The sequence below is a fragment of the Buteo buteo genome, chromosome 12 (genome assembly GCF_964188355.1).
Source record: "Buteo buteo chromosome 12, bButBut1.hap1.1, whole genome shotgun sequence".
NCBI lineage: Eukaryota > Metazoa > Chordata > Aves > Accipitriformes > Accipitridae > Buteo > Buteo buteo.
In genome coordinates, this window is record NC_134182.1 from 7172394 (window position 1) to 7244482 (window position 72089).

Consider the following 72089-nt stretch of genomic DNA (forward strand, 5'->3'; position numbering starts at 1 on the left):
AGCACTGTAGTCGTCAGCTTGTTAGATGTGGACAACAAATAAATACTAATTTTCAGGTAGAATGTGGAAAAAAAGGTTTGGCAAGTACCATCCCCCTGTGTGTCTGTCTGTCTGCCTGTCTGTCTCAAGTTGCACTTGAGATGGCTTTCAGGTGGCTTCCTCAAAGAAGAGAAAAAAGAAATACAAGTATCAAGAGGGCGGTAGATGCAGGGTTCAAAAAGTATGTCATGCAGTCATCGAATTCTGTTCAGAGAAATGATAAATTCTGCAGTCACTGAATTGTGTGGTTTTATCCAGTGACAGACATGTCCCTGCAAGCGTTAGTAATGAAAGCTCTTTGGATGGAGAGTTGGAATGGCCACTGAAGCTGTAACAGACTGAATTTGCTGCTACAATTTCAATAGACAAAATTCAGAGGAAACTTTGTGTAAGCACTAGATAAAAATAATTTATCAAGCTAGTGAATCAAAGCCTTTTTTTTTTTTTAAGTCAGAACAATTCCTGGGATTGTCAAGATACTGGTACAAGTAAACTGTGGCCTGAGAGTTGTTCTTCTTTCTTCTGCTTCCCTGAAAGCTTTTCAAAGGGGCCTCAGAAAGCACAGGGGAGGAAGAGCTGGCTGCGGCAGTGGGAAGGTGCCCGCCCAGCTGGATCCCAACGTCCTCCCCCGTGCCCAGTGAGTCCCCAGTTCAGATCCGTTAGTTTGGGCTTGCAAACCGCTCCCCTTGGTCTAGTGAAAGCCCCGTAACAACCTGATCCTGCAGAGTCCTTGGGTTTGGTTGGGCTGAAAACTGTGGAGGGGGCTTGGTTGTCATTGCTCGCTACCCGATGTCCTTTTGGGAAGGAGGACGGTGACGTGCTCACACAGACGGGACGGCCACGCGTGCGAGTGCTCTGCATCATCTGTCACCTATCAGAGGGCTTAAGTAGAGAAGGACGTAAGGGGACAGCTGAGAGGAGCGACTTTGAATGAAGGGAAGAAACCAGGATAACTTCTGTATGCCTTTTTCTTTCACGCTGTGAACACCGCGTGGGCTGTTCATCCCTGAAATAAGCCCCCAGCCTGTAGTAGCTAATGTCCACAGGGAGCCAGTCACCAAGGCAGGACTTCAGTGTAAGCACATAAAGTAGACAGGCGAGGGGGCTGTTGGTATCTAGCTCAGTAATAACCACGCATAAACTACAGCTGCTGAAATACGTACTCCAAAGGAACGTGAAATTACAGTAATACCAGCAAGGAGGTATGGAGTAGCCCACAGCCTTGGAGTCCTATTAGATACAGCTAATGCTCCCGTGTTTCTTGCCAGCATGATAGGAAGGAGTCCAGCTTCCATCAGTTTAGGTGAAGGTCTTATTCTTGTTATCAAAAAAAGATTCTTCCTTAATGATCTGTGTATTTGTTAATTTTACTCCTAATATTTCAAAATTATTTTGTTCTGTATTATATACACCAGAGAGCAAATACATTCTAGTTAGAGTGTATAGACTAGACTGTAAGGGTACTACAGCTGTGAATAAACTAGCTGTATTTTGTGCAAAAGATGTATAATTCACTGTAGAGTTTCTCATCTCTGCCTTGTCCCATTTTTTTCCCCCCATCTGTATGATCCTGCAATAAACCAACCCCTGAGACCATAAGATGAAGACCAGAGGCAGCTCACCGTGATCTTGGTGTCAGTGGTTTCTTTGGGACATAACAGGTTGCATTAAAAAAAAAAAAAAAAAAAAAATCTTTCCTAACTTGTGGGGCTTCCAGGCCCCAAATGGATGGTCCCAAATCCAAGCCTCTCGATACTTTAGGTTGGAAACAAGTGTGTACGTTTGTGGTGTCGCTGCGGTAACGCTGCTCTGGGAATGGCGCAGCGCTGCTTCTTCCCTCCTGATGTCCCCTGCTGCGCCATGCAGCCAAGCACTTCCATCCTGAGCATGGGATTTCGTTAGCTGAAATGGTTGAGGGTTTATTTTCCTCCCCACATGAAGCTATGCCAATCCAGAGCACAACATCAAAGCTCAGCTCTGCTCCTCTGCCCCTAGTGTAGAAGTCAGGCAAGTTTGGCTACTTTGCAGTGGGAGAAAGAGAGGTGGGAAGAAACATGTGAAGTGATGACATAAAGAAAACTGCTTAAAAATTAAAAGCTTGAAGTGCTTTTCTCTTTCTTTTTCTTTCTCTTTCTCTTGCTTCCTTTCTTCCTTCACTTGCACACTGGCACGTTCTCAAATTGGGTAATTTGCAGCAGCTTAGGAGAAATTCCTGTGACAAGCAGGACTGCTGAAGACCATATCTCAGAATCGCCCTTGCTAGCGCAGCTGCTGAGGATGCTGCAGTACAATACTTTTCCTGTCTGAGGAGCAAAACAATAAGGCCCAGACACGTCGCTTCTGGAAACACTTGCCTATAGGCAAAATTTTTACACGTGAATGTGCTGAAGCTATAAACTAGATTTTAACTGCATTGTGTAGATTTCAACTAAAGTACTTTCCAGAATTGCAGAGAAAGCTCATAGCTGGCTTTATCAAGTAAAATTTTTGTTATAAAATTTCTGAAGTGTTTCTATTACATATATATAATAAATGGGGGTTTATATTACAAATGCCATAATTATAAATTATATAATTGTGCATAATTGTATAGTTATTCTATATTAATTCTATATTGTGGGTTATGTGCAATATATAGGCTATATAATTATATAAATTTGCATTTACAGTTGTCTTATGTATTTATAAACACAATTTCTTACATGTTTATAAGCCTGTAATCTCTGATTTGCTTAGCATCATTTTTTAACTATCGAGTTAAGACTTCTTCTCTCTAGAGTATGACTCAGTTCCTCCCTGGCCCTTGGGGAGCTGTGATCCCTTGTCTATTTGTGCGCACATGAAAAGCAGCATTGCAAAGCCAAAACAGAACAGCGTGGCACATGTGCTAGCTCTACCATGCTAATAAAAAAAAAAGGTAAAAAAAAATAGGGTAAGTAGGCATAAGTCTCTAAAGACTACCAGGGCTCTCATTTTGCAAAGGAAAGCCAGTGGAAATCACTGGTGCGGATTTATTGAGAACTGGGGAGTGAGGAGGAAAGCAAACCACAAGCTGGGCTCCCTTCTGCAGTTAAGTGCTAATGTTAACTCCGTGTGCCTGCTCTGGCGAGGAAAGGAAGGGTCAGACACGTACAGTTAATGAACAAAGCAACTGAATAAATACAAAGGGACCAAACAAGTTAGCATTTCACCTTTGTTTTGGTCTTCTGAGAGGCTGTATACAGTAACCAGGGGATAGACTGGGGTGCAGGGGGTGCCTCGGTACTTTGAAAAGCGGAAATTCCCCTCTCCCGGCAAAGGAAACGTGCTGCGCTTGAGAAGGCTCAAGAAGCAGTTGGCAGCTGTGTGCAGGAAGAGAAAATCATCTCATCTTGAACTTGAAAGCAAAACTCAGTTTCAAGTGAACACTTGAGCAGCAGCGTCATTGGCAAAGCTTACGGTTTGGGAAACCTATACGGTTCCTTCACTGAAATGTAAATATGTAGGTAAGAAAGCATTCAGAGAAAGGCCTTTCCCTGAGGTTTTCTTTTGAAGCAATATGAGAAGCCTCCCCAGATTTTGTGCATTTATGAATTAGACCTTTTTAAAGTGAGGGCTGCAGGGGGAAGGTGGAACTGCGAGCAGGGCTGGTTCAATAGCTGTCTACAAACCGGCTTTAGTGGCCTGAACATTGTAAGGTGTCTCCAGACACCTTCAATAGGAAAGTTTTTGCCGCCCCACCCTACTCCAAGCCTATGTGAGCCACCAGGACTACTGAAAAATATATTTTCATGTCAGCTGATGCTGGTTTATACTTTTCTGTTTGCACAGAAAAAAAATTTTCTCCTTCAAACTTGAACGTACTTTAAAACCCCAGCTTTGAAGCAAGGCTTGAGGAAGCAGTGATGATCTCCTGATTTCTGTTTAGCCTTGCCTAGAGCCTATCTGCTTCAGCCTGCAAAAGCTGCCCCGGCTTTTTTGGCCATCGGTAGCTGCTCTGTGACTCCGTGGGGGTTTTAGTGCCTCAGTGCCGAAGTGGCAGGCGAACACGGGGCCGTTGCTGCACCTCCACGGAGCCTGAACTGAGCTAGTCCAGGAAACCGCTTTGCAGCCGGCTGCCCTGCGCCACCACAGCTTCGCCAAAGGTCGTAACTGGGGAAACGTGCTCCGAGTAATGTCTTTATATATAGCAGAGAGGACAGGAACAGAGAAGCAAGAAAGCAAATCGCGTGTTTTTTTAGATTGCGGCGTGTTTTTCAGACTCGGTTCCCCCATCGCCTTTGCACTGCGAGGTCCTCCTGCCACGTGCTTTCATCAGGAGCGTGCGTGGGTAAGATGAGTAACACCGATGCTTTGCGGGAATAACCTCCGAGCCACATAACAGCAGCTTCATCTTAGAGAAACAAAGGGAGAAAAAGGGAAAACAAGTCCAGCGCAGCCCGGTTTCATGCACTGCTAAGACCTGTGGGTCTTCCAGCACGTGGGCTTGGGCACCACCATAGCTCTGGCCGTCACAGCAGGCGGGATCCATGCAGACCAGGTCAGCCAGAGACGTTTTGAAGGGAAAGCACGCTTTAAAAGTAAATAGAGTGAGTCATGTTGCCCGTTGGCATAAACGCAAAGCACATAGGAGCAGGAAGTGTCTTTGTTTTTGTGCACTGGAGGGTGCTTTCAGGTCAGGTTATGGCCAAGGAACGTTTCTGGCTAGCAAAGTGACGGCTTGCTCCGGCAGCGAGACCATCCGACCTGGCAGGGGGAAGCAATTTCATGCAGTTCAATATCAGGTACCCGCGTCTCTGGTTTTTTTTCTATTTAACACTGTATTTAACAACAATGAGTCTTAAACCAGAATCCTGCCACCTACTGCCCACGAAAATGCCAGATGTGTTGTGTGCACAGTAGTCTAATTCTGGCCTTAAAAACCTTGTCTGGGTCTGGTCAGCTCTGCACAGGCTGGGAAAAATAGTTGTGAGCCGCCCGAATTGCCCTATTGGGACTCTGAGCCAATGTACTGATGACTGCGGCAACGCTAGCTTTCTTTGAGAACAAAGCGTAGTTTCCTTTTGTACAAAGGAACAAATAAACATTGTGTGGGAATTGGTCATAACAGAAATACTTCTTTTTTTTAAATATGAGTCACTTGTTTCAGAACACTGACCCGTTTATTGCTTGGGAATGCCTGCGACTGCTGTCTGAAACTTGAAAATTACAGAGGTGTCCATGGAGGGAACAGATGACTATTGCAATAATACCAGAGATGCTTCTGCATTTAAAATTTAGCATAGAAGAAGCGTCTGAAAACCAGCAGTCTGCCTAGTGCCAGAATTAATTATGAATTTTGTTTTTAATATAGTTTAGGCTAGAAACCATCCTAATTATCTTTTCTCCTTTAATTAAATGAGAAGTCTGCCTTTAGCCTCTGCTTCCCATAACTCATGCTCTGGGCTCAGCTCATCCTGCCTGGCAAATGGGAGAACTGGAGAGAAATGGGGGAGAGAGACAGAAAAAGAGAAGTCTCTGAAGTATGCAACTATCTTTGCTGCTTATCTGTCTCCAGGTACTGGCTCACTGACACTTTTCATGCTAATATTGTCTTTCAGCTCTTCTGTTCCAGCTGTTAGCTGCTCACTGCTTAACCAAGGATTTGGACATGAATTTGTTGTTATGTTACAAATGGTCCGCACATAAAGTGATGGCCAGAGTATAGACAAATAGACTTTAAAATGTAGGGAAGGAAAGTAAGAGAGGTTTGTGGAAATGAGGGAGGTGTAGGCTTGTGTATGCAAATTCTGCCCCGAAGGGTCTGATTCATTTACTGAAATTGCTTCTAACGAAACTAACTTTATGTGGATACTTTTTGTAACAAGAATTTTAGAAGTTGAGCAATGAACAATGCCTAGGAAGGATCGCACATACACATTGAAGCTCTGCTCTAATACATATTACTAATACTTCTGAAAATGCGTAACTTGATGCATGTATGCTAGTTTGGCATTTAGAAATCTTTTCTAAAGAAAGAATGCCATATCTGAATTAATCTTCCATTTTTTTTTTATTTGTTTCTTGCCAGCATCTGTTTAAACCCTCCATCTTCATAAAACACAGTGGAAAAATTAAGTACATGTATATATTTTAACATGTTAGTAGAAATATAGCTGTGGAAGTTCAAAGAGTTAATTAACTTTTAAATTACTGGGGTTTTTTTTTAATAATAAACGGGACTAGTTGAACAGGTTTAATCAGAGAAGAAGTCAATTTAATTGAGAGTAGATATGCAGAAATACCAGCTCCTAAAGCCAAGGTATGTGAACTCATCTTTTGCGAGATGCATCAAGCTGATTTCTTCATTTATCACTTCTGGTTTGGGCCTGCATGTTTCAGTGATTAGATTTTTTTTTTTTTTTTTCCCCCTAGAATAAGATGATGAGAGGTGTGAGAATAGCAGTAGCACCACATACAAGAGACTGAATATGAGTGCCATGTTAAAGAAAATAATTTCTTTGGTGTCTGTACTCTGGTAAGAAATTTATCATCTATTCTACATATCGAAGTGTTAGAAATATTTGTTAAAAATATTTGTCCAAATTTACACAAATTATTTTCCTTAAATATTCCCCCCAGAAGTACAGTGCTTTCCTATTTTTTAATTCAATTAAAAACATAACAGTTAATTTTTAATACAATTTTGAAAACTGGCTGTAGGTGCAATATTGCACCTTGATGCAGGGCTTTGCACACCGCTGGCCTGGCCCAGCCTGCAGCCTCGCTGCTGATCCCTGCCTGGCTGAGCACTAGCAGCTCTGCCGCTTGGTCACTCTGGACCAGCAGCGTGTGGCCCTCTTCAGCTTGTATGATAAAGCCTCTTAAATATTAGTTTCAGCCACTGCAGGGAGTTGTGCATACTGCCAGCCACAGGCATAAAAATCATGAATTGGTTGCAAAAATAAGGCTGGAGAGCTCACATTTTTGTTCACTCTTTATACATATACATATATGTATATTTTAAATGTATACACACACACACATATACATGTGTGTTTGTTTGGGTTGTCACTTCAAAGCCTTTGGGTTCTATCTGTTTTGCATTTGCCAAGGGTTTTGTTTGTTTGTTTTTCCCAGGTACCAGAGTGCCTTCATGATTTAAGGATGTAACACACTTGACGTGCTATACATGGGGATTGAGGCCAAATTTCTCCCTTCATCCAGGGCAGGTTGTCACACAGGAACCAGGGGAAAGTATGTTCTGTCCCTCCCATCCTGCAGAGATCCCAGATGGCTGCAGTGTCGGCTGAAGTCACTCTCTCCTTTGTAACCTCTTTCTGAAGACTAGAGGATACTGGTTCAAAAGCCAGAAGGCTTCTGTGAAACTGCTTGCGAGTCAGGGGGTGCCTGGGAGGTGAGAGTGGTTTTTTTTTGTATTTTAAAGTAATAAAGTTTTCCATCTTTCTCTTGAATTAAATCCACTTTCTGTTTAAACATTTACAGTTCTTTAATGCACATACCTCTGACATGTCTTACAAACACTTGGAAATACTGTAGTCTGTGTTTTCCATAAGCCTTCAGAAAATCGACTGTTTCAAGGGTTTACTGCTGGACTAATTTCACAGTTGTGCTACAAAAATGAGAAGGTAAGCGGCCCAGCAGAAGACACAGTAGCCAAAACTCTTATCTCAAGACTCATTGCTTGAAGAATAGCATCAACTTCCCTTAGGCAATAATGAGTCTTATTTATAAATTCAGATACAATACAGAAAGGAAGCTTGTTGCACTGTTGTGGAGATCAAAGTTTCAATGCGTTTTTTTCTCCTTCTCCTGTTTAAAGAACTGAAGTCAGTTTGCATGTATCTGTATCCCTCCCCTTATTGCTGAGCCCAGCACAGTTGATAGCCTTGGGCATTTTTTTAAAGCTGTTTCTAAAGATAAACATTTTGCAAAAATTCCCAGAATGCAAGTGCTCAACTTAATTTACCCAGAGCTGTACTGTTTATTAGCAGGCTGTTCCTTTATAGGGGGTTTTAAGTTCCAATTCGAGGTATCATAAATTAATAGATAATGAGAAACTTCTTCTATGGTCAAGGGTGGACTCCCTGCCTTACTGAGGTCTGTACAAACAAAACCTCTATTGATTTAGTTCAGTAACATTCAGAGGTTAATCCCAAATCTCCTGCTCCTTTTTTAAGAACCATTCTATGACTGAAAAAAATACGAATAAAATTCCATACACTAATCAAAACAATCCCCAAAGTCCCTGAGCACACTCACATTCTTTACTCTTCACAACAGCTTTAAAAAGTTGATTATCCTTAATTTTTCAACAGCACTTTGAGAAGCAGAGAGGATATGTTTTTTTGTCAATGTGCAGAATTCAGTCTGTCTTTTCTCCCAGGTTATGCTTTGTGATCTAAAATAGACAATGCCTGTGTTCCTCACTGTCTACTTGGCTACAGCAGGTAACTGCTCAGCTGCGTGTGTTGTGAAGAAAGCTGCCAGCTAGGTGATTTCTTCTTCTCATGCAAACAGTAGACGTCTTTTCACTAGACAGGCTAGGATGCTTTGGTCATATGTAATATTAGGGAGAAGGAGAAAGCATACAGTGTGTGTATATATATAGTCTATATAGTATATGCATATATAGTATATACATGTAGTACGTATATATAAATACATAGGGGTTTTTAACAGACTGTACCCCCCCACACCTTACTCCGAGTCTTACGTGTGTTTTCTTCCACAGCAGCAAAGGGCTAATCAGGAGAGGAAATAGAAGCTGATTACCCCACCCACCTCTGAAGCCTCTGCTAAAGCCATTTATCATACTGTTTCTCACCCTTCTTGGGTTGGCAACTTTATAGGAGGACTCATTTTTGCAACGTTTTTGCAAAAAATAATGGTAAAATAACCCCAAAAGTAACAATAATACTTGTCTTAAGCACGGAGATGGCTAGGTATGGTACAGATACATGGGAGTCCCCTGGACAGCGAGGCTGTTAGATCTAGCTGTGGGACTGAAAAAGATCAACACGACCAGAAATGTTGTAAGTATTTCAGAGCTAAACTTAGGGGAGTTCATGGTCAGCTCTTATTGCTGCAGTGTGTTAAGGCTGTATTTCCTGAATATTGGAAACATTTGTATACTTTTCCCTTAATGCTGCAGAAGTGTTTTGGTGAATTTAAAGTGCGTTTAATTCTGTGAAAGATAGGTACTGGTGTCAGTTTTTTTAATATTTATATTTTTTTAAATCAAAATCTGCATCTTATTACATTGAAAGAGACAAGTAGATGGACAGGAACAGTGTAAAAATGAATGTAAGAACTTTATTTGCCCCGTCAATGAAAGTTTAGTTAATTTTTTGGTCTTTAAACTGTATTGGAATGAGAACACTTCTGAGATGGGATGTATTTTACTCGTCAACCACAAACATTTTCATGTAAAACAAAAAATAGGAAGGAAAAAATGCAACATAGACATCGAATACACAAACATTATTATGTAACAATGAAAAATAAAGATCAAAGGATTTATAGTAAAATTTCATGTTTTAGGAAGTGTTTACAGATCATTAATTAAAAGAAGACAGGTTGGATATAACCTGAATTTAGTTCCATAGACTTGACATATCTGAGGGCTTTACTGTGAAACCTGAGTTTTCATATGGCATTGAGAAAGCACACAGTTATGAGTCTCCAGATGTATTAGCTTACATAGCAGTACACACAGTAATACCAGTAATTCATAATATCACAGGCAGCAGTAACCTGGTTAATAACAATTCAGGGGACTCGAATGGTCACCAATTCTGAACTGAAAGTCTTGAGATATTAACTCTAGTTAATATCCCAGTATTTTAAAAAATATCCTTTATTAAATTAAAGATAGCTTAATATCTTGGGATACTAAATTCAGTGCCTCCAGTCTTAGAGGGTTTCATGGTTTGGAGAGAGGTCCTCTGTAAAGACAACCTGTTCTCCCAAGGCCAGTCAGTACAACTGAACTTCCCAGGACACTACTTCAGTATATAACACCATGCAAGTAAGCGTAGCCTATAGAGGCCTTCCTAGCCATTAATTAGAGACTTCAGTCCTGCAGAAAATCTCAAATTCCACTTTGACAACACTCAGATTTTACAGAGTACAGATAATACTATTCATATTAAATTTCTACATAGCCAACTATTTTATATTTTCTTTTAAACTCAAGCACTTTTTACTGCTAAGTGTATGTCCCCTCAGGACTTGAGAATCATAACTTGCGTCTGAAGCAATTTTTCCTGGCCCTTGCTGGAGGAGAGTAAAATAATACCATTTTTGCTTATTAGTATTGTTTTCCACCATTCTCCTGAGCCTTGTCACAGTTAACACCCACCGCCCAATGCTTTTTGAATGGCTTCTTCCCAAACCCCTGCCCCTCTTTCTACCTCCAGCTGAAAAGCATTTCAGAGACAGGAATCAGAGAAGGAAAGGTGGCAGGCAGCCTTGGTGGGACCAGCTCCAGCACCAGAGCCCTCTTACACTTCTTACTGAAATCAAAAGGAGAACTGAGGGTTGAATTTTGAAGGATCAACATCTTACGGGGACACAGCTGTTGTAGTGTCGTCAGGCAGATGTGATATTGTAGTCCTTAATATTTATTGTTATAATGAAAGCCTGGAGAATTCTTTTCTCAGTTTTATGTTGGGGGATTGAGATGCTTTGTGTATAGATCGGCAAATTTCTCTGCTTCTGAGTCCTTTATACAGACACTGAAAACCTAACTTGCAGCAAGGCACAGGTACTATCATTTTGGTGGGCACGGTTTGACTGGATTCCACATTTGTCCCATTTAATAGTTGACCTGTGATGGTCCCATAAATATTTCTGAAATAATCTCTCAAATGTATACCAATTATCAGCAGGTTCACTGGCAGAATTGCAATAAACAAGTCTTAATGGCCCAGTAGCTTTCTAATCCAGGTTCAATAAACAATCCCAAACCCAAACCATTACTCTGAAGGCATGTTTATTCTCTAAATGAGATTGCCAACAGAATGAAGCAGGCTCATTCCAAGCATTAGCTGCTGTAATTAAGACATCTACTGAAAACAGTTCTTAACATTGTAATTGTAAACTGTGCAATAGTAATAAAACAAAAATCTTAGCTGGAACCAAAAACGTTCGTTATCTGAAGACAGAAATGAAGCTTCAGTTGCATTCTTTTGCATAGTACGTTATCAGATGTCTTTCAGATAAAAGCTGATTGCCTTAACACAACTAAAGAACAAATTTATTCTGACTGTATTTAAATCTATGCTTAAACATGACTCTGGTTTGATTGAACAACTTTTCATCTCATTTTGACGCTTCTTGTTGCATCATGTAGTGAAAAACGTAATGAATGCATAAGAACATACAACCTGACCTATTTGTTATTTAAAAAGGGGGGATACAAAATAAAATTAAAAAAAATTGCTTGGGAAAATTAAGAAGTTCAAGGCTAAGCTAGGTAGAATAAACAGTAAAATATTTTTTTAGATAGTTCACATATGAAGGGCCATTTCCTGCATTAATTTACTTAGGTAAAAAGCTTGCCATACTCTTAATTCAAACATTACAGCTAGAAACTTTAAAAAAAATAAATAAAATTAACTCAGAAATTTGTGAGCAAATAAATAACAGTAAATCTCAGCCAAGTGAAGCCCATGGTTACCATAGGCCCCATTCGGTTATGGTTGTGGTTTTTGGGTGGGTTTTTTTGTTTTGTGGTGGTGATGATTTTTTTTTTAATCTTTTTGCTGTCTGTGATATTGCCAGTCTTCTGTATTGGAAAATGGTGGTCTTGTCTTTCGGGAATTTTTCTTCATTTGGGAACCTTTATTAGGCCAGAATATGACTTGTCAGCCAGTGTCCGAATTTAGAGTTTGGGAGGTCCATAAAGACTGTACAAACGCAAATACATCTGTAATTAATGCTTAAAGGAAAACTCATTTTTAAGATCCAAACACGTGGAACAACTTATTTCACATTAAAATGCACTGCGCACGGCGACTCGTTAACTTTTTCACAATCTATTTTAATTCTGCCTGCTGAAGTATTGCTTAGACTTCCTGATTTCAAAATCTGCCAGGAACTTGAATGGCCTTTCTGGAAAAGTTGCCTCAAAAGGACAGCGGTAACCACACACCGCTGCTTTTTTTTTTGCCCTTCTTCTTTTGGAGAGGGGATGTTTTTACCACGTTTCAGCCTCGTTGGGTGCATGGCTGGGGGGAACACGGGCAGTTTTTCAGTCAGTGTAGGAGCACTCGCGGTCTCGCCGCCTCAAACGCCGCCTGAGGCGGCGTTTGAGGCGGCGAGACCGCGAGTGCTCCTACACAAAACCCCCGTTTTTTGTTTACCGCCCGCCGTGGGGCCTGTGTGGCGCAGGGTGGGGGGGGCGCGTTGCTGAGGCGATCCCCACCGCCGCGATGGCGACGGCGGCCTCTCATCCCCCGCTCCCCCTCCCCGAGCTTCTCCTCCCCTCCGCACTCGCACCCGCTATCAGCCCCCCGACCCCGTCAGGGAACCGAACCACCCCGCTCAACCCCTCACCGGGGCGGGTAAAACGGCGGGCCTCGGGCGGCAGGACCGCGCCATCGGGCGGCAACCAATAGCGTGCGGCCACCCACGATTCAAACGGCGCGTTGTGGCCAATGGGCGCCGTTGGCGGGTGGGAAGGGGCGGGGTGAGGGGGCGGACCGTTGCGCGGCTGTAACCGTCGCTCAGGGCGGTTGTTCCCTTCAGCCGAGAAACGCCGCGCTCGGGCCCGGCTCCCGCCGCTCCGCGGAAGCGCCTCCTGCCCGGCCCGGTGGGGGCTGGCGCCAGGTAAGGGAATGGCGGCACCGGGGCAGGCGCTGGGCCGGGACAACCCCCGCCCTCCGCGGCCTTCCCGGGGGGGGGGGAAGCGCTCCGGCCAATCGCCGCCATCGCCTCTCTCCGCCCCCAAGCGCGGGCATCGGGCCGCGGCCCCGCTCAGGTCTCTCTTTCTCTCCCGGTGGGCGGGCGAGCGGCGCCGTTTTCCGCCGCCCGGACCGTTCGCTTGGGTCCAGGCGGTAAGGCGGGGGGGGGGGGAAGTCGTGTGTGTTGGGCTTTTCCCCGCTTTGTTCGGGATACCGCCGCTTCCCTCCGCAGCGCTACCGCGACGCCGGGCCCGGCGCGGGGAAAGGCCGCGATCCCCCGGTGTGGCGGGGGAGCGCCGTGGGAGACGCGTAGAGAGGCGGCCTGGCCTGGCGCGGCCCCTCCCTTCCCCCCCCCCCCCCTCCTTCTCCGTACGGCGGAGGCCCCGCGCCAGGCCTGGGCCGGGAGTGCGGTCGGGGCGGGGCCGCGGAGCGGGGCCGAGGGGCCGGGCCTTCCCCCCTCCCCCGGCACGTGGGTCCCTTCCTGTCAACACCGCGCCTTCCGCGGCCTTCACCCCGCCGCCCTGCCGGGGGGCGAGTTCAAGTTCCTGACGCTTTCCCTCCGCTTTCAGTGCTTCTGGAGAAAAGCCCTTTTAAAGGGAAAAACCTCGTTTCTCTGCCTGAGGATCGAGAGTTGTGTTTGGTTGGTTTGGTTTTTTTACCTTGAGGCTTTTTTGCGCTTGTTTTTGGCGGTGAAGCTAATTCGGCTGTTCAGTCGAGCCAAGCTTGAACTGTAGTAGATGCCCCCACCATTATGGGTGTTGAAGAGCTAGAAATGTGGAATGAGTAATGGTGATCCTGAAAAGATCCTGCACAGCTCGGTCTCTTTGATGAATTTGGTAGTAATTTTTGTAATTTGGTAGTAATTTGGTAGAATATCTGTGTAGGAACCTCTGTCTTGTTAGCCTTGACTGTCAGTATTTTCTTTATTTTCTTGCATTTAGCTGGCTCTCTCCTCTGACATACACAACACTATCTACCAGTGCTGAGATGTCAGAATTAGTACATAGAAGAGGGATACGTATGAACTTAGCTCTTCCAAGAGGGAAAACTTTGTTTAGTGTTTTTTTTTTTTAAATTAATTTCTTAAAACTGTGCACCCAACTTCTGGTGATATGGTATGATCTTCTAGTGACTACAAGCTAACAGTCTTTTTCTTCTTATTTTCTTGACAGGAGTGAAATATTTTTCCACATATCTAGTGAGAGGGTCATCAAGAAAGACCAGAAATGGATGTATGGGGCAATATGTCTCTCTGCCATGTTTCTCTTTAATTGTTTTGCTGTTGGTTGAGTCAACAGTAACTTTTCTTCTTGACCAACTTTTAAGCTCCAGGGAGTTTTGCATTAATTGTCTTGGCTTGGTATAGGATACAAAATGCTTTTCAGCCATTCCCTTAGTCTGGGTTACTAAAGGAAAATCAGTGGTGCAGAAAACACAAATTTCTTATTGGGAGTAAGCGAATATACTTACAATCGAGTATCTGTACAGTACAGGATGCATTGTATGAAATAATATTGTTTTGAGGTCACTTGGATATATTTTGAAGCCCTGCGAATTAAAAAGTTGGCATAGGACTACTGTGAATATTAGGCTGATGCCAGCTGGTACCCTGAAAATTATCAGGGGTGTGTGTAGAGCTTGAAAGAGCAGTAAATTCAAAATATAATTTCTAAACTGTATTTTTTTTTAAAGGCTTCCTATCTTTATTTTTCTTGATGCCAGTAATGGTTTTTGTTATCTGAACAGATGAAGGCCGCCTTTAAAAGGTGTAGCTTTTTTGAAGTGGGATATATGTAATGAGGATCGCAAACCTCCCTCACATGAGGTGCAGGGGTGCAGAACAAGGTGGTAATTTTTGATAGGGTAGGAAGTAATATTTACTTTTTTAGTCTTTAATGTTCAATGTCATTATTAAGCTTTAATATTTAAGGAAAAAATGGAAAAATAAGTAGGTCTTTCCATTAATAAGATTGTTCATTACTTTTGAATCACAGGATAATATTTCCACTTGCTGAAATTTATTTATTTTTCTGGAATTTTGTGTCATTGATACCCACCTCAGGCTGAATTACATAGCATTGATTTAGCTTCAGGTCCTTCAACTCCTTTTTCCAACTTCTTAAAACTAACTTCAGCTCCTTTTGAGAACGAGGCTGGAGGATGGGAAGGTCTTTCTGCCTTTAAAGAGAATCAAATAATCAGGTTACCTTTTCTTTGGGCTGTCTTCATGTGTGCGTACAAAAATGCTGGGTTTTGAAGTTTGGCAGAAAATTGCATTTTATTATCCCTATGAAATTGTATCTGAATTTTGAAGTGGTTGTTATAAACTGTAAAAATCAGTTTACTTATCATTAGTAACAACTTTGTGAAAAATTGTTTCCCTTTCTTAAAAAGGACTTAAACTCCAAAGATTCTGTTTTTCATAATTTTGTCCTAGGATCTGGCAGCTTTGTCCTGGTCAGGCTCTGAGTTTACAGATGATGCCTGAGGTGTTCCAGGTCAAGAGAAGAAACAGTTGGCTGGAGTGTAGGAAGTACAACAGCAAAGAGGAAATGAAGTTGTAGATCAGGTTATGACATCTGGTGAAAGCTATGACTGGACTTGGTGGAGGACCGGTGTTTAGACTAGTTATGGAAGAGGAGGAAGAAGCTGGAACTGTGCGAGAGACTGGGGAAAGAGCAGTAATAGACATGGATCTTCTAAAGAACTGTCTCTTAGGTGAGAAAACTGGACAAGGAGACAGAGATGAGGATTGAGATCAGATCTTGAGCCCAGAGGTGGCGAAGAGGAACTGGAACTAGTTTGGTGAAGAAGGGCAGAAAAGGCAGAAAACCCCCAAGGAATTAAAGGGGGGTAAGGAGAGAATGAAGAAGAATTTGAAATGAAAATACAGAAATTGTATTTCACGGAGTCATAAGAAACAAGGCTATGAACTTGAGGGGGCATAAACAAAGTCGGAGGAGTGGGAATTCAGAAAGAATAAGAAAGTAACAAAGAGGCTGGGACAAGAAACACTAGGTAGAAGACAGATGAGCTTGGAAGAGTGTGTGCCTACAGGCATAGACTAGAACTCTGATAATTTTTCTAATTGGCAAATATGAGTGAAACCAAATGATAAAACTTATTCTTTTTGCTCCTTCAAATATTGTACAGTGAAGGAGATGGCCAGATGTTTCTGTTTTGAAGCAATTAGGAATATTAGCAGTAAAATCCACATGAGGGAATTTTGCTGAGTTTTTGGTTTCTTCTTTGACTTGGAGAGCTACACAGGTGTAAAATCTAACAGCAGCAGCTTCAGGAAATGCCAGAATGAAAGTCGATTGAAAAGCCTCACTTAGCCCCATCCCCCAATGTGTTTATGAAGGTCTGTGATTGCATATTAATGGTATTTTTTGCCAAAGAATCTTAACTTTTCACTGCAGGTTAGTTGATGTGTAATGAATGAGTATCTAATTAAATACTTGTTACCACCTCATTTTGTGTGACTTCCCATCTTATTTATGACTAACAAGTTAAAATGCTTTGAAACAAAAACATTTGCTAGTTTGTTTGTTCCCCCCCATTCCAAGTTCCTATATTCATCATACAATGGTGATAGTTCGTAAGTTAGTATGTATTTTACCTTAGACTTTTAAGATACCCTCACTTTATATGTTGAGACCTGAGTCACAGAAGTTCAGGTTAAAAGTGCCTTCTGCTATGGAAACCTGTTTTCAGAAGGTAGTGACATAATACAAGGCACTTTTCAAAGAGTTATACAGGACTTTATATTTAAAAGCATAACTTTCTTTAAGCTGCAGTTGTGGTTTTCCCAGCACCCTGGTATGGTGGACCAAGGGTAGTGGTTTGGTGCAGACAGAGTGATAGAATTTAGTTTTTCAGGATATTGTGTGATTGCTCTGATGCCATACTTTGTTTTCCTACAGGCTCCTGCAAAAGCAATTACATGTCTTTTGCTAAATAGGTGGAAAAGAGAAAATACTCAACCCAGACAGTAGCCTAAATTCTGGTGTTTCCTACCTTTTGAGTGTTTGGCATAATAAATCGAAGAACGTGTGTAATGAGGCTGTGCGTATTGAATAGATTGTGGATGTTTTATTTTAGCATTTAGAAATTACCACTTCAGTAATTTTTGTAGAACCACAAGAAAAGAGGGTTAGAGGACATTTAGATACCATCGTAATTTACTTTTTTCCCCCTCTAGATAAGATCAACTGCATTATGTCATTTTGGTCAAATATATGCTTTGCCTGGTTTTGATGGTCTCTGATGGTGGAGTTAGTTGCATACTGGTCTAGATGTACTATGATATACAGTTAATACATTTGAACATTTTTTTGTAACATCTAACTTCAATCTTTGCTCTTTTGTAAGACTACTTCTTTTGTCTACTATTAATTTGGAAAACAGATCATTGCTTTTTTTCTTATCAGGCAGCTTTTTGCCTATTTAATGTGAAGACTTGTTTACTTTAAAGTTTCCCTCTTCCAGCCTAAATGATACAGAAAGAGAGTAGGGAAAAATTAAGCCTAATGTTTAGCTGTCATATGTATTGATTCATTTCTTTTCTAGGGATTCCTTTTGGAAAATGCCAAACCGAAGGTTTGCTGATGGTGAGGTGGTGATGGGCCGTTGGCCAGGAAGTGTCCTGTACTATGAAGTACAAGTGACTAGTTATGATGATGTTTCTCATCTTTATACTGTGAAGTATAAAGATGGGACTGAACTTGCGTTGAAAGAAAGTGATATAAGGGTGAGTATACATCAGACAGTTATCAGTATTTCTATGGAATTATATTGATTTTTGTGATGTAGATAAACATACAACTTATAATTGGACAGTTGCCTTGCAAATTTTCATTAACTGTCTTCAAGGAATTGGTGCTAAATAATAGCTCTTTCCTATGTGACATCTCAAGTAGAAGTTCAGAATGCTGACCCTATGTTTAAAGAAGCGTGATTGTTTCCAATATGTTGAAGAAACTGATACATTTGGAGGAGAACCAAGTCTGGTCACTCAGGGACTCTATAGCATGATTGTTCTTTAAAAATTGGTTTTGGGTGGTTTATAAAGCTAGTAAACAGCGGGTTGATGCTAATTTGACTTTTTTCCACTTCTAAATAAGAAAATTCGAAAACAAATGCAAGCATGTAGTTAAGGATCACTGTAAATATAAGTAGTGCATACCCTTTAAGCACGTGCTTAAGATGTCTGTGGATAGATTGTACTGGTTTAGGTCCCCAAAGGTTTCATAAGGTATTTTGCTCTGTTTGTGACAACTGGGGACTTTTGAAAAACGGTCATGTTGTATGTGTATGAGCACATCCCCTCCTCTTTACGTATCTTTATTATTTTGTTTTCTGTTACTAAAAAAGGCCTTTAAAACTCTGCGTACAAGTTTCAGTTTAAAATGTGATAATGCATGAGACAAAAAGCTATTTGAATGTTTGCTGTAATTGATTTTTAAGGCCTGCTCTGAAACCTGCAGAAGTTCAAAGGTAACTTGTGTGCCTTTATGTGAACTGTAGTTTCACTTTTTGGTGGTGCTGTACATGTCCTGTAACTGGCCTTTTCTTTTGGGACAAAATGTTTCTGCCTTGAGGTATACAGCTGTTTTCACTGCTTTAAGACTTTGTAACTTGTTTACTTCATGCTTGCAGGTTAGCAAACTCAAGCTGAGAAAATATGTCTCTTCATCATAAAGCATTTGTGCCTTATAAAAGTTGTGTTGTGAAAATTTTACGTGGGAAAATTAGTATTGTAGACTTCACAGAGAAATAAAACTGAATACTTTTGGGGAAAACTGTTTATGAAATTAGTTGTCACATCTAATTTAATGATTTAGCTGACAAGGTTTTTTAATGTTGATTTGAGATGTGTTGCCTTAACCAGATCATTGCATCTTGATATGCTGAATGTATTAATAAAGCTAAGTAATTGAAATTATAGCCGTCTCTTAAGGCTTAATTAATTTACTTACGCAAAGGCTTAAGAGGTTGGTACGCTTAAGAGCTTAGTGCTCACATTGATAGGTTACTACACCTGTATCGTGATTTCTGTAGCTTTGACAGGAATCATCAGCAGTTGGACTTTGGACAGGATTGTTTGGGTATTACTAGCAAAATGAGTATACTGTAGTTGCTCTTTCTTAACAGCCCCTGTACACCATCAGTAAAGGAAATAAGAGACAATTCTGTAGAAGTAAATGCCAGAGTCCTCCGCATCACAAAAAAAAAAAAAAGTTTCTAAAATTGTTCTTTGGAACATCTAAGATAAGGTCTTGCTTTCTTCCCCTCTTTCTTTTAGTCACAGTCATCATTTAAGCACAGAAAGAGCCAGTCCTCTTCAAGTTCTCCCTCCAGAAGGAGTACTAGCAGATCTCGATCTAGATCTCCTGGTCGGCCAGCAAAAGGCAGGCGTCGTTCTTCTTCCCAAAGCAGAGAACATAAAGATGACAAAAAGAAAACCATTCAGGAAACCATTCAGGAAACCAACTTAGCTCTACTGGTATTAGTTTTTTTGTTTGTTTGTTCTTTGTGTGGGGGTTTGTTGGATTTGAAAATAAAAATTGCTATTTGCAACAGATTTGTTTTATGCATACTGGGTTTATTATTGTAAAAGCCAGCTGTAGTTCATGTTCCCTGAACAACATAATTAGCTGCAAAAGTGTATCTCAGAACTGCCTTTTTTTCTTTGAAAATAGGCTTTCTAGCTTGCCGAGTTGAGGAAATTCTAAGTTCCACTTGAATTTGGCAGTACGGTGAAGTTCTGAGAATTCAAACAAACACAAATTATTTAATATTTTAATATTGAAGTAATTGTTAGCCATATGCTCCCACTTGTGAAATGGGGCAAAGGAAGGTAGCCTACTTTTAAGATGTATTGGGCAATACATAGCAGGTAGGTATTAGAATTTGAAATAAAATGAGTTCTGTTTTTATATACAGTTCATTAAAATAGTAAAGGAAAACGTGAAGCTTCTGTGGGAGAATTGCTGCAGAATTCAAGTGTAGAATATATATATATATGGCCTTGCTCACTGATAATGTTGCAGGACTGTTTTCATTATAAAAACTATCTTGTAAGGTTTTGAAAGTTTATCAAATACCTGGTTTTTAGATGAAATTTATCATGTTTATTCTTGGCCTTTTTGTGAAGGTTATACTGAGTACTGGAAATAGTTCTGGTGTTCTGTAAGTGAAGAACAGTAGAGGTGATGTTTCTCCATTAAGAGGCAAACAGCATTTCTTCTGCCAGTTGTGCCATTGGGATAGCTTCAGGTGATACTTGTCTGAGACAGTCCCTTGAATTGGAAATGCCTTCTGCTGATCTATTGAAAACAGATAGGTTTTAGTTTCAACTAAACTAAACCAGACCAATCTAAACTAAATAGATAGGTTTAGTTTAGTAAATTGCTACTACTGAAAGCATTCTTTGGCACTGCAGTTGCCGTGGTTTTTGTTTTGCAGTGAACTACTTTGAGCTGTGTGACCCAGTGCATAGCAAGTGGAGCATATGTTCGTTTTAAGTAGTTTGTAGCCACACTTCACTTTGGACGAAAAGGTTAAAATATCTTTAGTGGTTTTTCTCCTGACTTTTAATTGAGGAGTAGGATTGATCTATTGGTACGACTGGAACAACCTGGTCCTTTTCAACAAAACTTAAGCTGAAATAAAACAGATGAGTCGTGTTTTCCCAGGGTTGTGTAAGCTAGACTCATTCAAAGAATTTTTGTAAGAGAATTTATTTCTTAGGAAGATATTTAATGGAAAACCAAACTTTCAGTCCTGCAGAACAGTGTCATATATAGGACACTGAAATCTCCTCTGTTTTCCAAATAGAATTACTAAATAGACATGTATTTTGTACTTGGCAGTTCCAAATGATGAGTTAAAAATAACTTGGAAGCTGTATTCTCCCTTAATTTCAGTGTTAATTAAAAAAAATTAGTAACCTTTTCCTTTTCTTAAGTGACTTTTCTTCCCTTGTTTGTGACCTGAAACTGTCCATACTTTGGATATTTGATGCATTTGTTTTCCTGTGGAGAAAACTGGAGCAGTTGCAGTTGAAAAAAACCTATAGTGTTCTTAATTATTCATTATATACTTAAGCTTAATGCAGCTGTTATTTTCAGAAAGCTAAAACTATGTTTTTTCTTTTAACCAGAAACCGAGTGAGAATAACACCAGAAGGTACAATGGTGAACCTGACAGTACAGAAAGAAATGACACATCCTCCATAATCTTGGAGGTAGGAACATTGTATTTACTCCTAGTTTGATGTCACATTCTAACTTTGCTTTCTCAGAAATACCTAGAAAAGGGCAATACAATAATCAAGGAGAAATAGAATGCAACGTAAAACTTAGAGGTCAAATAAGTTTACTGTTCAGCTAATTTCAGGGGAGAGGGAGATGGAGTCGTCAGAAGGAAGATTACTAGAGCTGTGTAACATTAATTTTTCTTGCTTGTTTTTTCTATCAAACCCTCACTGGTTATTTGTGTTAATTCTCATGCTTTTACAGTGTGAATGTTTGGCCATAGAAAGTGATGATTTTTGTTTTGTTTTGTTTTTTGTTTGTTTGTTTTTAGCCTAATCAGTTCTTTAGTCCTGATTGTTAGCTAATGCACAGAGTTATGGCAGAAAGAAAGGGAGGAGGGTGGGAATGTACGACCTGTACTGGAACTGCTGCTGGTACGTAATCATGGCCGAAGTGATCACAATGAAACTGGTTTTAGCAGTCTCTTCATATAAATGCATAAACTTAAGTACTGTATGGAAGTAAACACATTGTATGTTGGTGTTTTATAGTAAATAAAGTCCTCCTAAATAAAAAATATTGCAGTAAAATAAGGCAGTCACTGGGAATTTTTTTTTAGTAAATTCTTTTTATTCATTAACAGCAAAAGTTGAAACCAGACCTGGAGATAGAGCGTGTGCTTGAACAATACAGCTTGCGTTCAAGAGAAGAAGAAAAGAAAAAAGAAGAGATATATTCAGAGAAAAAGATTTTTGAGACAATAAAAACAATTGAGAAAGCATCATCAAAAACAAAGGAGCTAGAGTTCGGTGGAAGAATTGGTATGTGTGCAAATTGTCTTAATAGTTGAAAATTACTACTCTTTTATGTTTTTTACTTATTGACCATACTGTCATGTCAAGAACTGTTTTTTCCAATTTTTGGATACTTGTTGCAGAATCTGGTCATATGACAGTGCTTCACGTAGTCTGTACTGGTATTGGTGGCAGTCAAAGAACTGTTACTGCACTTGGTTCTCTTGTGAAATATAGTGAAGATCTTGAGTCTTCTCTTGCACAGTGAGATTAAAATATTTCCAAATTAGATTTAAGAAGTAACTAGCAAAGTTTTTGGTTTTGTCGTGGTTTAACCCCAGCCAGCAGCTAAGCACCACGCAGCCGCTCACTCACTTCCCCCCCACCCCCAAAGTGGGATGGGGGAGAGAATCAGGAAAAGAAGTAAAACTCATGGGTTGAGATGATAACGGTTTAATAGAACAGAAGAGAAGAAACTAGTAATGATAATGATAACACTAATAAAATGACAATAGTAATAATAAAAGGGTTGGAATATACAAAACAAGTGATGCACAATGCAGTTGCTCACCACCTGCTGATCGATGCCTAGCTAGTCCCTGAGCCACAATCCCCCCCACCCCCATTCCCCCCAGTTTATATACTGGGCATGATGTCACATGGTATGGAATACCCTGTTGGCCAGTTCGGGTCAGCTGCCCTGGCTGTGTCCCCTCCCAACTTCTTGTGCCCCTCCAGCCTTCTTGTTGTCTGAGCATCAGAAGCTGAAAAATCCTTGACTTTAGACTAAACATTACTTAGCAACAACTGAAAACATCATTGTGTTACCAACATTCTTCTCATACCTAACTCAAAAACACAGCACTGTACCAGCTACTAGGAAGACAATTAACTCTATCCCATCTGAAACCAGGACAGTTTTCAAAACCTAGGTGCTTTGAACTCAACAGTAAAGTATTCTTCATACAGTTTTTTAACAGTTTTAAAGGGTAGCAGTGGGTGTTATCCTTCAGTTTGGTTATATAGCCCCATATGGGAGTGAGAAGTATGTCTCTATCCCATTACATGACTGGGCGATTGCTGCTGTCTTGCTTCAGGAATAGATAATGACAACCTCTTCTTTATTGCTAAAGTTAATATCTAGCTTTATTAGTGGGCTTGAAACTAGTTTTTTATTTTCTGTGTTTATGTTCTAATACAGCATGATGTCTCTTTACAGGGACCTTCATGCTGATATTTTTCCTGCCTGCTACTGTATTCTACTTGCTGTTGATGTGCAAACAAGATGACCCCAGTCTTATGAACTTCCCTCCTCCTCTCCCAGCACTTGAAAGTCTTTGGGAGGCTAGGGTGTTTGGTGTTTTTCTTCTGTGGTTTTTCCTTCAAGCTCTGTTTTCGTTACTGCCAATTGGAAAGGTAAGCTGTCAGTAGCAATTGGGTCTTTACAGATAATTAATTTGTGCGTTAGGCTTGGAAGGTAGGGTATGTTCTTAATGCAGTTAAGTTGAAAGCAAATGAATTAGTTTTCCATATTAAGCTGGAGTATGGCTACTGCAGATTTCTGTAAGCTTAAGATAACACAGTTCGTTAAGAATTTAACGTCTGTGCATTTCACAGTCTTACAGTAGAAGAGGCAGAAGGCCATATAGGAGTTGAAATCAAAGCATGGATAACATTTTCTTGGTAGAATTCTAGAAGAATTTCAGGAATCTGACTTTTAAATCGACAAAACTGTTTGATACTCGGTTTCTTATTGATACCCACTGTTTTGGAATGTAATCTTCACTTACAGGAAGCTATAAACCATTCTAGCCATATGTATATCGAGCAAATACTCTGTTTCCCTCTTTTTGTAACTTGAGGGATACTGGCAGATTCTGAAAGAACACTCTAATAAATAGATCATTCAGTCATGTTGTTCTATGGTTGGACTCAATGATCTTCAAGGTCCTTTCACCTAAATGATTCTATGGTTCTATTGCTATACATGCTTAGAATTATTGGAGCCATTCTGTTTTCTTGAGGCTGGTTAGGAAGAGATTTTTTTTTTTATGTTTTTATTTGAAACTGTTACCCTTTTTCTTTTCATGTTGAAAGTATGCTTTTGAGAATAATGCATGATCTTCAGATTTGAATGTGTCCAGCTGGTTACCTTGAATGAATGTCTTAGTGGCAGAGATGTGCTTGATTTCCCTCCCCTGCCAGTGTCCCTAGAAAGTACTTTGTTGAAACACTAGTATTTTATTCTTTGTAGGTTGTAGAAGGCCTGCCTCTTTCAAATGGAAGGAAACTGCAGTACCGGATAAATGGTAAGCACATTGCAGTTGCTTATTCTGAAACTTGATATCCCTATCTGATTTGCCGTGCTCAGTACCATGAGATACAAGTTATGAAAGATACACTCTATGGTCAAACTAGGTATCTGGTGTAAATCTTTCATAAAATAGGATGAACCTCTTCTTCGAAGAAGTTGTTTAGTAATGATCAGGAACTTGCCCCAAGAGCAAGACTTTACACTATACGGGGCACCTGGTCTGCATCCAGTTGTGACTGGTGACTTCTGTCCTTTTCCTTGCCTAATTGCTAAACAGGCAGTTGCCTATCGGAAGTGTTAGTAATGCTCATGTAACAAGGGTTGTTGTTCCAGATGTTCAGGAGTGATCTGAAGAAATCTAATCCCATGTGTCTAGATCATCTTGGGATGTCTCTGATTTACAGACTAATAACTAGTAGTGTGTTGTAATTGATTTAAGATGTTCTTATTCTTGCCTGGCAAAAAACAGTTCTGAGTCCTTATTCAGATCTGATTTCACTTCCTATGAATAAGGCAAGTTTCTCATCTAGGTTTAGAGTATGGTTTAATGTATTTCAGCAGTCCTACTTTTTCAGGCTTAAATAGGAGGTGTACTTTGATGCCTTGCAGGTATTCCAGACTACCTATTTGATTAATTAGTCAGTTCAAGGACACTGTCTCATGGTAATGGAATTCAAATGTTATATTAAAAAGTTGAGTGGAGTTTTGTCATAGTCTGGTAAGATGCACCATTTTAAAGTTGGAATAGGGCTGTAAATCATAAGAGTGAACTGCATCCTGTGGAAGTGAGTCATATTGAGGCTGCCTCATAACTTTCTTGGTTCTGGACTTCTGCCTTTAGTAGGAGCATAGTCCTGCAATTTTTTTTTCTGTATTCTGATAAAGGGAGGAAATAAGCTATGTGATTTGGATGGCTTAAAAAGGAAAAAATAAAAAGGAGGTGGGGGGAGTGGGGGGAAGAAGCCATCTTCTTGCTGCTTGAAAGGCTAATTCTCAAAGCAACTTTGAAAGCCTTATTGAGGAAAGGAAGACGATCAGTGACAGGACAAGAGGTAGTGGACACAAACTGAAAACATCATTCCATTCTACGTGATTTTATACTCTCAAACTACAAAAGTTTTGTGTTCAAGTTTTGACTTGATAGTTATTTCAATACTTTAATTACTGCTATCTCTATTGAGGTATATATGAAGATAATTAAAAAAGAAAATATGGTTATCTGAACTGTCCCACAGATAAGATTTTGTGATGTGCTGTCATTATCCAGGAGTAGTGTCAGTGTCCATTTTTCCACTAAAAGCTGAAATTGGATTGTATGTTGTAAAAAATGTAGGAGTGCTCAGAGTGTTCCTGCCTCTTGTCCTTTTGAGGAGGAGTGCAGGAAATTTCAGGGCATAGATAGAATGTCCTAGGTATATTGCTGTGCACCAGAAGTTTGAACCTCAAGAGGATGGGATGTGTAAGATGTTATTGGAATATAGACAAATCTTGGAAGAAGTAAAAATGCAGAAAGGCTGGACTGGGTAGGTTCTACTTAGAATGATCTTTTATTTTGGCTAATATGTTTTTCTTCTCCATCCTTTAGGGTTTTATGCTTTTATTTTGACTGCTGCAGCTATTGGAACTTTATTATATTTTCAATTTGAACTTCATTATTTGTATGATCACTTCATGCAGTTTGCAGTGTCAGCTGCAGCTTTTTCTATGGTGTTGAGCATTTATCTGTATGTTCGGTCCCTGAAAGCACCTGAGGAAGAACTAGCACCAGGTGGAAATTCTGGTGAGTTATAACTATTTTGGTAATTTATTTCCAATTGTTTGGTACAGTTTCATTTTTATGAATTAAAGGCTAGGTTTAGGGCTGGTTATTACAACACTGTGACTTTTACTTTCTGTCAATGTAAAATTCATGTTGCAAGTTAAATGGCAATTTCTTGTTCATGCTCAGATACTGTACAATGCTTAAAATCTTGGTTGGATCGTCTTGAATAGCTTACAGAAAGTTATCTTGGCTGGTCTAGTCCCCTAGCAATGAGAGGACAGTTCCGTCCTTTCTGTTTTCAGCATTTGTCTAAGAGGCTTGTCTAGTTTGCTTCATAGTGCCCTTCCTGGTGGGCCTTTTCCTGAAACAGCTGGGAATGGAAAGAAAAACTGAAAATCTAGATGTTTTGGCAGTGGGAAGTCAGGTACAGAACTTGAAATTACAGTTTATTTCTAAACTTTTATTTTTCTGTGCACTTTTAAATCTATTAGCTGAATTGAGTCTTCAAAAGAAATTTTGATTCAGTCATGAGACTGCCTACCTAGAAAGTATCAGTTACATGTATATAGGTTTCTTTTGGACAAAGGATAGACTGAGAAGTCAATTAGCATTAAATATTGACCAAACTATTAAAAATGATCATAGGCTGACTAAGAAAGAAAATTTATGGACAGAACATTTAGTGTATTAAAATGAAGTACTCAGATATCCTCAGTTCCTTTGTCAGTGCAGCATGTATGTGTGTGAAGGGCAATAATAAATTATCATAAATCGTTTTTTCTTTGAAAAGTGCAGTTCTGGTCTCTGTAAGTGGCATAGTAGCATTCTGTAACTGTTCTGCAAAGTGCTTGTTATTTGCTAACTTGGTGCAGGATATCTTGAAGTCAAGGTATTGTATTTTCCTTCTGGTCCATCTCTTTCAATGGACAGGTAATTGTCACAGCTAAAAGAATTCTTGTTCCCAGAGAAGAGCAATGAAGTAGGAGAAGAAGTAGAATTAATTAATACCATAAGATCATGTTCACAGAAACTGTGATGTGAGCTTCAGGATAAGGCTGAAAATAAGGAACAAATGCCAAGGAGACATAAGCCTACAGTAACTTCTAAAGTGTTTAGTCCTCCTGATAAATAAAATATTTGGGTCTCTTAAAATATAAACCATGTGGGGTTTGCTTTGTATTTTGCATATACTCTCACATTTTTCTTGCCCATCTAAAGGCTTGCTTTTTTTTTTTTTTTTTTTTTTTTTTTTGTCCTATAATGAGAGAACTTTAGTAGAAAGTAGGAACTCCTTTATGGGGAGGAGTGTAGTGGCAGATGAAGAGTACTGCTAACAAAGATTGTGTCTTATCTGCAGGGTATCTTGTGTATGATTTTTTTACTGGACATGAATTAAACCCTCGTATTGGCAGTTTTGACCTCAAATACTTTTGTGAGTTGCGTCCAGGATTAATTGGCTGGGTGAGTCAGTAATCTTAGTTATTTTATTTGCTTAAATATTACACAAGTTGATTATTTTTTAATATAGATATAAAATTAGCATTAAGGATACAATATGTATTTATAAGCAGGAAAAAAGTACTTACAGTTTTGTGTTGCCAGATTTTTAATGACCATTTTCGTTCACTTTAGGAAAACTTCTACATTCTAGCTTCTTTGCTTTGTGGGAAATGAAAACCTTTCTTAAAGTACTCATATGTTGAGGTTGTACAGCTTCAGAAATGTAGTTAGTTGTAAAACTGTGTCTTGTGAAATAGGTTATTTTTAAAACTTAAACGTTGGTCAAAAACATCTGTATTAAAGTGGCCGATAGTGTAATAGAAAAGACTACTTTCTTTTACAAGGAAAACTGGTAATAAAATATTTTCTAAACTAGGTTGTTATAAACTTGGCAATGCTCTTGGCTGAGATGAAGATACACAATCAAAGTATGCCATCTCTGTCAATGATACTTGTGAACAGCTTTCAGCTTCTGTATGTGGTGGATGCTCTTTGGAATGAGGTAAATGGCAATCATATTACACTGTTACCATTTCCAATTACAATGTTAAATGAATGAAGCTTTGTAAATTCTAAATTCCTTTCTTCTTGTTTCTAGGAAGCTATTTTGACTACAATGGATATTACCCATGATGGATTTGGATTCATGCTAGCATTTGGAGATTTGGTGTGGGTTCCGTTTGTCTACAGTCTGCAGGCTTTCTATTTAGTTGGTCATCCTACTGTGGTTTCTTGGCCTGTTGCTGCTGCAATTACTATTCTGAACTGTAAGTTATAGTAAATGTTATTGTTGCTGGTAGTAACAACATAGCACTGATTTTGTTTCTTTGAGTTGTGAGGTGAAGCTTTAGCTAAGATGCAGTGATCGTATTTTCTGTATTACCACAGCTGGTGGAAGCATGTGTCTGACTACTGTTTAATACAGAGAATATAATAAAATTGCATTTTATTAAATGAAGGATAAATGAGACTCTGGACACCCAATCGTTCTGTTGAGAGGCGTCTTTAGATGGATTCTGTCTGGAGTTGCAGAAGTGACTTAAAACATTTTGAATGAAGTGTAGCAGATGCCTTTTGAAGTCAGTCTGAGTGACTGTGAGTGGCTCTTATAAAAAAAAGCAGTCAATAGCTTGTTGGCTATGCTTTACTGAACCTAGGGAAAAAGAGGTTTTGTTGTTTAACAACTTGCATCTCCTTCCCTGATGCCCATAGTTATATACTCATGTCACCAGAAAACATCTCCTTTTTTCTAGCAGAGTGCTTTGAGAAACAATCTTGCATCTTTAGGGGACCTTAAGTTTGCACCAATATGGATGGCCTTGTAGTTTGTCCCTTTTATCTAAGTAGTAAACCTAAAAGAAAAAGTTTTTTGTAGACATGACAAAGAATTTAAATACTTGGAAAGAATATGAAGGCGTACAACTTGGTATGTGCACTCCTGAGAAATATAGCATCTCTTTTTCATGTTCGGTGAATATTTTTTCTTGGTGTGTTTTTTTTTTTTAAACATCTTTATTTGAAGTATGTTGTGATCGTGTTTTTTCAATACAGCCTTGGAAAAAGCAAATTTAAGCTGCCTTGTGAAAGTGTTGGGGGAAATGAGTTTCAAAACCAGATAATAATTCATTGTCTGGTTCTTTTAATATTGTGAACTTGTAAATAGTTGGTTGGTTTATGGAGTGTAGGCACTGTAATAAAATACTGGGCTGCTGATAGAGCTATAATCTTATAAACTGCAGCACATCGCCTTATATGAATTTCAAACTCAATGTTACATTAATAAACTAGAAGTCAGATATAAATGTAAAAGTAGATGTGAAAAAAAGCTTCTCCAAGATCTTAAACGTTAGTCAGCAGTGTGTAAGAGCATGTGGAACACAGGTTTCCGGTAGTATTTCTATCTTGTTAGAGCTCTGAGAAATGGAGGATATCACTTACATCTCTGAGGAAAAGACTTCAATGTTGTAAGAGTGGTAGAGAGTATGTGAGTTCTTTTGTTGAAGGAAAGAATACTGGAAAATACTGAAAATGCAAAATAAATAATATTTATTTTCAGTTATTGGGTATTACATATTCCGAAGTGCAAATTCTCAGAAAAATAATTTCCGAAGGAATCCAGCAGATCCCAAATTGGCCTGTAAGTGCATTTTTTTACTTGTTTGATTGCTGTACAATGTCTCTTTGTACTATTTAAATACACATTTCAATTGTTGTATTGACTACAATACTGTATTCACAGATCTGAAATTTATACCCACTGCAACTGGAAAAGGGCTTCTTGTCACGGGTTGGTGGGGTTTTGTTCGTCACCCTAATTATCTCGGTGACATTATCATGGCTCTAGCATGGTCCCTACCCTGTGGTAAGTACCTGAAACTAAAGTGATTTTACCAAAAATGCTTGTATGTTTTGGCATCTGACCGGGTTTGAAATGCAAAGTGAAAATTATTTGAGATACTAAACCTGTAATTAATTGAATGGCAAATTTCTGTGTTGTAAGCTTAATGCGACACTATTTTCTCTTACATCTTATTATTTATATCTTACTATGAACTTGATATATCATACTATAGATTTGACTCTTCTTTCTGACACTTTTATCATTCAGTAACCATGGGGCTTGCTTGCTAATAAGTTGTTCCTTACATTTTTCAGGCTAGTGGCTGTGCTATAGTGTTTTCAAAGGGAGTTCCCAAAAAGTGGAAGTTTGCATGGAGACAAGGGCTACCACATATAGGGATGGACTTTAAGCAAAATACATCTGAAAAAAAAATAAAAATCATCAAAACACAAAGGAGTGGAATTCTGTTTCAGAGTTTTTGTTAATGAATACTTCCTAGTTTTCATGAAGTTTACACTTGGAGGAAATTAGGGAGCCTTTTGTCCAATGGGGTTTTGTAGCCCTGATTCTTTTCAAGAGCTTAGAAAGAGCAGTGAGAATTTCAGAAAATACATCTGATCATGGTAGTCCTGCCTCTTCTCATTCAAGTCTGAAAAATGGCTTTGGGCTTTTCCCATGCCTGAAGAAGCTTGTCTTCTATAAAAGCACAGAAATGAGCATGACAGATGTTCTTCTGAGGCCGAGCTACTCCACACCCCATGGCACAGTCTGGCTTTTGCAGACTGGGACACAGGGAGTTTTGGTAGAGTGGGACTTTGTCACCAAGTGCTTAATGCCCTGACCAGGAGCATCAGCTGAGAGAGGGTTTTTTAATTTTATTTTGGACTTTAATTGAAAGTAGACAATACTAGATTAGCTTATACACTTGTAGACAATATCCTGGAAGACACTTCACCCCATGAAAATGAGGGACTCGAATCCTCTGTCAGCATCGTAATGGCAGAAGTGCAAGTGTTGCTGTAACTGGGTGGGGGGCAGGTGGTGAGGATGGGTGGGAGGTGATCATAGAATAGTTTGGGTTGGAAGGGACCTTTAAAGGTCATCTAGTCCAACCCTCCTGCAAGGAGCAGGGACTTCTTCAGCTAGGTCAGGTTGCTCAGAGCCCCGTCCAACCTGACCTTGAACGTTTCCAGGGATGGGGCATGTACCACCTCTCTGGGCAACCTGTTCCAGTGTCTCACCGCCCTCATCGTAAAAAGCTTCTTATATCTAGTCTGAATCTACCCTCTTTTAGTTTAAAAACATTACCCCTTGTCCTATCACTACAGGCCCTATTAAAAAGTCTGTCCCCATCTTTTTTACAAGCCCCCTTTAAGTACTGAAAGGCTGCAATAAGGTCTCCCTGGAGCCTTCTCTTCTTTAGGCTGAACAATCCCAACTCTCTCAGCCTTTCCTCATAGGAGAGGTGTTCCATCCCTCTGATCATTTTTGTGTCCCTCCTCTGGACCTGCTCCAACAGGTCCGTGTCTTTCCTGTGCTGAGGACCCCAGAGCTGAACGCAGTACTGCAGGTGGGGTCTCACCAGGGTGGAGGAGAGGGGCAGAACCCCCTCCCTCGACCTGCTGGCCACGCTGCTTTTGATGCAGCCCAGGATACAGTTGGCCTTCTGGGCTCTGAGTACACATTGCTGGCTCATGTCCAGCTTTTCATCCACAAGTCAAGTAGTGTGCTCTCAGCAAAGCTAGAATTACCATCTACAGCCAAAATAGAAAAAAAACTTATGGGGCTTGTGTGGGGCAACTCAGTGCTGCAGAATTTTAACTATTTCTCTGGTTTTGATAGCTAAAGAACATAAAATATGTGCCAGCTTTGCATGTGTTGAGAGTGAGGTTGGTAGATTTTGAGACCAAATTTTAAGGATTTTTTTTTTGTGGGTCTCTTCCTATCTGCATGTAATGTTACACGATTTTTGCACTATCCTATTGAGTATTTGATGCTTTACAATACGAGTATAAGATGCTTTAGTCCATAACAAGTATGTCACCAGCTTAGTACGTGTTGCTAATAGCTAACCTTTCTGGATTTTGTTGTTGTTGTTGTTGCTGTATCTAAAGTGACTTTTGCACTTTGTTCTACAGGTTTTAATCACATTTTACCATATTTCTACGTGATATATTTCATCTGCTTGCTTATTCATCGAGAAGCTCGGGATGAACATCATTGTAAGCAAAAGTACGGCTTGGCATGGGAAAGGTATTGTCAGCGTGTACCATACCGCATATTTCCTTACATCTACTAGAGTGCTCCAGATGCCTGATTTGCAAATTACTTCTAAAGTTAGTTTCTTTGCAAATAAAAATATACCTCTTACCTTTGCACTTTGTCTATTTGTTATTTAGGCTTTTTTTAAAAAAAAAAAAAAAAAAGAGTGACCAAACAGTGGAGTGCATCAACAGGTATTTACAAGTAATCTTAAATGTGTGAATTACATGAACTGACTGTGACTTCAATTTTTTAAAAGATTGTGAATTTAAAAAAGTCTTGGAGCCCTAATTTTTCAAGTTAAATTTTACCTAGAATCCTGAGTTTACATTTTTTAATTGCTTTTAATTAAGCACTGTGATGTAAAGTATATTTTCTTAATACAATAAATACAGAAATTCCATCTAGTTCATTTTTTGGTGTTACTTGTACCATCTAACTTCAGATGTCTGACTTAGTTGCCTGCATTGGAAGAGCAACAGGGTCTTTTTGGTCAGTGGAGCTGGAAGCAGAGGATTTGATCCACATGAGGGGCCCGTGCTGCTGGCAGTGCTGCCCTGCAGCCCTGGCCCCAGAGCTGCCATGGCTCAGCTGGGTGGTTGTCCCCCTCCTGGCTTTTCATTAATGGGATTTTTTTTTTTTTTGGTCAGGGAGGCTCAGGTGGCCCCTCCTGCCCTGCGCCTGCAGGATGGATGAAGGGATGGGATCGGGAGGAGAAGTGAAGGGGCACAGCTCTCCCCTCCCATCCCATTCCATCCTCCCATTCTTGAGGCAGTTTCAGCATGAACCAAGGGGGACTCTGAGCTGCTGTCTGGCAGTGCCTCTGACCCTTGAGAGAAGGCACGCTTCTGGCTCAGACTCCTGAAGGTAGATGATACAAACACTTGTTTCAGCTGTGGGCAGAGCTGTGGAAGTGAGCAGTGAACCCTAATCCTGCATCTGGCATTGAACACAGGGTAGCAAAAGGTGCAGTGTATGCGTATTTGACAGAAAAGAATAAAATGACCAGAGTTGGCTTATTCTGATCTTTGTAAATTATATCTTAATGTACCATAGCATTTACCAAGTGTGTATAATAAAGCCTCTGTGTTTTTGCTGTACAGTGTTTGGATTTGAAAATGCAATAGCTTTTTTAGAAACAGGAGACATCAGTAACTAAATCCATTTCCAGTAATTTTTTTTAAAATGTTCATTGAATAAAGGTTTTTGTAAATTAATGTATTAATTCTTGAAACAATTGAAGTGTTCATTTAAATATTTGTATTGACAGATATGCTATGAAAATATAGGAAATGCTCCTCAATCCAAAGTTGGGTTTTTTGTTTTTTTTTTTAATTTGGCATTGCTACCTCATATATAGGTTTTGCCTTTTGTACTGTTGCAGACAGAGAAAATAGCTATTTTTTTGCTATTGCTATTTAAAACAACGTTTTTTACATGAGCCTGTGGTTAAACTCAACCACTTTCTAATATATTTTTGTATATATTTGACTTTTTAACTAATGTATGTGTTCTAGTCACTAGTTGTGTTCTTCGTCTAACTGGCTGTAAATCAGATGCCCTTGCAGCATTTACTTCATAAGTAGAATAATTTTATATTTTACTGAAACAATCTTGCATTAATTAACTAGCTTTTATTCTGTTATCGCAACTGAGAGCTTTTCACATACTTCATACGTGAGGTTTATAGCACAAACTGTCCAAAAAAAGCTTATTAGAATCCTAAATATAGTGCAGGTACCTCTACACTTGCTTGCAGGAAGGTTCCTAATAAATCGGAATGTTGCTATTATTCATCAGTTATTTTCAGTTCTTTTAAAATGTTGATGTAATTGAAATCTAGCATGTGGCTTTTTTTTTTTAATAAAAGAACCCTCTATTTTGTACACAGGCATTTTTTACAGATAATTGTACATTTGAAGTGTATATAATGTAGCTTGATTGTGACTGTCTCCTCTGAAAATCTGTATGTTGGCGTTGTAAGGAAAATGTTTTAAGACAAGTACTTTGATTCCTGGAAGGAAATAGCAGTGCCTGTAACAACACTGAAGAGCATTTACTCCTGTGAAGTAGCAGATTAAACTGGGATACTTTTTTTTCATTGGATGCTCAATGGACTAGTGGGAAATAGAGCAATCATTTAACCGTGCCAGTTTGCAGCTGGTGTTTTAAAATGTACTGAAGGGGAGGACAGTTTAACTCCTCAGCCTGTAAACTAGGAGATGCTACTACCATCCCAGTTTTATCTGTTGCCACGCTAAGTTGTTAAAATGCAATTCAGAGCTCTTGTCTTTCAGAAATAGATCTTGACCAGTGATAACTTCAGTTTATTTACATGCTGAGTTTTATGTGAATTTGATTTTGAAGTAATTGTTTTTAATACAAACAAGCCTATAAACTAAAATAAAGCTTTTGCTTAAAATTAAGTAGTGCTTTTTTTTTTTTTCTTCCCAATTCATGGTGGTGTCTGGAAAAAAAAAAAGACATTGATTTATCTTAAGATGTGAGTTTGCTGAAGTTCCTTTTGTATCTGTGGTTGTGGGTTGAGTGTTAAAAGCTCATGTAGGCTGCTTCTCTTAGCCTGTCTGGGAATTTTAAGGAAAGGAGGTCTCTCCATTTAAAAGGAGATCTCCACTTCTCCCTTTTCTTCTGCTTCTTTTTATGCAAAAGTTTACAGATGCACCATCAGCCTGAGAGCACGTTTGTTCTTTGAATCAGCTCTGTTTGTCAGCGACTTTTCTCATTGGCCTGGGCTGAAGAAAATCAAAGTCCAGGGAAATAGGTGGCATGGCAGGGGAAGGAAAAGCAGGCTCAAAACCTCAGTGGCTAGTAACTTAAGTTATTATTAAGTTAGGAAATAGTGATTATCTTTACTGGAAAAGATGGTGGCTTTGGAGAAGTGAAATACTCATCATTAAACATGTCTGAGAATTGTCAGTCGCAGAGCTGGCACAGCAGGGCACCTGCTTTTGTGACTCTGTAACAGGGGTCAATCCACCACATGAGCAAGGACAAAGTCAAAGTGAATTGGTAAGCCTGGAGGTGATGGTACCCTGGGCCTTTAGGGAGTCCAGTGAAGTGGGGCGAGGCTAATGCATTACCTCTCTTTGTTCCTCCATTCTGTTGATCCAAAAATAAAATTAATTTTAACTGTAAGAAGACAGAATTAACACTTGTTTAGCCTGTATTATGTTGTATTTTCCCCCACAGCTTCTCTTAGGAGTCAAAACCAAACCAATTTCACGTAATCGTGGGATACAGCCTCAGGAGTACTGCACAGGTAATAAATTTCGTGCTGATTTGATGTACTGTGAACAAGGCTCTAGCAGAAATATGATACTTGACTAAAGAAACAGTAATGATAAATTTGCCTACAGAAAGTTACTTAGTACAGGTAATAAAAACATTACATTTACAATAGCTCACTAAAACCTTACCAGAAGCATAGTTCTTACCTTTAGCAGAGTGAAAGCTGTTTCAGGGAGTGAGTGTAAAACCTCTCAAGTGTGTGGGTGGAGAGTATCTTGCACTGTCTCTATATAATCAAAAATTCCAACACTGTTTTCTGGTGGGAAGTTCCCTAAAATTAGAGGAAAATACTTCGATAATGCTTTTACATTTTTAATATTTCATAAAAGCTAAGCAGAGGATTATTTTATTTTTTTTAGAATTGTATTTAAAACAGCAGTCCTACCTTTCTGTATATAAAAATATAAGCGATAACTATGTTATGGAGTACCATGAGAAAAGTATTTCCTGCCCCGTCATGGGTGTGGGGAAACCTTTTGAAGAAAAGACTGAAGTTGCCAAACTGGATTGGTACTCCATCTTCTGTTTTTTGTGTATGTGGTTGTCGTATTCACATCCATCTTTCTCCTCAGAAGACTATCCCATGCCACTGTAGCCCCATTTTTGAGTAATTTTCCTCTTGTACCTTGAGGTAGTTTGTTCTCCTGCCATCTTGAACAGGGATGGTGTCGTGGTTTAAGCCCAGCCAGCAACTAAGCACCATGCAGCTGCTCTCTCATTTCCCCTCCTCAACTGGACAGGGGAGAGAAGATACGACAAAAGGCTTGTGGGTTGAGATAGGGACAGGGAGAGATCACTCAGCCAATTACTGTCACAGGCAAAACAGACTTGACTTGGGAAAAAATAATTTATTGCCAATCGAACCATAGTAGGGTAATGAGAAATAAAACCAACTCTTAAAACACACCCCCCCCCGCCCCCTTCCTGGGCACAGCTTCACTCCCGAATTCTCTACCTACCCCCCACCAGCGGTGCAGGGGGATGGGGAATGGGGTTGGGGTCCGTTCATCACACATCGTCTCTGCTGCTCCTTCCTCCTCAGGGTGGAGGACTCCTCACTCTTCCCCTGCTCCAGCGTGGGGTCCCTCCCACGGGAGACAGCTCTCCACGAACTGCTCCAGCGTGGGTCCCTTCCACAGCGTGCAGTCCTTCAGGAGCACGCTGTGACCACAGGGTCACAAGTCCTGCCAGAAAAACTGCTCCAATGTGGGCTCCTCTCCACAGAACCGCAGGTCCTGCCAGGAGCCTGCTCCAGCGCGGGCTTCCCACTGGGTCACAGCCTCCTGCGGGAACCCACCTGCTCTGGCGTGGGGTCCTCCACGGGCTGCAGGTGGAGATCTGCTCCACCGTGGACCTCCATGGACTGCAGGGGGACAGCCTGCCTCACCGTGGTCTTCCCCACGGGCTGCAGGGGAATCTCTGCTCCAGCGCCTGGAGCATCTCCTCCCCTCCTTCTGCACTGACCTGGGGGTCTGCAGGGCTGCTTCTCTGACATGTTCTCACTCCTCTCTCTGGCTGCTGTTTCTGTGCCCCCTGCAACTTTTTTTCCTTCTTAAATATGTCATCCCAGAGGCGCTACCGCCATCGCTGATGGGCTCGGCCTTGGCCAGGTCTATCTTGGAGCCGGCTGGTATTGGCTCTGTCAGAGACAGGGGAACCTTCCAGCACCTTCTCACAGAAACCACCCCTGTAGTCCCCCGTCCACCCCCCCAGCTACCAAAACCTTGCCACGCAGACCCAATATAGATTGGAAATGACACGATCTGTTTGTGGTCACAGGCAGGCGGACTACAGCAAAACCTTTTTATGTCTTTTACGGTGTTGCATATCAAATTACGTACACTTGGTGGAGCAGGTTATTTACTAGTTGCTTTTTTACTGCACGGCATCAGCTCTGCATGTTCACATCAATGTATAGTTCAGTTCCCTTCTCAGCCTCGGCTGAAGAAAGGAAAACCAAGAGAATTTCAGTCAGTCCATGCAACAGCCATGAGAAATGTCTCTGCAGATGTTCAGGAGAAACACTTAACAGAGATCCCAAGGGTGAGAAACATGACTGATCATATATTCATCAGCGGAAACATAGTCTGACACTTAAAGCGATACATATATATATATACACACACAAAATGCTTTGTTCACTCTACACAACCAAATATTAATGTGACCAGACTGTCTCGAGACAGACAAAAGACTGACATTGGACTCAGACAGTGATTTCTGTATGTGTCTATATCCGCTTATCACAGCCTTCAGGGAATGGAACTTCGCCAGACTTAAAAAGTCTCAATTCTCACCAAAATAAATGGGAGTTGAAAGTCTTAGCAGCTAATAATACTGTGTCTGTGGAAGTGCAAATTTGGAATCAATCAAGAAGGATATTGTACCTGAGCATATTCTGCAACAATCCTTGTTTCTACAAGGGTGACTTCTCCATCTTATTTAACAAGTATTGAAACCTTTTTCACAGCCAGTCTCTCTGCAGCTTCCACAGTGTCTTCTGTCTCTTGCTTTAGGAAAAAATCTTTTTGGTAGGAAAACACTTCCTTGACAGAATTTCAAGAAAATATGACAGAGTTACTGAGTGACATCTCCAAAACGAGCCAACAAGGAGCATCACTGGGTTTCACTGTGACTGAAACTCTTTCATGACACATGCACGCACACACGTATATATGGAGTGATAGAGTCCTCAGATCAAACTGGTACGACTGAAAAAAATACAGAGGTTTCTATATGCTCGTGAAGCGATGGGGAAGAAAAAAGGGTTTTCATTTTAATTTTTAAGGGCAAGCCACACAGTTATATATAGGAATTAGATTTTGAGGTGAAATAATACAAGATGACACTGAAGATACAGAAAGATACTGAATAAAAACAACAATATATTTTGAACTACCATTGTTTTTGTTCTATTTGAAGACCAAGGACAAGTAACTCATCCTGCATTTCTGCAACCAAAAGTGTTGCTTCTATGTTTGGTTAGACCATTATGAAAACAATCCCTAAAAATAAAATTAATTGCAATGTGCATTTCACAGTTGTATTCTTTTAAGTTTGCTGTTAGAAATAATAGCCCAGATTCAGCTCACTGTTTCAACCAGCTTTAATACTGAATAGCATCTGTTGGTGGGATGAAAGCTGAGATTCTGTGACAGTGGAATATTGGCAAAACTTCCCCTCCACCAGCCCAAAGGATGTCACGATCAGCTGCACACGTGCAGCACAGCTTGCAGAGGTAATCGGGGACGTTCATCTACTCTTGCAGTAAGTCATAATTATAAATAATTGTGTGTGTCCCTGCCCTCGTTAAATTATAGGGAGATGTAATTTACACAGGCTTAGCTACTGCTGCCTAACAAATGCACTTAGGCTGGTTTTAATATCATTTGGGGATAACCCCAAATGTAGAGCTGAAACAATGATTAAATAAAAGATGGGGGTTTGGGTGCTTTAAGAAACATATAGACATTGAACTTGTCACCATGGAGGTATTTATATTCCATAGTTACCTGCCGTAAACTTCAGGCCGCTCCTCCCTGCCGCACAACGTTGGTGTACACGTGAGTGGAGGCAGGTTTCACGGGCAGAGATGGAGTTTTTCTGTATAAAGATCAGCCCTGCCTGCTGCGGTACCCCGGGGCTCCACAAAAAGTGTGTGACAGGTGAGTGATGCTGGTTTGTCACCTGTTAGGCAGAGTTTCATTGCTGATACCCGTAGTCGTCTTCAGAAGGTACCCACGAACTCCGGGGAGTGACTTTGTCCCACCGTGTTGTGCCGGTCAAGCGGTTCTTCGTTATCCTCAACGTGCTTTTGTGGGTTTCAGCACATGCAGTTAGATTTTGGAATAGAGTACAATTTAAGAAAGAAAAAAAAATGAAACCCGTGTATTTAAGGTTTTAATTTAGGTGTACTTTCGATTTAAATTTAAGTGATATTGTTACATGCACTGAAACATGCTATATTAGTATTTACATTAGCCACTTTTATGCTAAAGGAATACCGTATGATTACTGACAAGAAGGTTAAGCGATATAGATGGCTGAATTCTGCCTCTGGTTACAAGGTGATAAAAATGAAGCTGAATTACAATAGTGTACTTTAACGAAAAAAAATCTGAATTGTTGAATTTAATAATACAGCTTTGTGTAAAATAGGCACTGATGTTGAAAAATGAAAGTCTTGTCATCATTAGTTTTGGAAAACATAAAAAAATTTCACTTTATGCCAAATGTATGCTCATTAAGTTGTCCTTTGATAAAGAACAGCTTTGTGCAATAAGTATATTTTTAAAGTAAAAATTATTTTTCAGTGAGAAGCAAGAATATCTTTATCCTGATTTTTTTTTAAATGACAAACATTTTTTTTATGACCATCTTATGTCCTGTGGGCTGATATATTTTCCTGGTTATTCTGAGATTACAGTATTACAGCCACATTGATTTCCATGGAATAATTTCTGATTTGTACTCATGTAATCAGGCCAAGAAAGCTCAAATATTCCATTTAAACCATTTTTAATACAGTCGTAGATTTTAATGCACTTCTAGGTCTGAGTTCTATACTAACTATAAATGGGAAAAATATAACTGTGAAGAAGGAAAGAAAGAGAGAAGATATGCTTTATTTATACCACCTCATTTTGATTAAAAATCAGTCATGGCTAAGGCAGGTTTTTGCAACATGCAGGTGCTTTTTCAGGCCAGTTCTCACAGCCGTTACATACAATAGCATTGGGTTCAAAACAGCTTTTTAGTTGCTTTTGAGAGTATGTTAAATTTACCACTTTTTACTATTGTTTAATTATTAACAATTTACAAAATTAGGCAATCATTTTTAAATCCTGTACTCTAACTATGCAAATCCATGGTTCAAAACATTCTTTACCTTACCCAAAAGAAAAGCTACACATATTAAACGCTAAGGAAGGTTTCCTCTTATAGCACTATTTAAACCTGCAGCCCCTGTGTAGGCATCATTCTTAATCAACTGGTTTTCCATATTTGTAAGAATATTAGGAATTCATCTCAGCTATAGTGGAAGTTTATCAGCAGATGGCCACTTTGGTCTTTTCATGAAGAAAAAAATGCCAACAAATTTATAATATCAGATGCATCTATAATATCAAATATCAAGTGGCCCAAGCCAAGGTACTTCTTTGGATACAACAGTATTAAACTTGCACTTTAAAAAACATAAATGAAACAGAGAAAACTGACTCGAGAGACTAATTTTCTTCTGAAAAATTACTAAATGGCTAAATGTAAGTTTCAACGTTTTAAATAATTAATGTTTAACATATAACCTGCAGAAAAATTAAAAGAATAGTTTATCTGCTATTAGAGTAATTAGCTTTTTCAGCAACAGCTGTAAGATTCACAGCAGTATCATCCAACTCCTCCTTCTCATACAAATCAAGCACTTCTCCAGAAGTCAGATGGCAGCTTAAATCTCCTAAAAAACATTCCTAGTAAAGGACATCAATTAATCATCTTCCCATCCCTGAGAGCATCAGGGCTGAGAAAACTCTGAAACAATTTGACATATTTAAAGAGAAAACTGTTTTGAAGAGGGAAGGTCTTGTCCTGCTACTGTGCAGAAAGGAGAGAAGCCGAGGCTATAATCTCCAGGTTTAGTTTTTCTAAAACCTTTTTAGTGCTTAAAAAAGCAAGAGTTTGTCAGGAGGTACTCTGCTGGAAATGCAAGACCTCTAGAATGAAAAATTCCTAATCCATTTATAACATTATTTAGCATTAAAATAATTTCCTTTGGAATACAAATTTCAGGTTATTAGGATGAAGAAGCTAAAGACTTTTACGTTAGCTCATTTTTTTTTTAAGATGCACTTACTAGGCAGACTGCAGAGAGGCAGACAGCTTGAAGTAACCTTCATCAGATCAAGTGAGGATTATAAATGAAAAACTGTTTTCACAGGGATCACACATTTTTACTTTTAGGATAATTCAGAAGAGATTCTTTTTCTTACCAGCACTGTGTGGTCACCTGGCTGTCAGAAAACCCTTGCTGCCCCTCTAACATGTTCAGCAGCTTCCATGGACACTGTGGGAGTCTGGGAGAGAGTAAGAAAACTTCATTCTATGGGAAAGCAACCACTTGACATTTGTTGTAACTAACTAGGAAAAAAGAGCTGAAATCGGTGAATGAATGTAGAAAAGCTGGAAAGGACGGGCAATTCTTGCTGCTAAGCAATCTAGGTATTTTTTTCTTCTCTCTTTAAACCTCTTGGTTCCTTTTTTGAAATAATTACTTATACAGAACAAGTCATGGCCCAAATCCTGCACGTTTTTTCTGTTCAGGTACTGAAGAACCTGAGTTTCCCATGCTTCTTCCCGTCACGGCCTCACTGACGCCGCCAGCGCTATGCAGACTCCCTGCACGGATTACAGGAAAGTTACAGCTGTGCACAAACAGAGGCAGGTGGACTAACAATAAAGCAGATTTAGAAAATTTTTAAACAACCCTTACAATTGGACTCCCTTTAATAAGTTTCATGGTGTTATTATGTGTGTAAAAAGTGTGTTATTTTTTAATTATCCAGATTCTGAGAAGTGACATAGCCAATGCTGGGCTTGACAAGTCTTCTGTTATCAGAAGTCTCAAAAGCCCAGCAACAGATTTTAGGATAGAAAATTTGAACATTAATCATGCAGCAGTTGCATTGGCTTGAAGCGGCCGTAGCAGGATCAACAGCTAGAGTGGCAACATAAGTATTTCAACCATATTTCTGGCTTCTGTATCTGAGGCTCTCAGAGGAGTAGCCTGCAAAGAAAAGCTGTCAGTCCTCAATCGGCTTGAGAGAGCCAACTGTCAGCCCAGTGCAAATGCCTTTCCCTACATCAAGAAGTAACCTGAGCCTTAGTGGAGCTGATGAACGCGCAGTCCTCCTCACAGTCCAAACCGATGAGCAACCACAAAAGAGCTTCAGCGGTTCATTGCAATCACCCTGACACTAAGGAAAATGGTGTGAGGTGCCTTCCGCGAGTTCCTAAAGCTGTCCTAAAGCACAGTCGATGCTGCAGTGCTGGTCATCTCTCCTTTAAGTCGATAGGACACAAATTATGAAAATTACACAATGGATGTTTATTCAATAAACAAACAGGATACTAATTAATTTTCTTATAATGTTTTTGATCCTTCAGACTGAACAGATGTGACTGTTCCATAGATCCGAAAGTGCTAATCTAGAGATCAAAGTGCCAAAGCTGCAACGTCTTTCTGTTCCTTTCAATCGTGCAGTGAAGAAACAGAAAGTCTTCAGCAGTGCCAGAAAGAGTAGGGTCCTGTACAAACGTCATTACTACTAATTATTTCTAATTAATCCTGATCACTAATTATTATTAAGCACAAAATTATTATTAAACCTGTAATCAAAACTGCCTATATTCTAATTTCTTTAGATTTGTTTGTCTTGATCTCCATTCAAAAGAAAACCTCCACCAAAGACTCATGTAGCCCCATAACCAGCGAGGGAGAGCAGATGTTACAGCTGGAATGGTACGTCCCCAGGGTTACTTGTTTGTCTCCAAAAATTCATGGTTCTAAGGCTTCCAAAATGAAACACATTATTTTTGTATTTAATAGCACTCGGTAAATTTTTCTTTTATGAGTTTTCCCAATCACTGTTTGAATCCATATAAACTCCCAGTCGTTGTACATTAGCGAAGTCTGAAGGCACACTGGAGAGAGTGCCATCCAGGAGAGAACAACGCTCTCAAAGTGAGCATCAGGCCAAGACTTTTAAATCACGAAAGAAGAGATATTATCCTGTTAAAGCATCAGAAAAATTCATCCAGGGGCTTTATTTTGTACAGCGAGAACTGCTGGTCTCCCCTGTTTAAAGGATGGCGTTTAGGGAGCTCTGCCTGTTTGTTGTATGTGCCCGGCAGAGGGCTCTGATATATCAAAATTTATTCAAAAGCAGCTTTGAGCAAATCTAGAAATGGGAGTTGGAGCAGCCCACGGCTGCAGCCCACCGTCCCCATCCCCACCGGCCGGCCAGAGACACGCCGCCAACCCGGAGACTTGCTCCTCAACCTCAGCGTCAGCCTGGGGCAGCCCTGAACCCCCCAGGGCAGGGCTAGTGCAAGGATGGAGACTTCTTTCTGGAGAAGCTTTCACTTGACTCTTTTTTAGCTGCTTCCTTCAGCCGGTGCTTTCTTGTGTAATGTGACAAGTGACACCAGCCTCTGGCTGTTTTAAATCTAGGGTATGTCCATAGGGGCCTGGGGTCCATACCTGGGTTCAGCTCCCCATACTTTGGAAGTCAATCAGTGTTCCTGTCTGTGTTCAAAAGCGTGGGAGTGGGGGGGCACTTAAGCACAGGATTTGCTCAAGCAGTATCCAATATCTGTGGTCCCAGTTCCACAAGGCTTCCTCAAGGGCACTCCTGAAACCTGCAAGGTTTCTGTGGTTGTTTTGCTTGCTTCAAGGTAAGGAGGTAGAAAGGATAATGGAAACTGCTCCTCAGATTTAGCTCTTAGCATGTAAGAGCAAACTATAATCCTCCATGTGTGCATATGTAATTATTAATATTTTCTAAATAAATAGGAAAAAAAATCTTAAAATCTTAAAAGAAAAACCTTAAAATCAATTTCACAGATGATTAGTCTTGTTAAAAAAACTTGCAAAAATTACCTTTAAATAATTACATAGCTCCTTTGACAGAAGTATCAACTGATGACTTTTCGTTCTTGCAGATGAAGAAAATGTGAATTATATTCCTCTTTATAATTACCATGTCATTAGTGATGTCATAGTTCCACTACATTCCACGTTCACCAGCATAACCCTTAACTCCATGAAAATAAAGGTTAGATACAACTGACCCTACTAATATACAATCATGTAAAGCACGTGCTGCTGTAAGGCTTGTGCATTATGCCCATCATATGGGAACAGGGATATTAAATGTTTGCGATCTCTTACACACAGGCTGGACTCGACCAGGGAGCAAAAGCTCCAGCTCCAGCACCGTCTGGTCAAGGCTGAAATTTGCCCAGGTCTTTTCATGCTTACCCACAGACAGTACTCCAGGAGCTTTTCCTTCCTAGGACTCCAAGCCAGAACGCTTATGGCAATAGGAAAGTTTATTCCCACTTGCCTCACGTGCTCCCTGGACTTGCCATGGGGCAGGGGCTCACTTCTGAAGCTCTCCCATCCTCGGTTTTCCTTCTGTATTTAACAACACATTTTGAACAGCCTTGACAATTGTGAAAGTAAAATAATGAGCTGAAGGGAAATCTTGAGGTTTTATTTTATATACGACCAAACCCAAGTGGAAACCACAGTAGTGGTACAAAAAGCCAATGGCTGGTTCAGTCATAGAATTTCAAAATCTCAACAAGCTTCAATATAAATTACTGGCTTCTGGTTTTTCCTGTTTAGTCTACTCACAATCTGAAATATTCTCACATTGCTCTTGAATGTGTAAAGCGATATAGCATATCTTGAAGAGATCTTATTGCTTAAATGTGTGATAGCTCTTAGCTGGTGTTGAGAGCATCTTGTGACACATACTGCTGAATACAGCTATGAATGAAGATGCTGCTATATCCTTACATCTCTGAACCTCAGGAAAAAAATCTATTGTTATAAAGGTATGTTCCCAGATTTACCTAAATAAATGCAGATAAGTTTCTTAAATATCTTTATTAAAACAAGACAAACTTGTAATTTTCACCATTATTTTAATAGCAAGCCTACAAATTTCCAGTCTCACTCTTCACCTCCATGTTTATCTTGTGTTTTTATGTACTCAGTTCCTTTAATGCAGTTGAAGTTTATATTATAGAGTACTAGCAAAAAAAGGAAATTGCTTAATGTCCTCATAATTTTTGTCAGCAGTCTAAACCGTAGTTTACTACTAACCTCATTAACTTTTAAAGTAAGGGCTTGATTATATCATTTGAGCCACATTAGCTGTACCTTATGAAGTCCTACGCTTTTTGGCTGCAGTGCTCCCTCAATTTACATTTCATGGTCCACACAATTTACAGCAACTTTTACCTACAACGAGCCATTATCTGAACTGTAAAAAGTATGCTAAATAAACATCCTCTTTCTGAAACTGCTAGCTATATACAGCCGTAATGCAAAGACTCCCCATTTATCTACATGACTCCAGTAGCGCTTATATATGTAAAATACATACTCTAATTGCATTCATTAATATTTCTGATAACATATGTCTATATTCAGAGATGTAATTATAAAAAAAGAAGGTAATATAAAAACGTAATCTATTTCATTCTAATTATTGTTTTACTAAGTGTACCTGGTATTATTTTATGCCGTTCTGAAAATGGAACCAAATGAAACAAAAATAAGTATTTCTTCATGACTTTATGAAAACTCACCATTAACACTGAGATGCTAATAGTAATATAGATAACATGACTTAGTGAATTACAATAGTGTAACATTTTCAATACTATGTTTAAGACTGCATCAGGTCTCACCATGATACATTTCTATTTTGAGAAGTTACATAATATTAGATTAAGGATACATAAGCTCCTCCATAAACACGTTTACCTAAAATTTCATCCATCAAATTAGTCATGTGTTGTGCCTGTGTATGCTGTTACAGAAATACATAATTTTCACAGCTTCTTCTAAGTGATATGTTAAGTGAGAAAATAAGAAAATAGGATAAAAACATCCCATCAACAAAACCAGCTTTTAAGTAGTAATGGATTAAAAAAAGCAACTGGCAGAGAACATGTGAAATAGATGCTGAAATATTATATTGACTTGATTCTCCCAGTCTGCTTCTCCTCATAAATGTCTTTGTGCTCCACACCTAATTTGTTCAACTGGCTTTTTCTCAGCTGCTGCTCTGCGAGGGAGTGTCCTGCAAGCTTCCTACCACTTCAGGCAAGTATCACCACAGGTCGGGAATAGGATTTATGTTCATGAAAAATAAATTGAAGTTGGTCTCCCTTCCGTCTGACTAGATATATATTCATCACTGGGTTTGTATTCCTGTAACAGTTAAGGGTCTCGTCATGCTGGGACAATATACATGTAATAAAAATATCAAAGTCTATAAGATTTTGTAATCTAAAATAAACAATGGATGACAAAATTTTTCATCCATTTTTAGAGAAAATGAACATAAAGACTAGAACAATTGTTGTCCGTCTCTGGATGCCCATGAAGATGTGTTGTTCATATAGACATGCAGATGCAAATATCTCTTTTGTGGAAACAATGCAGCAAGGAGTGCTGCTGAAGGCTTTTTTACATCATAAATAGAATGATTGGGCATGTATGGCATTGAGGAAATTCAATTATGCTGGAGCTGTCATGGTATGAGATCCAGGAAAGACCACCAGCAAATTAATTCCTGACTAAGGTAAAATTCAGAGTCCACTGTAGGGAGAAACTGAGGATGCATCCTGGGAATAACCTTATCCCAAAAGAGCAGATCAGCAACAGGTGCCTGGACTTTTTCTTATTGCTTCAGAGGAGGCGGCATCAAGAAAGGACACTGACAACTGAAGCAAGAATGAAGGGCTTCCCCATGCTGGCTAAAAGAAGTGAATTTAAATTGCCTGAGAAGAGATCCTTAACTAGCCTGTGTTGGCTAAGCAAGCCCCCAAGGAATCTCGCTGTGGTCAGATAAGAAAGTGCCACTTTTCGTCTTCAGGCAGGTGGTGAGCAGACATGGCTGCGAGATGTCCCTTAGCACAACTAATGAACAGCCGCCCCAATTTCAAGTTGCTACGGTTGCTGGAAGAGGTCTTAAGAAGTGACAGAACCTTCTTGAGTGTCCCACTAAAACTCTGTGTGGCCATTTAACTACACTTCTGGGATCCTTTCCTAGTGTTATACAGCATTTTAAATCACAAAAGAGGGACAGAGTGGTTTAACGTTGAGAATAAGCCAACATCCAGACAGGCACAAAAGCAATGGCTAAAACTGTAGTCCTGATTTCTGTGAGTCCAGGTTTGGCTTGTTAAAGCTCAGTGGGAGCATCCTGCAAATTAAGAATTAAGTGGAGTTTCAGATGGCTGCTTTGCAGTTTCCATCTGCAGGCATATTCCATGAAAAAAAAAAAAAAAAAAAAAAGAAAAATCCCATTTTTGCCCGAGCTCTTACTGAATGAGGCCTGTCTGGTGCAGAGGATTCCCTTTTAATGATCTCGTAACATGTCTGCACAAGTCAGTTATGCTAGGGAGAAATTTTCTTTAATGAAATATGTAAATCTTAGGACTTCTCAGCATCTGACACTAAAAGATAAGGAATGCCTTTAAAGGATTTTGTCATGTTGGTATAAAAAGATAAAGCACAACTAATACTCAGTATATGACAGCAAGCTCCTGCAGTGGATTCACATGGGTTTGGAAGAAATCACAGGCAAATTAATTTTGTGACTTACTTGGAATACAGACACATGCAAGGTACTTGGAATGTCCTGAGAGTTACTTCATCCTCAAAAAAAACAGTATAAAGAAAATGAGCTATCAGAGGTTTGATTTTTTCCTTCTATAGCAAATATAATTGCTATCAGAAAGACTAATGAAGATGCAAAAAATTTGCTAGGAAATAAAGGACTTTCCTATTAAGAAGTAAACAGGATTTCCTGTAAGATTGAAGTCCCATTGGTGGACTGGTTTAGAAAAAAACTCTAAACAATCTCCTCAGAAATGTACCATGAGAAAAAACGAGCAGTCTTCAATCTAATCATAGAATCACAGAATGGTTTGGGCTGGAAGGGACCTTTAAAGATCACCTAGTCCCAACCCCAAACCCCAAATCTGGAGATACAAGGCTGAAAAAGCTGCACTCTAACAGAGCCATGATATTTTCAGGTCTAGGAGATATTTTCAGTTCTAAGAGAGTCCAGAGTAGAAGACATGAATGGTAACACAGCAGAATGCGATCTGGTTGTAAACCCTGCCATGAAACAGCCAATTTGACAAAAAAGGTTTTCTTAACAATTTCCTAATAATACTAGCACATTGTTAGTGAGATTATAGCTGCTCTGTAGTAAACCCTGGCAGTGTCCAGCACCCAGGCCAGAAGGAGGAGAAAACAGATTCTGATGTTTAAGTTGATCTCAAGGTACAGAGAAAGACCTGACAAAACGTCTCTGGGGTGCTTGAACTCACCAACCTGTGAGTCCTGGAAAAAAACCAACCTGGGCCAGGTTTTTCTTTTTTTCTCCTGGTAGGAAGCAGAGAAATTTGAATAAACTTTCCTGCCATGGGATCAGAAACAGATCTAGAGAAGGGAGTGACCCTGGAAAATAGTTTTGTGTGCCTCCTATTGACCTCTGAAGAAAAAAGTTTGATCCCAGGAGACCTTTAGTCCTAAAAAATTATTGTTGAAAGATGCTTGCAAATGTCCATTCATGACACGGCAAATTGTTGGCCAGAAATTTTGGGCCTCTGTGATATTGATTTGATTAAATTGATTTTTTTCTTTTAAATTCCTAATAATTTCTGAATGTTGGGTAACTAAAAGCTAGTCATTAAGATATGCTTGGCTAAAGTGACTGCAGTTAAATGCCACCCCAGATTTCAGTACGTTCCCTCACACATTTCATCCATCCCTCTGCTCTTTCAGTTGAGTTTCTCAGGCACAAAGAATGACTTCTGTGTTGAATAGGTACAAGCTGCAGAGGGGCTCTGTAACATTTATGCATGGGTGCAACTGGGTGTTTTATTGACATCAGGACACAAATCCAATACAGCATAAAAAATGAATCCATCTAAATTCCTCCTAGGACACAGTCTAAATTGTGTAGTGCACTTGGCTTTGTAACTTGCAGTGATTGATGGCATTTCGGCTTGAGATGGGATACAGTTTGTCAGTAATATCAGGAGCGCAGTGAAATGTATGTGGCCAAGCACAGCTGCGGCAACCAAAGAGCACTCAGCATATGCTATTTCAACCTTTTCCATCAACATTTTGGCTTAAGGAATTATAAGTTCAGAAATACAAATAAAACCGATCAATTTTCAGAACAATAGATCCTTAAACTTTAGACACCTTTTCAGTTTCACTCAAAGAGAAATGAAACAACTTCTAGTTTTTTAAATGGAAGTTCTTTTCAGACTTTAAAGTCTTTCCCAGTGCTGAGGGGCAATTTGATCACTGTCTTGTATCAGAAAATATTCTCACAGCTGAGAAATCTCATTCTGTTTTGGGGAGATACTTGAATGTCTTCCTGCATTTTATCCTCCAAAGTTGATTTCTTAATATCTAGAAGCCCCCCCTCTTTATTGTACAAAGAGTATGTACAATTGCAGAGTGCAATATGAAAAAGAAAAAAAATATTTCCCTCAGAATGTTAGAGATTATTCATTCTTTTTTAAGCATCCATCTGATGTGCTGATCCCTCCAAAATATCTGACCTGTTACCAGAAAAACATGTTACAAGGATTGTAAAGAAGGTGGAGGGAGAACTAATGTGCAAAAATATGAGAGAAAATGGTATCTGACCTTATTTCTTCCATTGCTTGAAGAGGCACAGTCTGCACCCAAGGAAATGTCCTAGGCCTTCTACGGATAAAGAAACAAGAAAACCAGAAACTTAAACAACTGAGCTAACATGTCAAAATAAAATCGAATTTTAGAAAACAAAATGCAATTACAGCTACTACTTTTCTATGTCTAAATCTTCTTGCTCCATCTGGAATAAATGGAAGTTTATTTCTGATAGAAGATCAGACAACAGCTTTAAAATATTACCTAAAAATATGTAAACTTTAGATTAAATGGGGGAAAGGAAGAAAAGTGCTTGGACATAATAAAACTGTTCAGCAATAACTAAATAATCTCACTTGAAACTATTTTTCAGAGTAATTAAATACTTCACACCTAATTCTGAATGCAGAAAACCATTAATATTAACACAAATATTTACGTTTTACTTAAAAGCTAGTGTTAAAAAAAGGATCTATGAGGGGCAAAGATAAAAAAGTCAACTAATGATGTTATGAAACTACCTTCACTTGACGAAACGTCTGTTTAGCCAGCTTCAAGCTGACTTCTGTGCCACACACAAAGTTGAAAGTTAAAACAGAGCTGACAAATCATCGATCTTACTTTCTTCATTATTTTATTATATCCTTACTATTCCACTACCACTATTTTCCTAACTGGCAAAAAAATCTAGAAGTCAAAGTTTGTTTTCTTAACTCAGTTCTGATTCTTGTATATAGTTTCCCAGACAACAAGCAGATAGATATTTTACCACTACTTTTAACAGTAAACATTTTCAATGTATTGCTTATCAAAATTACAGTGAAGTAGGAAAAGTCAGATTTTAAATAATCACTTGCACTACCATTTGCACTGTCACCTACATTAACTTATCTGAAAGGACTGTAAAACAATTTTTCTCAAGATTTCCAGTTGATATCTCATTCTGTGATAAAAAAGATACTGTAAAATCAGCCAGCTGCCAGAAAGAGAGAAATGATAATGATTCCAACCTTCACTATAAACAACAATTATCTTTTTCTGTATGTAGATAAGAATTGCTTCTTGTCAATTTGTCATCTACATATCTCACATTTATTTAATCTGTGCCAAAAATATATAGTTCCAGAATTCATAAAACCCCAAACCCCATTGTTTCAGCTGATATTTTCCCTCTAGTGTTGGACAAAAGCAGAAGATCAGGCAGAGTCTTTCAATAGTCTTTGGTATTTACAGTCATAACACTTTGTTGACTTGTCTGTGACTCATGGTTAGGTCAAAGAAATAGTCTTTATGCTTTTGCTCTCTTTCAGTTCTCAGAGATATGCAGGAGAAGGACATGAGTTAACCTCCCAGTTAACCCCAGATTTCTCTAACGCACGGGTGTCTCGGATGCTGTTCTCAAATGCCCGCTGGTAAGTGTTCATGTGAATAAATACGAAAGACCGCGTACGCTGAGGAACAAGCGGAATACAGATGAGGTCTGCTTTATATTGTAAAATAACTGAGCACAGCGCCACTGCGCTAACCATTGGACAGGCGTGCCTGGTGTACAATTACGTTTCCAAGATGCTGAGCCGTGTGCCACAAAAGCACTTCTTACTAAACCTCTACAGAAGCTATTCAGTCTGCTAGTGATCGCACAAATTTTTATAATTTGTAATAAAGCTATGTCATAGTCTTACTTCGTAACATAATCTCATACGATCATTTTTGGACTTAAAAGACCCAGATACTTAAAAGTCATCAAGTAATTGATAAACCCATGATTTTACTTACAAATTTAAATGCAAATGTGAATGCAATAGCTGTAATGCTCATGGAAAATCTGCTTTAAAAAAACAAGTGTTTTTCATAGCTTCTGCTGGTGCCAGTATTTTCTTCTGGACACATTGGACTACACAAGTTGTTAAACACAATTTATAACATAAGTTATTAGAATTTAATAATCTGCTGCTTTATGAAGGATGTTCACCAAGTCACAAAAAGTATCATTCAGAGTAGAAACCATGGCTGATATAACCTAATACTCTACCTTTTCTCAAAAATGCTATTAATTTGAATATGACTGTGTCTAATCCTTATAATGACAGACATGGTTTGTGGAAGATGATCTGGCACTGAATTTGAAAATAGAGAATTACTCATTGGATTTTCTTCTTAAACGTACGAAATCAAATAGAAGGCTTTTAAAACCAATCATGCATATTAATTGAAGGTTTTGGTCTTGAAAAAATTAAATAGCATAGCAGAAACACAATATTAATGAATGACATTTAATGTGTTTCATATATAAAAATATGAAGGGGTGGTTCTCCTTCAAATATATCATGCACAAGGTTATTGAAACTAAATGTTATTCCTGCTATTTTTACAAGAGTTTCATACAGGGTGGTTATGCTGAAAGAGAATCATCTTCATAATTATCCTCTCATCCCAAAACACCTCCAGATGCCAAAGTAAATGCAAATATATGAAGTTTCCCTGATAATGACTGAAACTCATCAAGACACTTTTCCAGAAATTATTTCTTTTTTTCCTGAAATGAATGAAAAAGAAAAAATGATCAACAGTTTAAGCAGTTTATTATGATCTTCAAATAGTTCACCGCAATAAACTAACATACATTACAACTTTTCAATACATTTCAGATAGTTTTATAAATGTATACACTAGTTGGCTGGCATTTTCAGTAGTGCTTGCTTACTAGAAGCCAAATGGAGTGTGAAACTTTAAACCACTATTAAGAGTAAGAGGGTAAATAATTTTGCAGTACTGCTACTGAAATTCAAAATGCATGAAATATGAAAAATATGGTTGTAGATTTATACTGCTTTCTGAATAACTGTTCCACATTTTTGGGTGGGTAAAAAAGTGTAGATTACCCTGCTAGCGCTCCACTATGGGTGCACAGGCAGCACATGGTCTTAACCTGTTGGAGGTTGACATTTTCTGAGGTTGGTTGTCTTTTGGTTTTGGTCCCACCAGTAGCCACACCGTGTATGTGCATTCTGCTCTTCTGTGTGTTTTGCTAAGATCATAAAGGATCACGCATATCATCTATTGGGGTTTTGAGTTGTTTGGGTTTTTTTTTTTTCTTTTTTTTTTCCCCAGGTGGAACTTCCCAGGTTGTATCAACTGTCATGGAAAACCAGATAGGGGTGGAACAGACTGCAGAATGTGCAAAGATATCACCATCTCAAATAACTTTGTGGTCAGTAACTTTGTTTTCTCTTTCAAGTATTTGTCCTGTATGTATGTATCATACATGTAACCCACGAGTTATGATATTAATTAGCCTTCAGGTCAAACAGGATCACTTTTCCAGATACAGAATCCAATCTTGAAACTTCTGTAAAGTCATAATACACGGGAAAATATAAGCAGAGATCCAGGAGCTCCAGAGATGTTCTTGAGCCGACATGTGTGGCTTAGGGTCTTACAGAATGTCCTTTGGCCACATCTGGGCTTCACCTTTGTTATCTCCCAGCACACTTTACAGTCTTTAAAAATTAAGACTATCTAGAAGGTGAATCTTGAATGAAAACTAGATTGACTCAACTGAAATTACCAGATAGCATGGTTAAAACTACCAAATAAAAGTACATTTTTTTAAACAACTGTTGGTTAAATTACATAGCTCATTTACTTTGCCCACAGGATGCTGTGAAAGCAGAAAGTGTAACTGTCTTCTCAAAGGGATCAGACAAGTTCCCGGAAGATAGTTACATCTTCAGGCTGTTTGCTGTGATATTCTGGCTGTAGCCTCCAGCTCAAGCAGTATCTTTGTGTTGCTAAGGTCAGAACAGTGGGCAGTAAGGGTTCTTGAGTCAAGGGTAGTTAATTTTAAAATTAGAAGGATGTATTTTCTTACCTAATTTGACTGCAGAGTAGGGAGCAGGTATTGTTATGACAAAAAATCTCCCAGTTTAATAGCAAATGTTACACATACCTCCACCTATAGATACGAACTAGAAGGCTAATAAATTCCAAGCAGCAGAAGTCTGTCTGTGTCCACAGAAACTCACTGCATGCTGTCAGCAAAACTAGAATAGAACAGAAATACATGAAAGACTGACTTTTTCTTTAATAAAGTCTTTACATTCTTAAATTGAAAGCAGGTATAAGCAGTCAATTATCTGACTTTGTTTAATATTTCAGTTTGCATACGCAGGAGGTTGCAGCAACCTATGTATCTTTGAGAAAACTCAATACACAATATGAGGGAGATAAAGCTCAGTCACTGTTCAGAGTCTCGGGAAATTTGGAACAAAACAGTAGAAAATCAGAGGCTTCTCTCAAAAGATAGGAAAGGGACTTCATAAGCCAGTGTCCAAAAAGCCTGGCTGGTGTTACTCCGAAGAGTGCTTGGACCACACATGCCATGGAACACACCATTACAAAATTAAATGCAGTAACTAAACTTCACCTATTTTAATGGCACTAATATAAGATTAAAGAATTATCTTTATCCTTCAATGATAAGAGTTCACTGCAACAGCAGGAACTGTCCTAAAGAATCATGTCATGGAGAGACATTCTTAAAAATGCAAGGCAATTCCTGATCACCATTGTTAGAAGGAATTTACTTGTTTACGGTTTACTTAGTCTGTCCAACACCACCATTGGAGATTCTTCACAATACCCTTCTGATGCACAGAACAGGCTGCATTTTTTTTGTGTTTATATAAAAAGTTTCACCCTTTTCCAAACTGCTTGGAAACAAACTTCTAAGTTTCTGTGTAACTATTCTTGGAACTTTTAACAGACTTCTAGTAATGAAGGGTTCCCATCTTTCAGTGTTTTGATTCTGTTAATGAAAAAGACTGTTTTTTTCATTATATCTTCAAATACCTTTATAGTCTCTATAAATATATACATATAGTTAAGTTTAATCTTGCTCCCTTTGAAGCAAATGCTTGTTCTTATCAAAGATTCCAAAAAGACCATGAGCAAACACAAGTACACCAGTTACTTAAAGTCACTGCATTAATATTTACTCCTTAGTCTCAACTAGTAATTGGAAGAAGAAATCGGCAGGGCCCTAGCTTTAATCATACTACAACCTTTGCTACAACATTTAACTGTCCCTTAGGGCATGGTAGATTGCTTTTTATACAGAGTAAACAATAAAATTGCTGCATCATTACACAGTAAAGAAAAAGGATGAGAATGGCAACAAGATATAAGTTCTTGAGTGACCATGTTGCCTAGTGCTACTTCTGGCATGACTGCTTTTACATTTCATTTTCGTGACTTTAGTGATAATTATGCTCAACCTAGCAATGTGAACTCAGAGTCTGCAAGCGTAAAATTGTAGTAGTGAAAGAGATTATTAAATTTAAAAAAACCAGATGCATGCATTTGTCAGAGCAAAATGGTACACATGAATATTGCAGAGAAAGCACAAAAACCTGAAAATCCCATTAAGTCACAAGTTTACCTAAGAGTAAAATTTGGTGTCTCTTACCATCTTTGTGTCTTTGCCTTTTACCTTTAGAATAATAAATTATTGTTTAAAACAATAAAAGCTTACATTCCTACTGCAAATCTACTAACAGTAAAAGTATTGGCTTGAGAAAGACATCCCAGTTCAAACATCATTCTGACTCTCAATGGTAAATTTTATAAATATACACATCCATATGTATATAAATATATGAACACTCACATACATATATGACAAATATATATGATAGACACAAAGAGCTCACAAGCAGCAGAATCTGTCTATAAGGTAACAGGTTTTTGGATATTGCAAGTAAGATACAGATCATTCCCTGTTACTAAAAATTTCTATTCTACCAATCACCTATTTGATAGCTAAAAGAAGGTACAGAAAAACATGCTTTTCTAATACTGCTTATAGAGAAAAGCATGTCTTTAGAATGCTTCTTTTACAGAAAAACATTTTTTTCTAATGCTGTTTTTAATTGAATGTCATGTCCTAGGAGAGATGAGATAGATACATCATAAAAGAAAGATGCCGTATTTGTCTCTGTGAAAAGAAAAAACCCTGCATTTTAAGGATTTTAATTTAAAAATACACTTGTCAGAAAAAGCTTTTAAAAAGCAAATGAAACCCTTCTGCTGGGTTTCCTGCTTGATAAGAGAATTCAAGCTTTAAATTTAGTGTATGTGATACTACAGTCACAAACAGACTTTTCCAGCTTTGCTCCACTATTGTCTATAGAAGCTTGTTATTGGAGCCAAAGTCTATTAATGTATTTGCTGAAATACATGTTTCCTTCTAACTTTATTAATTTTACTAGTAGTAAGTTTTATAACACATTTTATAATAAATTTTCTTTATTTTGGACACAGTGTCTGAATAAAGCTGGAAAAAAAAAAGACAAAAAAGGACCTATTGAACCACTAAATCAAGTCTATCCTACATTTGGAAACGAGTCATTTTAACACTGTGGTTCGGGTTTGTGTGGTGGGGCTTTGGCAGTGGGGGAGGGGCTGCAGGGGTGGCTCCTGTGAGAAGCTGCTGGAAGCTTCCCCAGCTCCGAGTCGGACCCGCTGCTGGCCAAGGCTGAGCCTATCGGTGATTCTGGTAGCGCCTCTGGGAGAACAGATTTAATGGGATATTTAGTGGGAATCTGAGAGAAACCCCTCTGCAGACACCAAGGTCAGTGAAGAAGGTGGGGGAGGAGGGGATGCCCCCGCAGCCCACAGTGAGACGGCAGGCTGTCCCCCCCCAGCCCATGGAGGGGAGTGGGGGAGCAGATGCCCACCTGCAGCCCTGGAAGGAGCCCACACCAGAGCAGGGGGATGTCCCCCAAGATGGCCGGGACGCCATGGGAAAGCCTGTGCTGGAGCAGTCTGTACCTGAAGGACTGCAGCCCGTGGGAAGGACTCATGCGGAGAAGTTCATGGAGAAGGTAGAAGCGCATCTACTTATAATCTTAAAAAGATCTTATTGTCTCAAAAGTATTCTCTATAAGTAAGGTTTTTAACATGCCTGAAAAGGAGGGTTGTAGATTATAATAGTAGGTCAAATGTAGTGCCCAACAATATAGCTACCTGCTCCTTGTAACAGGTTATTATTTTCACAACCAACCATCAGCTTCTGTTAAATCTCTCCCAACTCTAAGAAAATAAAAAAATTTCACAATTTAATAACATGCATCTCTCTGTGGAGTAATTTTCTAATTAGTATACGTAAAGCCCAAGAAGCTGGTCTTGTGACATTTGAGAGATGCTTTGTGTTTCCAATTGTATCTCAGTAAAACTTCTTAAGCATGTACAGTTACAGATTCTGGCTACATCATTGTGGGGAGAGGAGGAAAAGAAGCAGAAATGAGCTAAAGTCAAGTCAATTTATTTCATTATGTTATTGACATTTTTTCCATAATTACATATGAGCAGTTATGGTGACTTGCTTGCTTCTTGCAGTCACGACAGCATCAACCTGACCTCAGGGGTTCAACTAGAGTAAATGGCAGTAGTCAGTGGTGAAGCATTATGAGAGAGCTTACAGGTAAACATTCAGGTGAGGTATAAAATACAGGATATTTAAAACATAAAACCTGTTTTTATCAATACCCTGAGTTTACCATACGTGCTCCTTATAGGTGCTTTAATTTTGGGCGATGGTGGAACACAGGCATTTGGGTCCAAAAGCCTTTTTGTCCTGGCATTAACATGAGGGTACATCCAAGCCCTTTTCCCCACCTTGACACATTTGGATGCAGGTTGGAGCATACTTCTAGATGTTAAGTTTCTCTGAGCATGGAGTTTAGGAGTAACACTGACCTGCAAAAAAGAAGGGAAGAAGGGATATAGTGTAAGATCATGTATCTTGAAGAACTCCAGCTATTGGTAATAACTTTCTCTACTCTGAATAATAGTCTACATATTATTATTTATTATATTACCTATATTTATTCTACATTTAGGTGATACCAAATGCCATAAAGGCACAATAAATTAGAGGAAGATCTTGGAACTCTTCATACAAACACAAACCTTAACAGCCTTTTGCCCAATACAGCATTGACCCTGGATGACGTACTGATTACTTGAGGGGAGCAGAAATCCAGGTGGTTTCTCTGAATATACTTAGGAAGGAATGATTCTTGGGCAAGAATGCTGACACAGCTTCAGCTCTGTGGGGTGATTATTTGGAAACAGATCATGACATAAGTGGTAATAAATAATACAGACTTTTGCCCAACTTAACAGCTCCTTTACAAACATGGCTTGTATCTTTAGCAATTAAATGGAAAGATTTGGGGCAACACCTGAAAAATTTGACCTCGGATGTAAAATGACAGACTCCTCTTGATGTTCACAGTGTGCAATGATTTCTCCACCCTGAAATTGTGAAGTCTGGAGGAAGAGGAAAAAAAAAGCTGCAATAATTAACACATAACTAGCAGAATAAAGAAAGGACATAAAGAACTACTCAGCGATAAGATATTTGGTGGAAGGGAACATCCTCACAAATCCTGATGTAGTTGTAGAAAACTGGAATGGAGAAGAAAGGTGGATTTCAGCATCTCACTAGAGTGCTAGTGGGCAGAGGTTTCTGCTAACTAAGCACAGTCCAAGCTCATGGACAATCTAAATTCTTCCAGCCCAAGCAGGGAGTCATATGAGAGGAATTAAGATCTAAAGCGTGGACTTAGATTTGGTAGAACAATAGCAAAAGAAGTTATTTCACTATAGCCAGCTCATTATGTCTAGTGAATTGCTTTCTACTGTCAGTAAATGTTTCCATTTATGTGTGAGACTTGCTAGGATCCATGATTATTAGCTGTAATGTTATAGACATAAATTATGTAATTTATAATGTCGAGTCTTCCTCTCTCTGTTAGCATATCTCATGGAAGGAGCCATCCCTGAAAATATACTTGTTTTTAAAAAATGTCCTAAGAAACATCCTCCCTTATTTTCTGCTAATGATCTGAAATGAGCTCAGGCTCTCTGTCAGCGTGCTCCGTGCTGCTGGTGAAGCAGACTATTGAGAGTCTAAAATTGAAACATCACCCAACAAACTAACAGCTTTTCAGCAGAGAGCAAATGATCTTTTCCCCATCCTGCTTCTCAATTTAAGATATTGCAGTATGACAGCAGTCGTGACTCATCGGTTGACTTCTCAGTGTTCTGAGCTCTGGAAGAGATAGTAACAATATTAAGGATATCTGGATGTTAAGGCTCCTCTCCTCTATTTCCCGCATGTCCTGGGTTCTCAAGCTGCCTGTGTGGCACCCGATTCGATGACCAAGGCATCAATCAATCATCACTGACCTGGATCAGCAAGAGAGGGCTGGGAGGACATGGCAATGCGTGAATTGAGAGGGTCTCTCCAGTACTGTAGAGTGACAAGGTCTCTTGAAGGACCCACTGCACTTATGAGGGTCAGAAGATAATGGCAATAATCACATCTTGAGGTAGGGAAAGAGAAGGATGAGATTAACTGAAGCAGAAGAAGCCAGAACAGCCTGGCAGTGGCTTTGATTTTGCTTTCTTCTTGAAGTTTCTGATACAAAGAGGGCTGTGATGGCAAAGGTGCCAGAAACAAAAGGTATTGCAGACATCTGAGTGTGAAGACTCAAATAACAGGAAATAGTTTAGGGTAAGCCACCTGCAATTACTTAAATAAACAGGATCATTTAATTTGGTTTGCCATTGAAAAAACTCAGTCCCTCTGAAGGGACAAGAACTGTTTGTAATTTTTCAAGGAGCCTGTGAGAGACAGCCAGACTTGCCAGGTATGCACTTGTTACCTCCAACACACAAGAGACTGTCATCAGCCTCCAGCACACATCAGACTGGAAACAGCCTGAAAAGGAGGTTGAAGAGAAAGCTAGGAGAGGAGTCTCTGGAGTTCAATGATATAACCTTAAAATGTCATGACATTAAATTCAGATCTGACAAAAAGCTTTTGATAACTTGCAAGTCTGAACTTAAGAAATCAGAAGAATAAATGCAGTGTATTTGGTTGCCTGAGTCATTCTTGGGTGACTTTGACCTTTCCTTTGCTGCAGTTACTAACCAAAGTGAGGGGAAAGCACAGGAAAGGAAAATCAGTAATTTTCACATAGATCCAGTATCTGCCATCCAGCCTCTTGGCACAGAGCTACAGGAGGTAGCCTGTAAAATTTGGTGCACATTTTACAAGTCAGCCAGTTTTATGGTTCCAAAAAGTCCTAAAATCATCCTCTTCTGAAGAAGGGATACTATTTTCAAAGCCAGAGCATATCAGCAACCTCCCACTGGATGGCTGCAGCACAAAAGGAAGGACCAATGCATGGATGGCTTGGTACCACGAGCTCTGTTACCCACTTTGCTGCTGGGTAGTCCAAGCTTGGAGCAAGCCTTCTCTCCCATATATTCTCAGGTACCGACAGAGCTGCCAGAGCTCACCAGCTGTATATGCAGAGACTTGAGAAAATTTCCTTTTGTCAAACAGTGCAAAGGCACCTGTGGTTGGAATGGACATGTTTACCCTATGACTTGAAGACAGAAAAGTTGTGCTCTGTCCCAGTTAACCATGTTGCTATTAAGTACCCTGTGTACAATTCAGAATATGCAAATATTATTTAGAAGAATAGGCTGCAAAGTCAAACTTTTCTGAATGTCTAATCTTAGCACTTTTGCCAGAAGTATTTTCCCTCACCTTGTGGGCTACAGCTGTCAAATGGCAAAGAAAAATAACTGTTGGAGGTGGAAAAGGTTACATAGCATGACTAGGACTGCTAATTTTGGCCTGTAAATAGAATCTATCTTTTCATAGGAAAAAAAACCACATAAAAATCCCATAACAAAGCAAACTCGATTAGTCTTTGCAATCAAGTTGTTAATTTTAGTTAGAGAATGCTTCCTCTTCCCATACAGCTTGAGTCAGCTCTAGCATATTTATATCAAGTCATCATACACACACAACTGCATGCTGAAAGAAACATTCTGCAAATGAGCAAGATGCAAACAAAGGTTTCATTCCATTCTTTAATAGTAATTTTATTATTAATTTTGGTTTTTATTGAGAGACAGATGAAAGCACTATTTTTTTCTCCATATGCCTTAGTTTAACAATTTGTTTTTTCAAAAAAATTTATCACACTCTAGAAACAACCAGCACAAAAATTGGTAATTGTAAAACACAACTCTAATGCCCATGCTTGAGCTGCCATTACTAGCATCACAACAAAAGTTCATCATCAGGAATAGTTATGGCAGATGTACATATTTCTCAGGGTCAGACATTTCAAAGCTTTCTTTCTACTGCATAAGCTATTAGCTCAGAGTTTTGCACCCTTTCCAGAGATTTCCGTGAGCACAGTAATAAGCTGGAAAGTACTGCCTAGTGCTGAAATTTCCCAATTATCACAGAAGAGGAGTTTCTTGTTCTCATTCCAGTCATTTACAACAGAAGAGATAGCTATGGCAAGGAAAGGATTTAAGTTCCTAACCTCAACTGAGGCTGGGAAATTCCCCTGTAATAGAAATGATACAGTCAGAAACCTTTTCTTTTTTTTTTTTTTACACGTTTTGGCAAAGGTGACCTGCTGGAGCAGAACAGGATTATCTGGAGCACATCTACAGATCCTGGAATTTTAGGGTCCCAAAAAGCACAGCAGACTCTGGGGAGGCTGGTAATTAAATTATTAGGGGCCATAATTAAAACAAGCTCTCAAGTTTGATCAAGTAACACTGAGATTCAGCAAGAAAACAAAATGAACCCTTACAGCCAACCTTAGCACTCCTCCTCAAAAAGCAGAGACATTTCTTTGCGTAAGAAGCTGTTCAGAAGTCTAGATATTTGCAGTGTCTCTATCCATGCCTAAAAATGTACAACGTAACACATGACAGGTATCTGCAGCTTTCTGAAGATGAAATATTGATTCCATTCTAATAAATAATAAAAATGCAATACATCTTCGGTGACACAATAGGTTAATTTATTAGATTAACTTTTTATTTGGAAAAGCAACTTCCAAAATTGTTTCATATGATAGTTGAAAATAGATTTAAATTGATCAAGCTTGTAAAATTTCTATAGCTAATCCAGTTAACAAGTTAACGTAAAGTTATGCAGGACTCAAACGTAATTCCTACAAAAATAGCAGCTGATTTCTGTTAGTTTTATCTTAACTTCCACATCTTGTTCAAAATCACCACAGATGTGGCAGGAATGCCTTCCAGGACTGCAAGAGTTCTCTTTTAAGGTTAAGGTGTGTGGACAAGAAGAACAATTCTGATGAAATTTTGAAAAACTCAAATAAATACATTACTTTATTTACTTTTAAAAGTTTGTTTCATAATTCTGCATAAACTAGGAAATTTTTTTTCTGCAGTCATCCTCTTAAAACTAAACTATAAGCAGCAAGCATCCCAAAAACCTTATGTGCAAAGCAAACTCAGCATCTGATCTTTTATTTCAAAATCTCTAGTATGTAAAAATACCAAAGATTTTTCTTAAAATCTTTCAATTTGAGTCTTCTCTCCACCTGTAGGACCAAAGTAATATTATACCAACACAACACAGATTGCCAATATTAATTAAGGTGGCATTGACAGAACAGCCATCATGAGTTTTTCCCTTCTTTTTTATTGACATCAATGTCTTGAATCAATTCTGAAATGAATCACATTAGATCATCCAGCACTCCTTTCCAATTCTGTTTTGGAAAAAACCCCCAACCAACCAATGAAAAAAAAATAAAAAAAATTTCTGATGCACTGCATTTTACTAATTCAAATCATGGATACAACAAGCTCATAACTGCATTCAAAACACTAGGTAGATGTACCCATGAAATATTGCTAAAACCAAACAGAAACTGCTTAATTTCCAAATGCAATAGATCCGGAAAAACAATGATTTCAACCCACGTGTCTCAAATTACAGATAAATGCCCTAAGCTATCAATCAGACCTACTGTCTAGTCTGGAGTCTCCTCTATACCTACTTTGTTAGGAAAAAAAAATCCTGATATAATTTTTTTCTGAAAAAAACCCCAAACCAGCACCCAAATTTTTGAGGAAAAAAGATTTAACAAAAAAGGCATCAGAGAAAAAAATTCAGTTTTCAATTATGTTTTCTCTGATCTCACGCCTCTAATTCATGGCATTTTATATGTTAATAAATATTAATACACACTATATTATTGGCAAAAATTTAAGTAGAAAATACTGATGCTGGCAGTAAGCCGTGTTTATGTAAATGAATAAAGAAAAGTTAAACTCAGTTTGGTTGTTAAGGTACCTTGGATTCTACTGAAAAGATACTAAAATCTGAAATTGTTAACAGTTGTTCACTAACCCCAGTGTGTGATTTCAAGGAAGCATAGCTATGAATGTAATGAGTTATTGATTTGATATGGACACACTTACCAAAATTTTATTGTGAAACTATATGAAATTCTCTACCTAAGTTGGCCAATTACTGGCAACAATGATTGCTCTGCTTGCTGTCCTGCATATGCTGATTTCTAAGATTAATCTAATTGTATGCAGTTAATCCCATAATGATATTTCAAAAATACCTAAAACTGTCAAGCAACACATTATGTTTTATTCACATTTCATTAAAAAGTCTTTCCAAAGAGGTGGGAATTTCAAACAGAATATTATATTTGAAAAGGACTACTAATATTCTTGAAGAACTCATTCTTTCTACAATGTAGTAAGCTGTTATATTATCCCCTTGAATAATTTTTTTGTAAATCTGAGGCTTACAATGAGAAGAATAACAGCTAATTTGCTATTCGGTCATCTGATTCTTTGTCACTAAATATTTTATAAGTTTTAATGCATTTAAAATCAGAAATTTATATTATATAGCTGTACATATGTTTTCATTTACCTATCAATACTGAAAGTCAAGGTGGAAACATTTTTTAGGTTTTTTATATGAGAAGAAAATCCCAAAATCAATGACATGCAACAGAGAAAAATGTATCTTCAGTTTCCAAGCTCATAATTTCTCTTCTTCTTTTATATACATGTAAACTCTTTGACCACATTGAACTACACTTTATTTATATTGTACAAGATTCTGAGCCTAGAGAGATCTGTATTTCAGTGTAACTGAGGTCAGTGGGATGTCACACATGCTTCAAGCCTGTATCAGTGTAAGTACAGCTCAAGCCCTACATGCAGGAAAATATTTTCCCAAGAGCTCTCAGTAAGATCACTTAAACTTAATTTAAAAGGGCTGGACAAAAGTTTCTGTCTATACACACAACTCTCATCCCTCAGAATATTACCCAGGACAGAAAAAGAGATTCTACAGTGTTTAAATCTTTATGTATATTTGCTATGAAATGAGCAGAAGAATGCAGTACAAAAGCCAAAAGAACAAGGTAATGCGAACAAGCTGGAAATCTCAGCATTACCAGACAGTTTTTACTATTTTGTGTCTAAAGAGTGAAAGAGGTATGAAACATTAAGATAAAATCAATCTTATACTCAGTAACCATTGCACAAATACTGCTAACAAGAACACATGTGTCAGCAAGAGTGTAAGATTACATGAAGAGACTCCTGAAAATGCAAGCAAACAGAAATCCCAGGCAAAGACAGGCAATGTGAGGAATTCTGAAAGACAGATTTATGGAACACTGTGGGAAGTTGTCATGAAAAAGAAGGGGGAAAAAGAAATGCAGTGGGTTTATCACTTGTGATTCCTGACTTTACTTCTGAGATTCCTCCTTTAATTACCATAGAACAGGCATCTTGTGGAATGTGCAGGGATACAAGGTAGAGCACCTGCAATGCCATCTTAGTCTTAGCACATGCAGAACCACAAATATATCAGTTATTCTGAGGTTACATGTGCAGGAAAAGAGCAGGAAATCTAGACTACAGACTTCAGACATTAAAGTTACTGGGCATAATTTCCTTGAGCAATGTACATTTGCATGGTGGATGATTCCAAAAGTAAGCCTCTGGTTCTGCAATCCTTCACAGAAATAATTGCAGGACCGCTCCATCAAGTACTGTATCTGTGCTGGATGGTTCAGAAATGGTGTAATATCTAAAGAAGGCATAGGAGGAGTCACAGGTGGCTGAATCATTTGAAAAACGTAGACATGAAATGGTCTGTCACTACTTGGTAACTGAAAGGAATTAGAATGACTCTATCATATTTCTCACGTATTCAGGAGAAAGGGAAGAGAAGCATTGGTGCGCCCACCACAGACCAGCCTAATAAAAAGTCTTGACAGAGTAGACACATGCATACCCACTTTATGAATATGCATACAGGCTATTGTACATGTCGCTTCAAGACAGAACCATGACTTATACAAAATGCAGTTCGGAGTGCCAAGCAGACATTATAAATGTCTAGAGACATCATTGTCAAGAAGAAACATTTGATTTCAAAGTATGACTGAATTTTAAATATGGAATACAATCACATTACATATTCTCATTTATCTTCATCAGGGTTTATGTCTTACCAGCTATAAATCCACTTAATTGAAAGAGATGTGAATTAATTTCTTCAATTTTATTATTCATAGATAAATGTGTTATATTAACCAAATGGAAGGCTGTCAAAATAAGGAAGGCAGTCTTTCTGATAGTTAAATTTTTGCCTTTGATCATATGGATATGCTTTTCAGTAGTTGTTCCTACAACTTATTTCACAGCATTTGTATACTTAACTAGAATGTTCTTGAAATCTTCTGAAGATCTTGCTTTTGTAGTGTTGATTTTGATGTTTGCAATGTTAGCATTATTCACCATGCTAAGATAATAATATAAACTGTCTGCTGCAGGATTCTGCATGTGCCATTGAACTACTAAGAGACAAGACTCGCCGTCTGTGAATTTAACATTGAAAGAGAAAAAAAAAGTAAGTTTTATTCTGTACAATAAAATGTCTAACTCTTAACTGCAACCAGTTGTCTACCAAGAATCGTTAGGATTTTGTTAGGGTAAGGATTACTTTAACACATTCTGCTTGCAACTGCAATGTTCTTCAAGCATACACAGTCATATGTAAGATGAGATAGAATAAGAAACTCCATTTCAGGCAATTACTTAAACACACTCTAAACTACTGCAGCTCTGAGAAACAGCATTATCAAAAAGGCAAACTGCTGTAAAGAGCACAAAATTGTATTTTCTTACATTTATTCAACTTGTCATCCTGTTCAATCATTTTAAAATATTTCAAAGCCTGCCTAAAAATTCTTGGTTTATGATATCAAGATTTTCAGTATTACTTCCCTCTCAGGTTCTCCCTCAATGTTTTGTTATTATAATGTTAACTTTTCAGGACAGATATTGCTTCATTTTATATAGCAGTGCCCATACTTCAGGGGCTTAAATATAGACTTGCTGAAAATATTCTTCTACAGTTGAAGTACCACTGCCACTTAAGCTGCATTTCTTAATCTTGTGACACATGCATTCTTTTGGTAGCATAAGCCTATTCCTACAAGTAGTTCCCAATCTGGTCATGGGTTTAGACACTGTTTTCAACCCTTCTTCATTGCAGCCTTCATAGTAAAGAATCATGACACAGGTTCCTGTAGACCTACTCAAAACAGATGGAGAAGGTTCACACAGCAAAAACTTCAGCCTTGCCTCTTGGGGAATTTTCTCAAGGAATTACAGTTACTGCACAGTAAGTATCTTCTCTCTTACCTACTCTCCTATTCTATTTTTGTGCACCTTCTGTATACTAAATTAACATTTTGGTCTGGAGCATTCTTCAGGATGGTGGTTGTACTGTGAATGTCCCTGAACCTTCAGCAAACAATGTAAAAAGCAGGTCTTCTTCCTTCACTTCTCAGTTCCTTCCCCATAAAACGAGGGTAGTTGACATGGGTTGCACATAGGTCCCTTGCTGAAGCTATATCACGTGACCAGTGTGTTGACATAAAGGATTCCAAGAAATTGAAATACTTCACTGTAGGGGGAAATGAGTTAAAAAAACTCGCCATGTCATAGTAAGCAGTATACTAGGGATAGCACATACCTAATTCACACATCAAAAAGAACCAGCCCAAAAAGCAGGTCCCAGTTTCAAAATGCAAAATAACCAAGACCCTTATGCTTGGGACAGAAGAAGTCCTAAATAAGAACAAAGAATGAAGATAAAAGTGGAGGAAGCGGAGGAAGCAGAGCAACTGAAGGACTGTCTGTTTAATAACTCTGTTGATGTTCCTGAAATGTTATACCAAAAAAACTGACACAGAAAAATCCATAGCATTTATCAATTGGAATGAACAAATTACCTGCCCTGAGGTTATTACGGGACTGTTGATATAATGGAGAAGTAAACAGAGAAGGAAAAAACTTGTAGAAACTTGTATTTCTTCCTTGATCTGGGTCTTGTTAGAGGGGTAAAAGAATTGCCTCTAGTAAGGCTACAGCTTGTGTTAGTTTTATTTTAGACTAAGTAGAAATGCTCAGAGGTCTTAAACTCTATTTATTTAAAAGTACACAATACTCTTATGATTTCAAAATGGTGGAACTTTGGTTATTTTCATCTTTGCTGACATTCCAGAAAAATGGTGTCCAAAAGGTCTGAACAACTTCATTGACTGAAATGCCAGATTTTTATTTTTTTTTTACATGCAGGATTTCCTCCTGTACTATTTTTGACAGAAGTTAACCTTCTCTGTGATAAAACCCCCTTAATTTCACCTTCAAATATTATGGAAAAATTTAAAGTAAAAACTTAGAAGAATCCCAATTGATAAAATCATATCTTATCCGGAAGACAATAATTTGATATTTCTATTTGTACTGTTTTTACTTATTAGCAGGTTTTACTACTAAAGAACTCCTTTCATTATTTGAGTTTTTATTTTTACTTGTAGGATTTTGCTCTATTTGGTAAGGTCTTTCTGAAATCTGAAAGTAGCTGTCTTCTCTTTCTGAAGAAAGGTGTTTGTCACAGTAACATGGCTATGTCTGGTTAAGTTCCCGTTAACAGATGATCTACTTAACCTTAATCAGAAGTGAGAGTAAATCCACTGGTTACAGATTTCATCCACAACCCATACCTCCAGAGCAGATGTTATTATAGTAGCTTTGCAAGTATGCAGACTGCTATCAAACACTGTGAAGAGAGCTTTCTTGTGTTTATTCATCTGAATTATACTCCTAGATCAGTCCCTCTTGGTTGGCAAGGAAGGAAAACATGGTCAGGATGCAGTTTTTGTTGCTGACATAGTTCTTGCAAGCTGGGGAGTTTCTCTCACGCCCTAAAAAGGTTAATACCAATGCTGGGTACCAGGCTACAAATAATTTTAGATGTGAGCAAAATAGAGCTTAGTACTGATACCATAAAAAGAGAAAAAATGCTGATGCTCACTGGTAAGTTCTCAGATCAAGCAGAATGTGGTTGATTGTGGTACTATGGGGAACGGGGACAAGTTATGGACTGTCATAGGAAAGTACTGGAGCAGCTACTATGAGTAATAGCACTCTAGCAATCAACAGTGGAATCATCAAGACTTAGACCACTCTCACCACATTTGCAAGAACAGCAGTCAGTAGCAAGTGAGCACTGAGGTACCAAATGATGTCCTGGTGGCTTTTACCATCAGCTGGGGAATGGGTCCTTGTTGAGCTACCCTTCAGATCAGCCAGGCTATAGAAGATTTACGGACCTTGAATCTAAAAGGCAGCAAGGGAGATGGCTAGGAGACCAGTGTTGCTTTGGTTTTGGCATTCCTGATTTCCTTTGTTGTCTAAAGGTTTGTTTGTTTTTTTTAAAAGGTGAAGGACCAGTTTTTAACACTTGAGAAAATTCTTGAACAACTAGATATAGCACTTTTTTCATGAGGCATAATCTTATGTTCTACCCTAGCAAGTCCAGAAAGCTTCTAAGTGCTTGGTCTTTTCTAGAATATTTGTTTTCTTTTTATTTTACATAAGATTCCTTTAAATGCTCTCTCCTCTTTGAAAATAATTTCTATAAATCTGAGACAGTTTTGTATGGATTAACATAAGCGATTGTTCAGTGGCATAAATAACTGAAACCATGAGTAATCCAAAATCTGAGAATTTAGGACAACTAAAATGATACCAGATGTTCCTTTATTTAACAGATAAGTCCTTTATAACACCATTACAATATGTCACACTAAGTACCAGCAAGGACTAGTAAGGTGATGAGAAGCAGCACTGAAGTTTATGTCTTTGGCTGATAGTACTGGGATATTCAAAGGGAGGGTGTCTCTTCAGCAGATGCTCCGGACAACAAGATCTTAAGCTCGAGTTCTGTGGGGGAATACACACCAAAAAGGAGCACTATAATAGGCAGAATAAATGTATAAGTGGGCTAAGACCTCAGCCTCTTGTTTTTGATAACAAAGCCATTATATGGTCTCCAAATCAAAACATAGGCACTCTGACGTTTCTTTTGTTTTTTGATTTGTGAGAAGCAATGTGCGCACCTTTGCGTAGAAGGCAGAAAAGACAGCAAACTGTCAATGTGCAGTTCAAAGTGTTTGCATTTCACTATCCATGTTTGGAGTATTCTTTTTAATGACTTTAAAATAAGGAATAGCATAACCAAATGTATTTATTGCATGAAGAAACTTCAACGAGCTTTGCCTCAACATGACATTTAAGAAATATAAAGAATTTGAACAATTCCAACAAAATAACTTTAAAATTGCTTTTCTTAATGCATAGAGATCTAAATCATTTTAGGACAAATCAGTTCCATAAACAGGTTGTGTAGTCAACATAGCATTACAAGTCCTTCTGTGGTTTCCTTTTGAAAAAGTGTCCTGCCCTAGCCTACCTATATGAAGGTCCAATAACTTCATGTGAGCAGCAACATACCGAGGAATAAAACCAAACCCCAAAACTCAGCAAAACAAATTTATGGACTCTATAAGGACTATTCTCTCTTTCACCATCTTTGTTTACAGGAACTGCTGCCCCACAAATTCATTCACATGCTGAAGTGTGGAGAGCATCAGGACCACTTTCTAGTTTATAAAAGGGTTACAGTTTAAGGTCGTATGATTTCAGGACATAAAAACATTTCAGAAGACAAATCTGGTTTTGACAAAATATACTAAAAATAATCTATAGTCAGGTCATTTAAAGTGCCCCAACTGAATTTTGATGAACTTGCCACCTACAAAAAATCTGCTTTTAGGGAAAGCGCTATGTATCTGTTAAGCATTAATGTAAGAATTAATGAACATGTCTCTGACTAATGCCAAGCAAAGAGAAAACATGATTTTTTTTCAGAAGCTGACTCATCATATATTATTTTTAATGATACATTCCATAAATGACAGTTTTCAGATTTTATGCAGTTAAAAACCCTCTGTACTTGAATACCTTTTATATTTCAGTGACTTTAAAATTAGACAAAGGACTACCTGACAGTTTATGCCTTTTCCACTTAACTGTTCAAATGGAAGAAAAAGGCCATCAACCTTTCCTCGTTCCTTACCCCTAGGTACAAGTGAAAGATTGAATCCATATGCTCTCAGCACAAAGCTAATCATTTTGATATAAACCCCAGAAAGAAGTCTCTTCCTAACACACGGGCTAATTAAAAACCTGTACGAATAATTTTAACCATAGGATACATTTCCATAAAAGGGGAAGAAAATCTCTTGTGAAGAGTTAACAATGTCTTTTTTCACCATCAGACCTACACAATACAAATATTATTTACATGCCAATAAAGGATGCCCTTAAGGGGAATAGATGAAGTGTGATGGGATTTTGTTTACTCACCTCAACATACAGACTGAATTCGATCTTCTCATTCAGCTTATATTCAGCCTTGATTCGGTGCAACCACTCTCATTTTACAATATAACACTGTATTAATTATTATTTTCATCTTATAGCAAAAATCCCTAGCCATAAAGCAGAATCCCAGTGTGCTTGGCATTAGACAAACATCAAATTAAAGCTCAGGTTTCTCCAGATTAAAATTCCAAGCTCCTACACAGCAAGATAAAATTACCATAACAATTTTATTAGAGTAAGCCTTCCATGCTGTTATCAACAGGTAATCTGGCATGTGTATAATGGCCTTCGTTGATTTATAAAGTATTTAAGGAAAATAAGACACAAATTGATAAAGTGTACAGCAGGAGATGAAGTATACTTTAATTCTTTTCCCATGAAATCCTACATTCAAACCGACTTGGTCTTGTTCATCTTGCTCCTTCTAACATAGATTTTCCAGGCTAGAAAGTATTTCTGCATTCTAGAAGCAACAGAAATAATTATTTATGCATGTAAATTTTACAGGCTGTCATACCTGCTGTCGCAACAGCTCATTAACAGCACTTACACTGTTGGGAGACAGATGCAGATCTATTTAGCCAATTTCCGCTTTCTAAATCTGCTCCCAAACATTGCCTCCACACCTCTTCAACTACCTTGAGAGATGTATGAAAAGTATAGCTAAAGCAGAGGCCTGTTGTACTCACAAAAGATAAAGTACACTAAGCAAACATTAATATTAGCTTGTTTTAAACCGAAGCATAAGCATCCTTAATGGACCATAAGTGCGTAAGCATTTTTGCGCCCAGTAAAATTAGTATTGCCACTGCCAAGAATAAACCAGAAGCTTTAAGCTAACTGTGCCTTATGTTAACTGCACCAGGTCCCAGTCCTGGCCAGTTGGGCTTGTTACCAACTTGTTCTGAGAACTCCCCATGTAAACTGGACCTTGGTACCAGACGTTTCTTGTTGGGATGTAGATTAAGCATGGGATGACAGTAAGGGTCTTGAAAATATGGCCGTGGGTTAAAAGCAAAGGCTCCCAGACTCCATAACTCGCAGTTACCGGGCAGTGATAAAACACAACCCCCAAAGCTGGGCAAACGTTACTTTTGCCTTACGAAAAGAAGCAGCAGCTAACTAAGGTAACTCAACAAAGAAACCAAAAAACCAACCCAGCCAAGCTAGAGGATAACGAACCTGCTGCAGCCTGGGTAAGTACTCATTAAGCTTTTGCAACACCTAGCCCAGAGGCTGAGGCCAATTGTCTAGGGATATAAACACTATACATTATAAATGGTTAGGACCCCCAGCGTGGTTGGGCAGGGAGAAGAGATGCAACAGGTTCATTACCGTTTCAGCTTCCCTTGGTAGACAGGTTTTGGGTCTTATCTCCTCAACCTCAGTGACCAAGGCAATCAAGAACTGTGCTATACACACTGCATCAGCTCTGTGGTACTGCCTGCTCACAGGCAGA

The 72089-nt window shown here is 38.7% G+C and overlaps 1 protein-coding gene and 1 long non-coding RNA gene across 4 annotated transcripts; both read left to right on the plus strand.

Annotated features, from left to right (window-relative positions):
- The first annotated feature begins 4576 nt into the window (after positions 1-4576).
- On the plus strand, positions 4577-7452 carry LOC142037882 (uncharacterized). Its single transcript, XR_012652460.1, has 3 exons — positions 4577-4802; positions 6433-6535; positions 7138-7452. It is a non-coding gene; the product is annotated as an uncharacterized LOC142037882 (long non-coding RNA).
- Positions 7453-8844: 1392 nt separating this feature from the next.
- LBR (lamin B receptor) lies at positions 8845-34580 on the plus strand. 3 transcript variants are annotated; one of them, XM_075042555.1, is made up of 15 exons: positions 8845-9053; positions 17499-17679; positions 19234-19434; positions 21094-21177; positions 21831-22008; positions 23201-23397; positions 24236-24290; positions 25881-26075; positions 27415-27518; positions 27934-28059; positions 28156-28324; positions 29614-29694; positions 29797-29919; positions 32037-32151; positions 32811-34580. In XM_075042555.1, the coding sequence occupies exons 1-15, from the start codon at positions 9049-9051 to the stop codon at positions 32854-32856; spliced, it is 1860 nt and encodes a 619-aa protein (XP_074898656.1). In that variant the 5' UTR covers positions 8845-9048; the 3' UTR covers positions 32857-34580. The 3 variants fall into 3 exon arrangements, with proteins under 3 accessions (XP_074898656.1, XP_074898655.1, XP_074898657.1); XM_075042554.1 differs by lacking the exon at positions 32811-34580 and having other exon boundaries at positions 8847-9053; positions 32037-32567; XM_075042556.1 differs by lacking the exons at positions 8845-9053; positions 32811-34580 and adding an exon at positions 15628-15644 and having other exon boundaries at positions 32037-32567.
- The last annotated feature ends 37509 nt before the right edge of the window (positions 34581-72089 follow it).

Coding starts and splice junctions, on each gene's coding strand:
- LBR (XM_075042555.1), top strand. Junction 17,680..19,233: donor TGAAAGAAAGTGATATAAGG/GTGAGTATACAT, acceptor TCTTTCTTTTAG/TCACAGTCATCATTTAAGCA. Junction 24,291..25,880: donor ACTGCAGTACCGGATAAATG/GTAAGCACATTG, acceptor TCCATCCTTTAG/GGTTTTATGCTTTTATTTTG.